The sequence below is a fragment of the Meriones unguiculatus genome, chromosome 5 (genome assembly GCF_030254825.1).
Source record: "Meriones unguiculatus strain TT.TT164.6M chromosome 5, Bangor_MerUng_6.1, whole genome shotgun sequence".
Taxonomy (NCBI): domain Eukaryota; kingdom Metazoa; phylum Chordata; class Mammalia; order Rodentia; family Muridae; genus Meriones; species Meriones unguiculatus.
In genome coordinates this window covers 133,199,328-133,270,600 of record NC_083353.1, presented here as the reverse complement: position 1 = coordinate 133,270,600, position 71,273 = coordinate 133,199,328, and the positions used below count along the sequence as shown (strand labels likewise).

Genomic DNA, 71,273 nt, shown 5'->3' with positions numbered 1-71,273 from the left:
TGTCCGAGACTGATGGTGAGAAGCATGCTTGGTGGCCAAGGCAGGGTCTCAGTCAGAGCTAGAGCTCCTCCCCATGGCTGCTCCATGCACGGGGAGTTCTGTGTGTGCTTTCTGAGGTCGGGGCTGCACGCCATGTGCCACATATGCCGGCACTTGTGTGGGCTCCAGGGTCACATGTCACATGCCATGCTCGGCGGTGCTCGTGGGTTCCTGGGATCTGAGCTCACACCTGTGGGGACCCTGTTCCCACCTCCCCGGGCCTGACACTGGCACCCTCCTCCTGTGTGCCCTGTCCTTTCAGGCTTATTTTCTCATAGCCCAGGCTGGTCTCACACTGGAGCGTAATTCAGGATGACTGCAGCCCTCGTCCTGCTCCTACCTCCCCGTGCGGGATTATTACGGATTCACACCCTTCCCCGTGAGCCCGGCCGTTCTGCCTTCCCGTGGGAAATCCGGAGCAGGGCAATGTGCCCGTGCTCCTGTGCTCCTGCTGTTTGGGCCTCAGGGAACTGCCCTCTGCAGTGAAACACTACAGCTCAGATGGCGAGTGTGCAAAAGCCTCAAAGCCTCCTCACCCGAATGCGCAGCAACTGTTTCCGCTCCACAAAGGACACTCCAGCGAACACATAGGTTATTGTAGAAGATAAATATCTCAGTGGCTTTTAAGGTTCCTGCTCACCAGCTGTTGTTTGGACTCAAGGAAAGAGAGGGGAAAATTGATTAGTTTGTGCTTGTTCTGGGTTCCTGGGGGGAGCAGGATGCACAGCAACAACCACCGCAGCAACCACCACAACCACAACAACAACCACAACTACCACCACCACCACAAACAACAACCACAACAGCACAGAACAGCCTCGTCTTCAAGCCAGCCTCGGTCTGTAACTCCATGGAAAGCCATGGTCCTGTAATCCCAGCCCTCGTGACAGAGGGGCAGGAGGGGCAGGAGTTCCAGGCCAGCCTAGACCACATGAGGCCCTGTATCACCACCACAAAACCAAGAAAGAGACTGAAGAAGCAAGCCCACGGTCCCGAGGACAGCGTTATCACTCTGAATGTGAGCTGACAGGTGAGACTGACGCAGAGGCTCATGTCGGCTTCGAGGAATCAGGCGGGTCATCCTTCTCAAAAACAAAACAAAACAACAACAACAAAAACAAAACATTTAGGTTTCCTTAAAAAAAATCTGTCAATATGATTGGGTCTGCACTAGATATATAAAGATTATAAATATCAGTAGAATACCACAAAGGAAGCCATGAAAAAAGCCATCAGTCACAATTATTCAATTAATTAGTAAGAACAACTGGTTTCCAACCTTCAGCCAGTCTGTGACTTGAGTGGGCATGATCCCTGTTTGTTCCTAAATTTCGGAGAGATCACTCCAGGTTCAGAACAATTAGTCAAAAACTTTGATGTTCTGGAAAAGGCCACACGCACTGCACACCTCACGGTCCCGTGCAGATGGGGAGCGACACGCTGGCAGCACACTGTCCTTTCCTGACAGCCGCTGCCCTGTCCGTCGCCCCGTGTTTGATCACAGAGCTATCAAATTAAGTGGTCTTTAACCCCGAGGCTCCCCCTTCCCTAGTGAGGTCTGAGCTGACTTTTGACAGCCCTGCTTGTGTTTTAGGTTGAAATTAGACAAGATTCTGAGAAGCCTCATAAATGCTTTCTTAGGAAGGAAAATCAGACCAACATTGCTAGGACGGCTGCAGCTAAGTCTTCTGGGCTCGGCCTTGAGAGCTGCCCTTTGACCTGAGGAAAGCGTAAAGACGAACAGACAAATTGGGGCAAAGACTCGGTTTCCTCCGGGCTGCCTTTCAAAGCTCAGGGCAAGGAGGCACAGAGTTGCTTCTGCTCCCAGCTCTCTACGGGAGGGTTAGGAAGTGGGTCTGGGGATGACACATGCAGGTAAGAGTTTCTTTCTGACAGGTGATTCCAAGGTTATGCAGATTTGACATTTTAATGAGCAGAACGGCAGTGGGAAAGCAATAGGATGGATATTTTCATTATTATTGTTGTTTTTTTTTTTTTTTTTTTTTGGCAGAGAATATCCCAGAGGTGTGTATTTGCTAAATCTTTTAATTTGGAAATCATAAAACTCAGGAAAAAAGTAAAAGACTTAAAAAGGGCAACGAGTAAGGCTGGAGTGGTGTGGGTCATCTGATCCTTTGTGGTTCGTGTCTTTCACACTTTTGAGCTGTGCTACAGTTCCACAATGTACAAAAACCTGCTGGTTGTGCATGTAATTCTGGTCTGCAGAGGTGCAAATGCGTTTTGTCTAGTAGCGATATGGAGAGCTATTACCATTCTTGAGTAACAGAGATTTGTGTATTCATTTCAGCATTCACAATCACTGTTAAATGAAGGTGCCTCTGTTCGGATTCTCCCTCAAATAGTTTGTTGGCTGGGGAAATGAAAATGTGGATAGATTCTCACCAATCACTCTTGGAATATTTTGAGCTGGGAATATAACTCAGTGGTAAGGCCCTTGCCTACCATAACTAGGCCCTAGGGTCAAACTCCAGCACGGCTGAGTGTGTGTGTGTGTGTGTGTGTGTGTGTGAGGCCATGTGGGTGCTGGGAAGCAAACTTGAGTCCCCTGAAAAGAAGGAAGCACAGCTGGTCCCTCCAGCCCTCAAGTTGCCTGTCAAACACAGTGTTTCAAGTCATCCGTTACTTATATACCACCTCGGTCTAAACCAGGCTTAGTTACTGGCGGGAGGGACTTGACCCGCAGGCAGGGAATTCTTGTTTCTGGTGTTTTCTGTCTGCGCCGGTGCCTTCCAGGAATAAAGTATGTGTAGACATACGTTACAGAATAGAGGGAAGTTTACGTCTTTTGGCAGGAAAGCAGAAAAAGTGGCTTCAACAACTCGAAAGACCAAATTTAATGTAGTTAGTCTAGGTTTTTGGTTTTAATATTTTTCTGCTATGTTCTTTGATGAACTCTAAAGTGTTGGGTCACTTTTCAAAGAACAGTTTAATTTAATCTCTCTCTCTCTCTCTCTCTCTCTCTCTCTCTCTCTCGGTGCACTTGCACACTTGTCTGTGAGCACAGTGGTCAGTATCCAGCATCTCCTCCCACTGATTTTTTTCTCTCACTGAGCCTGGAGCTCAGTGGTGTGGCATGGTGGGGTGTCAGCAGGCACAGGGATGGCCCCACCTCCGGCAGCTTTTTGTGTGGTGCTGGGACTCTGGAGCTGGATCCTCAGGTTTGCATGGTGAGCACTTTGCTGGCCAAGCCTTCTCCCCAGCCCCGAACAGTTTAGCTTTTATCTTCTGATCTTATAAGTGGGTATTTTATAGCTGCTGTGTAAAATATTCTCTCTGCTTTGTGTGGGAAATCACACTCAAACACCTATGTCTGCTGAGCTTTTGTAAAAATATTCAACACCCCTGAGCTTGAAAGGGTCCAGCCTGGCCAAGGCTCTGCCATAGCCCTGTTTATTTTTAGTTTGGTTGTCAGCGTTGGCAATTCAGATGTTAGGTGAGAACCAGGGAGTGCGGAAGAAGATCGTTGGTTTATTTATGTGTTGGTTTATCGTGTGGTGGTGCCAAGCTCACACCCAGGGACTGCGTGTGCTCTCTGCCATGGGTAGACAGTGACAGCTTGTCACTGAGGCGAAGGCTGTTGTGATCCTAGGTTTAGACTTCAGTCTCCACAGAGAAAACAGCTCATCAAAAAAAGCTTCATTTGCTCCTTCCAATGCTATGGCTTGATCCTCCCCTTCGAGCACATGAATTAAAAAATGTACACACACACACACACACACACACACACACACGTGCACACATTCATGCACTAGAGCACACACACACATTCTAGAAAGTTCTCTTACAATGGCGTTCTTGTCACGTTTTGCTAGAGCAGGGGTGAATGGGAAGGCTCCTACTTCCAAGCCCGAGGACTGATGCTTGCTGGGACCCTGCTGTTGGTGTCTGCTGTGTCAAGTGGGCCCAGTCCGGGAGCTCCTCTCTGTGGAAGCTGGTGTCTGAGCTGGCAGGGCCTCCAGGGCCTGGGCTGCTGCAGTGTGAGCGCAGGTCCTGGAAAAGTGCTATTTTCTCAGACATTCACCTGCAGAAGAGCCAGAAACATGAATTTACGGATGGTTTGTAATCTGATGGCACTTTGGGAGACTGTAGGAAAGTGTATCTTGTCCCTTGTTTCCCCCCTTTCTCTCCCTCCCTCCTTCCTTCTCCCCCTCCCTTCTCTTTCTCTCTTCTCTCCCTCCCTCTTTCCTTCTTTCCCTCCCTTCTCTCTTTCTTCTCTTCCTCCCTCTCTCCCTCCCTCTTTCTCTCCCTCCCTCTCTCTCTCCCTCTCTCTTTTCTCTCTTTCCCTCCCTCCCCCTCTCTCTCATCTCTCTCTCCCTCTCTTCCTTCCTGTCTCCCTCCCTCTCTCCCTCTCTCTTCCTCCCTCCCTCTCTCCCTCTCTGTTTTCCCAGCTACCAAAGGGGCACAACTCCCCACCATGTGTTCTCTCCATCTTCGGCCTTGCCTCTGGCCCAAAGCAAGGAAAGATGGCTGACTGTACCGAAGGCTCAGAAACCCTGAGCAAGGTAACGTTTCCTCTTTTCCGGTGCTTTTCTCGGGTGTTTTATTTCTGTGATGAATGCTGACTAACAGGTCAAGTGGTAAGTGTTTCTGTGTGTTTGGAGTCCAGAGTTGGAGGCAGAGAGTGTGCCCAGAACCTCTGTGGAGGCCCATGGCTGATGGCGAGACGGGTTTTCAATGCTGCTCCCTGAGGAAGTCTCTGGTGGTTTAGAGAACAGCGTTCCAGTGGCTCACCACGAGAACCCCGAGAGCCCCGAGGGATGATGTCTAGTGTTTTATTAGGTTTGCCACCCACACACTCAAGTTAGGCCGAACATGTGATCAGTTTATCTGTAACAGCCGCTTTATAAGTCTATTTATTATTGGAATTCTAGTTACATTGTCTCCCGGGGAAAACTAGTTGTCAGCTAAGAACCTAACCCTGATTAGGCAGGATTCCAAGGTGTGTACAATAGAGGGCCCTTCGCTGCGGCGCTGTCTTTAGCGAGGAAGGGTTGCATTGAATGTTATGAGTCGGGTGATTACCAGAGACAGTACTGTATTTTCAAAAGTTAATAGTTGCCGTACTGCGCACAAAATCCTGGAAGCTGATTACAAAAGCAGTTGGTGATAAATACCCATGTGTTTTAAGGGCAACATTTGCATCAGGAATCACATCTCTGTTTTGCATTTTAGTAAGTGAGTAAATCTGCAATTGCAAATTCCCAAGACAATTGCAGGGAGACCAACATGAGCTCGGTCATTAATCACATTGTGAAACTAGACACAGCCAAAAAAGAATTAAAATGAAACTCGGTGAACCAAAGTAACACCTACTGTAAGACACGAAGTCTGCCCAGCCAGTTGTGAGAACCTGTAGTGTTGTCCTCCTGACTTCCAGTCTGATCTAGACTAGACAGCAACAGGGAAAGACAGAACTCTCTTCTTAGGAGAACTGGACTCAGAATGGAGAAAATAATTTTATGTGTTGAAACTATTTTAAAAATTAAGAGAAAACTATCAGTTACTTGGGTAGGCACAGTATTCTGCTATAAAAAAGATTAAGAATTGGGTCTTTGACTTAATGAATATGTGAAATATAATAGCAAAAACAAACCAACCAAACAAACAAACCAAAAACTAGGTGTGACGTGATTTATCAGAATAACAGAGCACTGGGTTGTCTCCAGAGAGCCCAACCTGACAGAAACATTCTTCCTGTTGCTAGGAAGGAGCTGCAGTGACATTTGGGACTTGGAAACACGTAGGGGCTTAGATGCAGAGGGCTCGGGGAAAGCAGGGCTGTGTTGCTGTCTCTCTAACTCCTTTGAAATCCCAGACAATTGAGGCTCTGGAGGGATAACCCCGGAAGACCTTTCTGGTTTCACTCTCTATTTCTTTCTTTTTTTTTTTTTTTCTTATTCTTTTCCTTCCACAGTGCTCTCACGTGCTTCAGTGCTGGTAAATATTTGCTCAACGTCTGGTACATGGTAAGGCCTCAACTCAAGCTGTATGTTCCTACTGTATTTTTCTCGTTCACACTTGGAGTCATCAGTCTGGCTGTGGTGTGCACTCCTGTAAGCCCAGCGTGTGAGAAGCAGAGCTGCAAGCATCACAACTTGGAGACTAGCTTAGGCAGCATACCAAGACCTTGTTTAATAAAATGCGAACAGTTCCACCCATTAGCCTGCAAATTTCATGATGTCGTTGTTTTCCACACCCGAGTAATACTCTGTTGTGTAAATGGAGCACATTTTCTTTACCTATTCTTCCGTTGAGGGGCATCCATGTTGGTTTCAGTTTCTGGCTGTTATGAATAAAGCTGCTCTAAACATTTGAGCGAGTGTCCTTTGGGAATAGGCCCAGGAGTTGTATAGCTGGATCTTGAGGCAGAACGATCCCCAGTTTTCTGAGAGCACCATACTGTGGCCTGGTCTTCTTGTGAGTCTCCTAATAGTGAGAGCAGGGGCTGTCTCTGACTCTTCTGCCTACTTTTGGGACCCTTTTCCTCATACGGGGGGGGGGGGGGTTGCCTCATCCAGCCTTACTACGAGGGAAGTACCTGGTCTTACTGCAATTTGATAAGCCATGTTTGGTTGAAATCCTTGGGAGGCCTCCCTTTTCTGGAAGAGAGGAGGAGGAGTGGATAAGAGAGGAAAGCAGGCAGGAGCTAGGGATCCGAGCCGAGGAGGGAGGGACAACTACAGACTGGGTATAAAAAGTAAGCACAGCCCTGGAGGCTCCTCGGAACTGTCTCACTTCCTTAAAGGAGGTGCTGAGAAGTGATGAGTTAAGGACGTGCTGATAGGAAGATGGCTCTGGGTTATCTGACTGAGTGTAATCACCTGTTCTGTGTGTATGTGTGTATGTGTGTGCGTATTTGTGTGTTTACGGATGTGTGTGTGGCTGCACACATATACACAGGTAGAGGTCAGGGATAACCTTGATGTCATTCCTCAGGCTCTGCTCACCTTTAATTATCTTTATATTATTTATTTATTTACTCTCTCTCTGTGCATTCAAGTGTGTCTGTGGGCACATGCACCGTGATTTGCACATGGAAGTCAGAAGAAGAGTTTGGGGAGCCGGTCCTTTCCCTCCTAGATGGATGCTGTGTTGTTTGGGTGGAGCTTGGGTCATCAGACGCAGTGGCAGGTGCCTTAACCTGCTGAGCCTTCTTGCTGTCCCGTTTGTGCTCATGGCCTGGGGCTCACAAAATAAGCTGTGCTGGCACCAGTGAGCCCGGGCGCCTGTCTGTCTCACTTCGTTAGCTCCGGGGTTGTAAGCGCATGGACTGTATTAGGTAGTCTTTCTTTCTTTCTTTCTTTCTTTCTTTCTTTGGGGGGGAGGGGAAACTGTTACAATGCCTTTTAAAATTATTTCTTTTATTTTTGATATTATAATATAAGCACATAATTTTCCCTTCCCTTTCTTTCCTCTAAATTCTCCCATATACCTCTCTTTGCTTTCTTTAAAATCCATGGCCTCTTTTATCAGTTGTTGTTATATGCATGTACGTATACAATATATTCCAAAATATAACTTGTATAAACATAGTCTGTCTAATGGATACATGTTTTCAGGCAGTCTTCATGGGCTCATGGGGATTGAACTCAGGTCCTCATGCTTACAAGACAAGCACTTTACTGACTGAGCCATCTCCACCGCCCCATCTGTGTTTAAGATAGGGGAGGGGGCCTCTCGTGGAGGGAAAAGGAGACACTTCAAAGAGGTGGAGGCTGGGCAGGATGGCCACGCATCACAGGAGCCCAAGAGGTGAGAGCTGCTGCAGCCTGGAAGGATCAGTTTGGTGCGTGCCTGAGCCCAGTCTTTGGCTTGTGGCGGACTCTCGAGAGAGAAGAAGCAGGTCTGCTGCACAGCCCCGGAAGTTTGCCACAGAAGCTCCAGGAGCTGAGTTCTCGAAAGCCAAGTTGCCTTCCTCGAGTTAATTTAATGTAGTTTATATTTTCTGTATGTAGGGTCTCTGGAGGAGAGATAAATTGTTTCTACCTTATTTTGTTTAGGATCTGTGAGGATTAGCTGATTGTCAACACACATAGAATCTCTTGGAAGACTGTCTCAGTGAGGACTGCTTACCCGGGGCTGCCTGTGGGCGTGTCTGTGAGGACTGTGTACATGCTGCTGCCTGTGGGCGTGTCTGTGAGGACTGTACATGATGCTGCCTGTGGGCGTGTTTGTGAGGACTGTGTACATGCTGCTGCCTGTGGGCGTGTCTGTGAGGACTGTACATGATGCTGCCTGTGGGCATGTCTGTGAGGACTGTGTACATGCTGCTGCCTGTGGGCGTGTCTGTGAGGACTGTACATGAAGCTGCCTGTGAGCATGTCTGTGAGGACTGTCCACACGGGGCTGCTTGTGGGTGTGTCTGTGAGGACTCTGTACATGAAGCTGCCTGTGGGCGTGTCTATGAGGACTGTGTACATGAAGCTGCCTGTGGGCGTGTCTGTGAGGACTGTCCACACGGGGCTGCTGGTGCCATCTCTATGGTTCCCATGGTGCTGTCTGTGACGTGTCTATGAGGGACGGTCTTGATAAGTTAACTAGTTAACTAGCTTGGGAAGACCTTGCCCACTGTGGGTGGCCCCATTCCTAGGGGCTCCTGGACTGTGTAAGAGCAGAGAAGCCAGGCATCAGTTCTCTCTGCTCTTGGCTGTGGATATTTGACAGGTGTGTCGTGCTCCTGACATGTGCCTTCCCTGCAGTGATGGGCTAGAGCCTGGGACGGTGAGAGAAAACAAGCCCTTTCTCCCCTAAGTCGCTTCTTGTCATGGTGTGTCATCACAGCAGCAGAAGAGAAACTTGAAGAGAGTTTTCCTGTCACCTGATGGTGTCTTTTCATGAGCAGCTGCTCTTCGTATAGTGAAGTCCGGTGTGTCAGACTTCTCATTTCTTACTGGCCCTATTTAAAATACCTTTGCTTACTATTCTTAGATCTAAGACCCATGCAGAATTGACTTCTGTGTGTGGAGTGGGGTCTGAGGTCTGTGTTTCACTGATCCTTTATTGTGGCCTTTTCCTTCCTGTGCTACACTTATGTTATGGACCCAGTGACTGTAAGAGTCACTCCAGTATGCCTAGGAAATAAATGCTAAGATGAAATCAGGAGTACAAGATTCACTGTGGAAAGAAAGGTGTTTGGAAGAAAGTACAGAGAAAGCAGGGCAGACATCCCTGTCACCAGTGGAAGGAGGAGGCCCTGTGGCCATGTAAGGGGCTCAGACTTGCTGAAGCCGGGCATGTGGATGGCTTAGCGAAGAGTGCCAGGGCACAGAACCTGGCAGGGACCGTCTGGAGCTGGAGTACAACCAGACCGAACTCCAACCGTGATATCACCAGCATGCACGTTGCTCAGATTCCTCATGGCCGTCTAGGGAGACCAGAAATATAAGGTCACACTATGGCTTCCATAGTTCTGCTTTGCATTACTTTATGCAGAGGCAAATGGCACGGTTTCCAAAGGCTTCCTGAGGGGATGCTGTTTTTGCAGCTCTTCTCAGTGCTGTGACCTATACTTGAGGTCTTATGTTCTGCTATTATTCCTTCTTACTGGCCACCTCTACAGGTATGGGTGGCTTGCCTGGAAGTCACTGAGTCTTGGAGCTCCTCCTCCCTGCAGAAAGGAGTGCTTCAGTTAGAGAATAGCTATGTAACAGCCGTGCAAATGGTATTTATCCCACAGAACACATCAGTTTTTTGCCACCACATTCTTCTCAGGCCAGGGCTTTCTGCACCTGTCTGCTCGTGGTTACACCGGGCAAGGATAGGCAACGGGAAGTCCTGTGAGCCACTGAGGTTACACCTGCTCCACCTGTCTCCTTGCAAAAGAGCAACTGTCTCATCCCCTAATCTGTCCCAATGAGCTTGGCCAACAGGCTGACTCCATTTTTCAACGGATAGTTCCTGAACTATGGCCAGTGAATCCTCATGGTGAGATCCAGGTCAGCCTGAGCAACAGAGTGTCTACAAGTGAACAAAGAATCCTTAAAACAGGCAAAATGACAGGAGGTAGAAATGCAGAACCTTCCTGGCTTCACGCCCAAAATGAGCTGTGTCCCTCTCACCTTGGAAGGCTGGCCCAGCATCTGCCTAGGGCTGCTGACAGCCAACCATTCCTCAAAACAGCAGGCACTGTACTGCCTTTGCTGTGAGTGCTCATGGGTGCTTCAGGATAAAGGGCTGTTTACGCAGATACACAGAGCAGCAGATGCTGAGGTGATGGCTGACATTGATTGCATAGTTTGTCTTTATAAACACAGGTCTCCTTTGCTCTGCTCACGATGTCTTTGGGGACCCATTGACTTCAATGAGCCCACGTTCTGTTTTTAGCTAATGTGTGCTAATGACTGCCTGCATTGCTGTTGTGTAGCTATTTTCTCCTAACTCAAGCATTCCCTGCTAGAGGGAGGAGGAGGCGCCCAAGAATCAGGAAGGTCATGAAACTTACAAGACTTAAGGATAGTGCAGAGTCCACAGGTCACAAGGCCCCGGCCAATGTTACAAGAGCAGTGAACAGTAGCTAGTGAAGTGTCATCCATGATGGGGTGAGCTTTTTAAGGATGTAGCTGTTTTTGATCACACACACTCTTGTAAGTAACCCCAATAAGCTCTCAGGCTCCTCAAGCTGGACTTGTGTGGAATGTTTCTTTGGTTAGTTGTTGGTACCTTATCTGGGCTCAAGGGGAGAAGCCACATAACAGTGGCCTAGAAACCCTTGAGCAGGTATCTGCCTGCAATGACACTAGTTTGAAGACCTGCTGCCAGCTCAAAGATGTCTGTGTCCAGACTCTATGCACACATCATAGCAATGAGTCTGATCAGAACATGGAATAATGGATCAGACAGAAAGCAAAGGCTTTTTGTTGTTGTTTCTTTCAAAATTCAATGTTCTACTTTAGTTGAAATTGTATTAAATGACCAGGAGACCCCCCCCATCAAGGTACTAGATGGTTTATGCAGCAAGTATCTTTTCTCTCACCTACCACGTTCTAATTTTGAATGTTCCACACTCTGCCTTTATATTGCTAGTGTTCGGAATGGAATTTTTGGTGGGTAACAAGAAAGTTAGCATGGAATTCTTCAAGCCAGCAAGGCAGTGACATGTCCTATACATTACACTTAGAGCCACTGAAAGCGAAGCACAGGTAAGCTGTGGGCAGAGTTATCAGTTTAGAAGCAAGTGTGGATGTTCTGGTGTGTTACCGCCCTGGGTCATGTGCCAAGGTAGGGGTAGGAAGCACATGCTCCTCTCGGAATGCCTGCAGACACTAATGCTGTGCCAGCTGAGTACAGACATGCTCTGTGAGGAGCTGTGGGCTTGGCATTTGTAAAGGGCATGTTTTCAAATCTAAATCTCCATTTTCCTCCAACTTCTTGGACATGCACCTTGATTGTGAGGTCATCCTGGCTCCTTTTCCCATGGTCAACTCTCTCAGTTCATAAAAGACATGCCTTTTCCTAAAAGTATTGTTTCAAGTGTGAGAACTGAGGGGTGCCGCAGCACCAGCTCTGAAATCTGGGACCAGGACACTTCTTTGCACCAGACAGCAGAGTACTTCCTTCTCTCTCTCCCTCCCTCCCTCCCTCCCTCCCTCCCTCCCTCCCTCCCTCCCTCCTTCCTTCCTTCCTTCCTTCCTTCCTTCTTTCCCAAAGAGAAGAGAAAGCAGTCTTATTTAGCTATGACCCTAGAAAGTCTAGGGACTTTTATTAGTTAAGCTAATGCACCTATTTCCCATAAATCTAGTGAGTTAATTTACAGCTCCAACACTTTGGTGAAAACACAGTCAAAGCAGGGAGACAGTTTCTGTCCATCTCACAGCCATGTAAAACTCAGTCTATTTGAACGAAGGGCAAGTTTGCACAGAGACCAAAGGCCATGCATCCCTCAGTAGACATTAAGAGGCCGCCCGCTTCTGAATTGTCCACAGGTAAGCAGCAAAAGGCTGAGAGAAATAAACCATTACCTGGTTAGACCTTGCAAGCCCCGGTGGGCTGCTCAGGTAGGAGAAGGAGACTAGCTCCAGGGATGGGGTAGCAGGCGTGGCGGATTCCAGCTGGGCATGTTCAACAAGATGGACAGACTTGAGTTGTTGGCCTGTGTGTATGGTGCATGCTTGAACAGAGCTCATTGTTCAGTTTCGAGGGGTAGATGAGATGGAGAGAGTTTATAGACTTGATTCAGCTCTTTTATTCTCACTTGTACACAGAACAACAGATAAAGGCAAACTTAAGCTGGAGCTGTGCTTCACGAATTCTCTCTGTAGCAACAAGGAAAAAATCCCTTGAGATGCAGGAATCAGTACCTCATACTCCTTCCTCTGAAAACCTTTCAAATGCTCCAAACTGTCCGCTCTGGTCTGAGTATGGAAATGCGTGTGTTGGACTGAATGTGTGAAGTTGGCTAGGAGGTGAGGTCATGGGGCGTTCAGTGTGTGGGGAGAGGTGGTTGGCAGGGTCGATAAGGAGACTTTAATAAGGGGACTGCCAGGGCTGAGACGGCTTGCAGGTTAAGAGCACTTGTTTTTGCAGAGGACCTGGGTTTATTTCCCTGCACACACACAGCAGCTCACGGCTGTCTGTTAAGTCCAGCTCCAGGGAATCTGATGCCCACTTTGGAGCTCCTTGGAACCCAGGCACACAGGATGCAAATGCACATATGCAGGCAAAACACTCAAGTGTGTATTGATGGCCTTGAAGGGCCACAATGAGAAGATGTCATCCATGGAAAGGAGAACCCCCCCCATACTGAATCTCATGGGACTTTGACTTCTAAGCCTCCAGAACTGTAAAAAACAAATCTCTGTCATGTGTAATTTGCCTAGTCTATGGCACTTTGTCATAGCAGTGCAAATGGGTTCAAGCTACAACCATCATATTAAGAGCTGTATATTGTATATTTAGCAAAATTGTAATGCATACTTTATGTATCCATTATAATTACAATGACAACTTAATATACAATAATTTTTAATACTTTATGGTTTTTCCTATAGAAAAATAAGCTTGTATTCATACTTTGATATAGAGAAATGAGTTAATAAACAAAAGAATTTCAAGCATGGAAATTGTTATTCTAAGATAAAGTATGTGGGGGACGTTGTAGGGTCACTTTTGCCGTGACAAAGCACCATGACCAAAGCACCTTGGGGAGGAAAGGGTTTATTTGGCTTACACTTTCGTATAACTGTTCATCATTAAAGGGAGTCAGGGCAGAAACCTGGAGGCGGAGCTGATGCAGAGGCCATAGAGGGCCTGGCTTGCTCCTGGTGGCTTGCTCAGCTGCTCTCTTACAGAACCAGGACACCAGCCCAGGAGTGGCACCACCCACAATGGGCGGCCCTCCCCATCATCACTGATTAAGGAGACGCCCTCCAGGCTGGCCTGCAGCGAGGTCTCATGGAGGCAGTTTAAGTCGAGATCCCTGTCTCAGCTTGTGGGGTTGATGTAACCCAGCACATGCGGGTTCCAGGAGAAGAGAGGATATAAGATGAAGTAGTTTATATAAACAGGAGAGCAAGGACTTGTTTAGAGACCACTGGTGCGCATGCCAGCAGCAGTCTTGAGTAACCTCTACTTGAAGAATTAAAAAGCTGCGAGGGTTTATATAAAGAGGAAGTACAAGTGTGAAAGGAACTCTTATTTGCCTGAGGTAATTGTCATCTCCAAGGCTTACTGCCTCTGTCTGCTAACCTAGGCCTAGTCCTGGAAGCTTCTAGCCTCTGTACACTCTAACCTAGGCCTAGAACGTTTTTAGCCTCTGAGACTTACTGCTGAACTCACCCTTTTTAGTTCTTTCTGAACTCTGGCTGGCTGGACCAGCTGTTCTGGCTCAAACTCCTCTCCCAGCTGACTCATTCAATCTGGCTTCTCTCAGTTTCTCACTGAAATTGCTTGGCCTCATACTAACTTTGGCAATCTGTTCTAATCTTCTGGATCTTTCTCATTCTCTGGCTTGTTCTGTCTTCCCCTGTATCTAGCTTGTTCTCTCTTCAACCTGTCTCTGTAAAACTCTCCTGGTAAAACTGCCTCTGAACTCCATGAACTCAACTCCTCTATACTGTGTCTCAGCTCACTGATTCAACCCAACTGTCTGAACAGAATTAACTAGAACTCAGAGATCTGCAAGCCTGTTTCCTGAGTGAAGAGATTCAAGGCATGCACCACCACACCTGGACCTAAGCTTTTCTTGACCTGAAACTTGCTCTATACCAGGCTGGCCTTGAACTCAGAGATCCGCTTGCCTCTGTCCCCTGGATTGAAGGTGTGTCTGTATTCCAGCTGGACCCCACAGACCTAGAAGGTCTTTGGGTATGCTCTCTTGCCAGAGCAGCCATGTTCTGGATTCCTCTTCATACAAGATGGCCTAGAACGCTCAAGAATACTGGTGACTGGCTTTCTCCTGTTGGGTCTCAAAGAAGGAGGAGTTGGTTGCTAAGTGTGTGTGGCTGTCTGGTTGGAATGGTGACCTCGGTCATGTAAACCTTTCCTGCACACAGTGTCAATGGTCCCAGTTTTAGCAGTTGCGTGCCTGATCCTCCATAGGCAGAAAGTGGGTAATAGAGTTCTAAAGCTGCTCAACAGACACAATTTGCCCAACTCTCACGCAGCCCATGCTGCTTCACGCTGGGGCAGCCCCTGCTTCTGGTTCTCAGATATGTCAGTGGACATTTCTAAAGGGAAAATAATCACAAGAGATGGGCTGCTAAGGAGGAGTGCATTACTCCATTGCTTGAGGAGTGGAGAGTGTGCAGCTGTGGGCAGGGGAGGGCCCCAGGGAGATTGGGGGGTGTGCAGCTGTGGCAGGGGTGGGCCCCAGGGAGGTTGGGGTGTATTTCTGAAGGCAGGTAAGGGCTCCATGTTGGGAGACATTGTTGGGAGAGGGACTTGTGAACTTAAGGCAAGTGGAGTGCCAGGTTGCCAAGCCACATGTGTTTGCCTGTCTCACCAGAAAGAGTGATGTCAGGGCCAGCACTGTCCAAAGGGGTGGTTTTAAGTTTGAGAAAGTGTCCGGCAGAAATTTGTGTATGCAATATCTTCTTTTTTTTTCTCCCCATAGAAAATCTGTGCAATTCATACATGCCAAAGAAAAGAAATTCCTCCGATATAGATTTTAGTAGCACTTAGGATTGCTGTAATAAACTTCACATACAAAAAATTATAGACGTGTATTGAGTGTAAAAAATTCCACTGCTTGTGGAACTATATTCCCCCGAAGGTGGCAGAGGGGTGAACGTGCCGTGTCTCCCATCAGCTGCCACAGGCAGGCAAGTCCTCCCTGGTTTCAGATATGACCCTTGTGTCTCTGTGAATATCTGTACCTACATTTTGAAAAGACACTGTCACTGAGCCACAGTCCACTCCACCAGCATGGTGCTGCATTTTAACTCAAGCCTTTCATGAACCCAATCTCAAACAAGGCCATAGTTTGAGGTACTTAGGGCTAGAACTTTAATGTGCATTTTGGAGGATAAGCAGTTCACCCTAGAACTTTGATCTCAAGGTTTCCAAACAGTTAGTGAAACCAACCATGTGGAAAACGTAAAGTGCCTGACATCTAAGCAAAAGTAGGGGATTCATAGTGTGGAAAATGGCAGTCACAGCACAGACCTGCCATTCCGTGCCGTCCACCCCTGGATGGAAAATCTGTGCTAACATTTATTGAAGGCAACTTCTGGGAGAAAGAGCTCGTGTGATGATTCTCTTCCTAGGCCAAAGCTTGTGGAGAACGAAGGGAGAGGAAGCTCATTGACATGATCACAAACTGATGGAATTCAGACTGGGCTATGCAAAGGAGGCTATTTTCACTAAAAGGGCCTTTTGAGAGGGTTCCATGTGTGGTGGTTTGAATAAAAATGGCCCCCACAGGTCCACAGGGAGGGGCACTATCAGGAGGTGCGGCCTTGTTGGAGGAAGTGAGTCACTAGGGTTTAAGGTCTCAGAAGCTCAAACCTGGCGAGTGGTTCACAGTTACTTCCTGCTGCCTGAGGTAGAGCTCTCAGCTCCTCTGCAGCATGTCTTCCCGCACGCCATCATAATCACTTGTATGAGGATGACGGACGAAAGCTCTGAACTGTGAGCCATGGCCAGTTAAATGTTTTCCTTTATAAGAGTTAGAGAAACCCTGACTAGACACCAGGAAACATGATCAAAGGACGAAGCAGTGTGAAGTGGAGCCTGGTTCAGCTGAGCGTGGTGGAGACTTCTGTAGGAGGGAGGGAGAGGGGGAAGAGGTGACACATTGGGTCTGAGAAACGAGATGGCACAGGAGGTGAAAAGCAGGGGACTAGCTTTAGTAGACTGCGGATCGGGTTCTGAGGAGGCGGCCGTGAAGTAGCACATCAAAGGAGCATGTTACAGGTGACAAAGCAACGGAAGAATGAAGTCACACTGTTATTTTTGGATTTTGAGACAGGATCCTGTACTGTAGCCAGATTAGTCTAGAACTAACAATAATCTTCCTGCATTAGTCTCCCGAGGGCTGGGATAATTCAGTCAACTGTAATGTATTTATCTACAGATTTATTAGATAATCAAAGTAAGCTCTGAGTAGTTTAAACCTTAAGCTAATCAGGTGGCATTGACAAGCCCACAAGGACATTCGTTGCTCTGGGTTCTGTCTCCTTGGCTTGAAAGATACCAATAAACCTTACGATTTTTATAATTGGTTCCTTTAATACCACAATTAGTGAGGTGTTTTTTTTTTTTCCAATATTTACAGACAATAAAAACAAGTAGATAATTGTAAAATAACCACACATTCTTCCCTTCGCAAAGATGATGTTTTTATTTTCCAGGACTTTAAGTTTCTGCCAGCCTGAGCCCTGTTCTGTCCAGTAAAATGCAGAAGAGGTAAAGATGGGACGGGAGGCACCGCTCCATGTGCTGACTTTGTGTGTGCTGTGTTCACTTCTCAGCTTCATGGTGGTGGGAGGTGGGGGTTGGGGGAGGGAGGCCAGGCAAGGCTAGGGCGTAGTCTTCCTGCACCTCTTCTTCTTTTTGACCCCTGACACCTCCACATGAACAAGCTCAGATCTCCTGCTAGGGGTTGAGAAGATGAGAGGCCATGTGGAGCAAAGACGGATGGCTCTCCATGAGTTTTCAGATTGTGGGAGAGGCTAGCCCAGGTGAGCAGAGCTGAGCAGCAGCCCAGAGATGCATGGGGGGGGGGGCCAGGCCGGGACAGAGGAGCTTTCCGGCAGAGCTTGGCAGAGCTGCTGACCCGTGTGAGGTGGCAGCAGGAAGACCCTTTACCTTTTTTAATTTTTAGAGCCACCCTCCGCTGTGCTTCTCTTCCTGGCCAGAGGCAGCTGCCATTCAGTTTCTCCCCAACAAATCTCTTGTGTGAGGTTTGTTGCATGGTGTGACTGTGACGAAGCTTTTCCCGGGGTGATGTGGCACCCATCCAGTGACCCCTGATGGGGAAACCACTGCAGACCAAAACAGGACACCACTGAAGCCCAGCGTGGAAACCCATGAATTTCACTGGAGTTCTTGCAGGAATATGGGTGAAGGGTGACTTAAGGGAGCAGAAATGACCCAAACATAGCTTCGTCACCAAGGCCCCCCCCAGCCTGGATGACTGCTCACGGAGATGGTACGGAGATGGCCACCCGAGCACGCTGCACCGCCTCAGGCCGCTTGGCTGCAGGGGAGGGGGGGAGGGGGGAGTCCTTTCCAGGCAGCTGGTCTGGTCTGAACCTCTTCCAGGCAGCCGGCTGGTCTCCGGCCTTTCTGCGTCTTTGCTTGATGAGGATCTTTGGCAGCTTGGCGTGTGTGCCTCATCCACCCACCAAGCGTGTTCATTCCTGTTGTATCTCCAGAGACTTTGGAAGTGGCCAGAGGGCGGGGCTGGAGATTCCGAGGAGCCGCCTTGAATGGTCACCGTGTTGCACTTGCCACCCGGCTTCCGTATGTACCAATCTGAACAGGCCGCTGGGGTACCAGCTCCAGGCCCTGTGCTTGTGAAAACGCTTAGATCTTCCTCCAGTTACAGTTTCAAAGGCACTGGCTGCTGCTCAGGGTGGGCGTGCCCTCCGTCCACCCAGAGTGCAGGTGAGGTACTGTGCTTCACTGTGCCCAAACACCAACACGTGATTTAAGAGGAAAAGCCTGACTTTGGCTGTGGCTTCAGGGAGCTGTAGTCTCGGGTTTCTTGGTCCTAAAAGCTGGGGTAGGACACCGTGGTGGCCAGGAGCGCATGTCTTCAGACTCACCCCTTCCACAGCTAACCTCACCCCCAGATCAAACAGCCCCCCAAAACAGCACCGTGAGCCCAGGGAAGCCTACAGCGTGAGCAAGAGCCAGCCCTTCCCAGGCTTGGGGAGTCCCTCCTCCACACTTGCCTTCTTCCTCTGCTGGTGGGTTCTGCTCATATCTGGAAATTCTGCAAGGGCCCTTGATACACACACAGACACACAGACACACAGACACAAACACAAACACACACAGTCACACAGACACAGACACACAGACACACACACCGACACAGACACAGACACATACACACACACACACGCACACGCGCACACACACACACACACACACACACACACACACACACACAGATGACCTCTTCATCAGTTCTCTATTGTGGCCCCCAAGATGCAGCTCCACACGTGCGTCTGCTGCGAGCACTGGGATCTCAGCCGTGCAGCCGAGGAGAGGCTGCGGTTGCCTGGTGGGGAGACCCTCCGCACTTCTCCCAGCAAGGACAGAGAGGGCCACTTCCGGATGAGGACTGGGCCGCTTCTGTCGTGTTCACAGTGTCCCGGGGGCCTGATGTAAGGGCCCAATTATGGGGGCGTCTACCCGGTGTGTCTCCCTGCCTAGGGCGCTCAGGACAGTTTCTTGGACAGCTGGTTTTGCCAAGCTCTGTGGGTCGGATCTAGAGTGTTTTCCTGTCCAGTGCTTTTGAGATTCCCCCTGAAATGAAGGCCCCTTGCACCCCGCTGGTCAGCGATTGGCTGCTGGCTGCTCTGGGAAGGGACAGCCTCCACGCTATGGTCCTTGACGCAGTCTGTCAAGCGGCTGTCGGCAGTCCGGAATGCCTCGGAGTGGGCGACCACAGTGAAGGCTGCGAACACCCCTGTGGACTTCTTCCTGAACTGCAGCTCCTATGTGTGGTAGGCAAGTCAGGAATTGTGTGTCTGTGTCACCAAGAGCCATGTAAGCTAGAGTTGGCTCACTGAAGAAACTGCCTCCATCAGGTGGCCTGCAGGCAAGGCTTGACTGACGGGAGGGTTAGGGTTAGGGTGGCCCCACTCCTGGGCGGGTACAGGAAGGCAGGCTGAGCAGGTCACAGAGAGCCACAGAGAGCCAGCTAGGAAGCAGCGCCCTCCAGGGCCCTGCCTCAGTTCCTGCCCTGAGTTCCTTCAGTGATGGACAATGAGCTTAGAGCAACAGAAGCAAAGCTAAGACAGATAGAGGGTGGGAAGGGAAGGACAAAGCCGCTCTACCGACTGAAACAGAGATCTGGGGCCGTGTGGAGTAAGGCGAGCTGTCCACGCCACGAGCTCCCCACCGAGCACGCTGCCCCAGACCGGTTTCCATGACAACTGGATGAAGACCTTAAAAGATCCAGTTTGCCCCGCACAGGGGCAATTAATGAGACGGGGAGACGATTGCGTTTGCCGTGAGTCATGATCCAACAGAGGTGACTGGTAGCTTAGTCTCAGTGGCAGAGCACACAACCTCAGCTCTGGCAGATCATGCTGCCCCCTCGGGGGCCAGCACACACCATGCCCAGGCTCTCTTACAGGCCTCTGTGCCATTCCCGTGTGGAGCCCCATCTGCACAGCTACCTGAATTTCAGTTAAAGCCTCCAAGCACGACCCAAAGGGCACTCCTTGCCTTGGGACCTTTGCAGTGCCTCAGGGTGTTGCAGAATGCTGCCCCTTCTGGGGACTCGGTCACTGCAGTTCCACAGGTGTCCCGCTTGAACCCCAAATGCAAATTGTTGCATTATTTTGATACATACAACTAAAAGCACAAACCTAGTAGCCCATTTAACTAAAACAGGTAAACTGTAGGTGTTTTAGCGTGTGGCACATTGACAAGGATGCCGTGACTATGCACATGGGAAGTTAAAGCCGAGAGTGTCTTCGGCATCACCTCCATAAATAGTAACCATTCGACACGCAGAATCCAAGTCGGTCATTATCGGGGGAAATTACTTCTGATCTTTTTCTTTGTATGGCTGATTTATTCTCCTACCCTGTCAAGGGAGACTTACCTTAAGAGTGTCCCCCCTTTTAACTTCACCCCTTCTTTATCTCACTTGACGGAGGATGGCGGCCAGCTGGGTGGGGTGTGTTGTTAGATTTTAATCATCCTTCTGCCGGTAAAGCTGGTAATTGAGCTGCTTTAGCAGCGCTCTGCCAGTCCCCATGAGTCCTCCGCCAGGAGCCTCCTGAGTGGCCAGGGCTTCAGTGTTGCCGTGCCCCAAGCTAAGCGTGGGTTTCACGGTCACATTACCCAGGACCTGCCTGCCATTAGCTCCAGCTCCCGGGGCCATGTGTGCATTTTCCTTCTTTTCTCCTTTTAGCCAATGGAATCAATCAATTAATCAATCAATCGAGAAATAAATAAATGTAGTGCTTTAGAAACTAGCAGGTCAGCCTTATCAGAGACCTGGCCGTTATCTTTTCTGCCTTGTTTTGTCCAGTAAAGACCCCTTCCTAGTGGTCATCAGAAGCTGCCCGGGCTTGGGGAACAGGACAGGGGGGCAGTGGAAACTCAATGCTGCTCTGCTTTGCTGTGCATCTGAAAATGCTAAAAAAATAGGCTTATGATTTTGTTTTCTTTGTCAAGAATCAGGGGTGCATAGGTGTGTGGTTTATTTCTGGGTCTTCGATTAGATCCCATTGATCTACCCATTGTTTCTACGCCAGTACCATGCTGTCACTGAATTCCTGGAAGTCTTTAATTTCTTTCTTTATTTCTTCTTAACCCTGATGTCATTCAGTGCAGACTTGTTCAGTTTCCATGAGTCTGTAAGGTTTTTGTTGTTTCTGTTGCTGAAACCCAGCTTTAATCATATGGCTTTGGTCTTATAGGATGCAGGGGGTTATTTCAGGTTTGTTTGTTTGTTTTCCTTAGCGGGTGCATCGGTCTCATAATCTCAGTTTTCTTGTATCTATTGAGACTTGCTTTGTGACTGAGTATGTGGTCAGTTTTGGAGAAAGTTCTGTGTGGTGCTGAGAAGGTAAATTCTTTTGTGTTTGGGTGAGATGTATGTCAGTTGTCTGTTAGTCCCATACGGTTTATAATGTCTGTTAGCTCCTGTATTTCTCTGTCTAATTTTTTTCTGGTTGGTAAGAGTGGAGTACTGAAGTCTCTCACTATCAATGTGTGATGGTCGATGTGTGATTTAAACTTTAGTAATGTTTCTCTTAGAATTATGGGTACCCTTGTTTTCAGGGCAAAGATGTCAAGAATTGAAACATCATCTTGGTGAATTTTTCCTTTGATGAAGATGAATCTGTCTCTTTTGATGAATTTTGGTTTGAAGTCTATTTTGTTAGCTGCTCCAGCTTGCTTCTTAGGTCCACTGGCTTGGAAAATCTTTTCCAACCCTTTACTCTGAGGTAATGTCTTTGATCTTGTGGCATGTTTCATGTATGCAGCACAGAGATGAATCCTGTTTTGCATCCACTCTGTTAGTCTGTGTCTTTTTATTGGGGAACTGAGTTCATTAATATTGAGAGATATCAATGACTGTTGATTCCAGATTTGTTGATTTTATCACAAAATATCTTACCTCCATCTATGGTAGCTGAAAGTTTTGCTAGAGGGTAGGGGAATTGGGGTAGTGTTGGAATGGGGTGCCAAGAGAGTGGAGGAGGTCCAGGGCAGGCCACCTAGCTGGTTTGATGCAGCTGTCTCTAATTTTGAAAGGCGTATTTCTATTGGGTCTTGATTTGGTGCACGTGTGTGTGTGTGTGTGTGTGTGTGTGTGTGTACAGTTTGTGAGGCTAGAGCCTAGAGACAAACTTCAAATATGGCTTCTTAAGTGCTATCCACCTTGCCTGTTTGTTTGTTTTTGTTTATTCATTTATCTGTGTGGGTGTTTTACCTGAATGTACATCTGTGCACCATGTCTGTGACATATGTGAGGAGACTGGAAGAGGGTGTTGGTCGTGTACCTGGAGTTACAGGCCATTTTTAGTTGCGACGTGGGTGCTGGGCATTGGCTCCAGGTCTCAGGGAAGGGCAGTCAGTGCTCTTAGACAATGAGCCCTCTCTCTGGTCCCTTGACTTTGCTCTTTGAGACAGGATTTCTCCCTGGGATGAGGGGCCCGATGTTCAGGCTGGTCTGACTTCTGTGAGTCCTCTGGGGTCCACTGGGATGGAAGGTGTGGTCCGCTGGGTGGCATTGCTGGGAGGTGAGTGTGGAGCAGGGCCTGGGGAGGGGCTGTGCCCTTGGAAGACAAGTCTCTGGATAGGGCTCCAGTCTGGAGTCTCTGTCTTGGAGGGAGATATAATCTTTGGGTTGCTCCTGTTTCAGGGTCCTGCTTTTTGCTGCCTGCCATTGTCTGTGAGCCCTGGGGTGAGGCAGGGAAGGACAGACTTAAGTCTCGGAGACCATGAGCTAAACAAGGTGATTTACTGTGAAAGCAGTTGGTGTGGGTGTCTCAGTGACACACAGCTGGAATGTGCTCAGGGCTTTGCGGTGGGCTGTTGGAGGTTATGTGCAGCTAGTCTGGGCCTAGTGAGTGCCACTTCAGTTCAGTCAGTCCTGAGGGCTGCTGCTTGGTACCTAGCATGCGGCCTGGGTTTCTGCAGGGCCCTGTTAGCACCAGGTCTTCTGAAAGGTGTGTTCCTGAACTTACTCCTCTCTAGCAGGAGTTCGCTGCACTGAGGCTATGGTGAAGGCCTCTGGGTTTAGAGGAGGCTGTGGAGAGGGCCTCTGAATTTCTGGGAAGAAATATTAACAAGGGGCTTATTTAGCTGACCTGCTTGATTGTAGGAGGAGCAGGGATAATAGGATTCACTGAGGAATCTATAAAGGAGCAGCATTGCTCATTTTCTTAAGGGTGACCACCTTCTTTTTGAGATTGTCTTTAGGGAAGTGGGGCTTGTCTCAGAGAATTCTGCTCTATTGCTCTTTGGGTGCCTAAGCAGGTCTTCCAACAGGTCTTCCAAATTCTTTTAGAGTGACCAAATTACCTCTATGTCTGTCAGCTATCCATCCATCTATCCATCCATCTATCTATCTATCTATCTATCTATCTATCTATCTATCTATCTGTCTATCATCTATCTATCTCTCTATCAGCTCTCATCTGTATGTATATGAAATAATGTAGATATTCCTGGAGTTGAGTCCCCAGAGTGTGAAGTAAAGCACAGATTCTTTTGATGTGTTCAGCTGAACGCTTGTTTGAAACTGGGCTGCCGCTTAGACTGACCTCAGTGTTGAAACACCTCATTTCAATAAAATGCTTCTTGGCTTCATTTGGAAATTATCGCTAAAAGCTCTTCCAAATAAATCACACTTGAAGGAGACAACATTCCTTTAACTCATGAGGAGCATCTGGTGGAGGCTGTAGCTACTATGTTCTTGGCTCATTTTGCTTCATGCAAAATTGCTTGGCAATTTTTCATCACCCATGTGAGTTTCCATCAATGGAAGATAAACTCTTCCCTTCTCAGTTAAAACTAATCAAATTTAGGCATCTGCTTTCACTATGTCTCCAGGACCATGTATTGAAAGCTATCCTATAGGGTGTAGGTGCTTTGGTTTTGCTTTAGGGTGCATGTGTGTTTTCTGTTGAAGGTTATAATTATAAAGCGTATCAATCTGTTTATTTTTATGTTGGGAAAACAGAGGAGACACATAGATAGTTCTTCTCTATGAGAACATAATTTTAATCCAGGAAGAAAATCTTTGCAGTCTGAAAGAGTTTAGAAACCAATTTTGTTTCAGCAGAAAGAACATGGGCTTGTAGACATGAGCATAAACTAAAAATATAAACATTACTTTATAATCCACCAACAAGCATTATGATTCATGAACATCAACCCAATGATCAGCAAGGGAACCTTTGTAGCTGCCTCAGGCTGACTTCTTATGGTCAAGAACTATGGTAACCATTTTGCATATAATTTTTTTCTTATAAAATAAAAATGCCGCCTAGGTAGTAAGCAGTATTCGGAGTACCTAAGAACTCACGGATGCCAAGTGGGCTGAGTTCTTGCCCTGCAGTCAGCTTACCAGGCAAATCGTCCTGAAGCTCTGTGACTCAGCTCATTCAAACAGGCAAAGGCCAATACACTGCTGGCTGCATCTTAGGGCCACTGGGAGGAAAATGAAGTAATAGAGGAAAACATGGAGATCACTTCAAACAGACATGGCCTTAAGGGTTCAAATCTGGCTTTTCATCTTTGTCCTTCGACTTTGAGGAAGTATTGCTGAGAGGCTTTTTCTTTCTATAGAACTTCTTGTTTCTTTAAGTAGAAAAGCGATAAAGTCTTAGCTTGACATATTTATGATATAAATTATTTGCTTTCTCTCTATGAGCCTTTGCGAGGAGACAAAACTAATACAAAGCAATAGAAAAGAAACGAATTATTTTCATTCTTGCCAGGGTACCATGAAGCCCACCATTGTTTAGGATGGGTGCTTGACCAGCACCAGCTCCTTACTGATGTGTGTTTATCTGAATAAATAAGGATTGATTGAGAAGATTTGCTATGCTTCTTCTTTTTCTGTGACCAACACCTTTAAAAACACTCCTCCCTCCCCTTCATTCCCCCTCCTTGAGTCTCTGCTCATGTAATTGGGTTTCTATTACTATAACACATACCTGGAATATGCAGCTTCTAATGCAGAAAGGTTTATTGTGATTCAGAGTCCTGGAGATGAAGTCACAGGCTTCACACTGTGACAGTCTCACCATGGCCAGCTCCATTGCTCAGGGCCTTGGTGACACATTCTGGAGATGTTTTGTGGAAGAAACTAGTTTCCTCATGGCAGAGAATGAACAAGAGTGGGAGGAAGGGAGCAGAACCCCTCTGTTCCCTCAAGGGCACACCCAGTGCTGTAAGAAGCCTTCTGCTGGGTCCCGCGTCTTACCGAATTTCAGAAACACTAAGCAGAGACCAAGCCTTCAGTGTGTGGGCCTTGGGGACAGTCCAGGTCCACATTACAGCACTGAGAAATGAACCATCATTAACTAAATAAACAAATCACCTTATTTTTTGAAAAGCAAAAAAATAGACATATTTTACTATTTTTTAAAATCATTTGCTATTATCATTGTGTATTTTAAATGTTTGTGAGTGGGTGGGCATGGTGCACATGCCAGAGCATGTGTGTGGGGGTCAGAGGCCAACTTTGTGGCGGCAGTTTTCTACTTTACGTGGGTTGTAGGGTTAAACTCGGGCTGCCAGCCTGTGTGACAGATGTCTTTATCCACTCAGCGGTTCACAGCCTTCACACTTACTCACTTCTGGATAAACTTTATTTTCGCGAGGAGGCTTTTGTGAAGGCTTTGCATGACACACGCCGAAGCCTTTGCTGTCTGTGTGGGAGCTGGGAAATGCGCGTGGATTTTGAACCCCATGCATCAGTTTCCACGCTGAGATTTAAAGATTTAACCTCCGGGATTGGTCAAATATCGAAGGAGAACGTGAACCTAGACTTCCAGGGGAAGGACACAGTTAGTTTATAATAATTGGAAAAGAAAGGAGACCAAGCAGCCATCTGTGTGTTACGGCCGGGAGGCCCAGCTAAGGCTAATGAATTATCAATATGTTTAGCTGTTGATAGATAGATCATCGTGCAACCTTAATTTTTATCAGAGATTTTCTTCTTATCCTTTAGCCGTAAGTGATTTTTACAAAGAAGTGTGAAAGGGCCGTGATCCGGGCTGTTCATGTGAGGACCACATACGTTCTGGTTAACATGATTTTCATTTTTTATGCAGAATTTTGTCTTCAGTTAGTTTGCCTCACTCTAACAATCTTTTTTTTTTACTTTATTTTTTATTTTTTTGCTAACTCACCCAATTTGTAACATTAGAAAACAAATACAGAAACACTGAGGCCAAGGGGCCCTGTTATTCTTGAGGCAGAAGATACAGGCGTTACCATGGTGAAACGGAGAGCATGGACTGCCCTCAGGACCACTCTTACCATGTCCTTCCCACTGTGCTCCTGAGGTGCAGACAGCCCGTGTCCGTGTGTAGGCATTTCCCTGATCTTGCCCAAGGGGAACGCTCACCGGAGCTGACCCTAACATGTTTCGTTGTTTGCTTTTCTTTCTGGAGACAGGGTTTATTATGCAGCTCTAGCTGTCCTAGACTCACTCTGTAGACCAGGTTGCCTTGAGGGAGGTGGGGAAGCTCCACCGGAAGGTACAGTGCAGGATGAGGGTGTGTGATTTCCAGGCGAGCGAGTGTGACAGTCTGAGCCACAGGGGGGTGGACAGGAGCCCGCAGACAGTGTCAAGAGAACTCTTGTCTTTGGCAACACTTGTGGTTGCCTTTGACTGAGATTCCCATGTAAAAAAAGTTGTGTCAGAAAGAATGTGATATTTAAATGCAAAGACACAAGATATTCAAGTCTTTTCATATTGATATTATTATTTTTCAGAGCAAGAGTTCTTAGATTTTTAAAAATCGTATTTGAGCCCTGCATGTTTGTACAATCTTGTATTGATAGTCTCAAGTGAGTTTCTTTATGTCTGTTTGTATCTTGAAAGAAGTTTGATATTTAAGAAATGGCGTCAGAGCCTTTGTGGTTGGTAGGATTGATCTCCCGGCCCACGGGATGAGAAACTGTGCTCTCGGACCTCGTCATTGATTTAAGGTTTGAACACTAATTTTCTTCTGACAAACATGAAGATGAATGTCAACTCTCTTATGCTCGTTTCTGGACACCTTCAGCTGGCTGCCTTTCTGGACGCCTTAGGCTGGCTGCTTTTGGCTGAAGGGAGGACTGAAGGGAGGACTGAAGGGAGGTCCGGGACATTTGCTCCTAAACACGGGTAATTAGAAATGAAGTGAGTGCTGGGATGTGCCCTATGCTCCTGCTCTTCCACCTGCCTTACACACAGATCTCCTGGTTGCCACAGTCCAGACACCCTTATGTTGATAATTTTAAGAGTGAAATAGCAACTTCTTTATGTTGCTAAAGATGCGTCTGGCTTCCTTTGAATGCGGCAAGCACACGAGGGCGTGCATTTCCTTGGTAGCTCTTCTGTGAAGATCAGAACAAGGAGCATTTATTGACACATACCCACCTGCACGCTCTCCACCATTCTTGTCTGCCTGGCTGATCTATGATGCTCAGCTGATTGCATAGTATGAGATCTATCTTCTGCCCATCGCATCTAGGCAGCTGGCGAACTCTGGGCTGGAGCAGGTGGTTCCGTGACAGCCTGTTCTTCCTGCCAAGAAAATGAGCAGATGCAAGACACGTGTGGTTTTCTGGCTCTCTCCTGAGGAGGCTCAGAGGCTCAGTGTCTGTGTCTTGAGTGACGGGGCAAGCCCAGCGTGGCATTGGGTGGTGTGTGCTGTCCATCAAGACAAGTGTCTGCGGCATCATGTCTGTTAGAACGAAGGCTTGTCTGGGGAGAAGCGGGATAATTTTCAGATAAGGAAATTGCACGATTGAAGGGTTATCCTGGTGTATAAGTGAAATTTGCTGTCATTTGCCTTTCATCATGGTGGAATGGTATTGCTTGCTGATGAGGCAGAAGCATCAGCTTTATCAGTAAGAAGATGTACCACTCCAAAGATGAGAACACTGGGGCACAGGCCTTCCGAGGCAGCTCCCTTTAAGTTTTAAATGGACTGAAATGGAGAAATAGGTTTTGCTCTTGTTGCACAGTAATCTTGGAGTTCTGAGTGTCTGGTACTGGAGATAAAGCCTCAGATAAACTTCATGTCTAGTGAATGTGTGACATTATGTTTCAGCTTCCTAAGAGTTTTGGGTTAATTCTTCACCTCTCAATCACTGTTGAGAAGAATGCTAAGGAGTGTCTGCAGCAAGCAGACAAGTACCTTCTGTCACATCTCCCAGAAGGCTGGTGGCTGGCCACACTTGCTGTAGGAAGGGCAGAGCAGGGAGAGGCTGGGGAATGGGCTTAGCCTTGCAGACTGAGGAAACCGGCAGGCTTAGGTATTTGAACTTGGACCTGGACTTGACTGTGTCATCAGCCCTACATTTGGGAGACTGGCCCTTGACAGCCGAGATGCTCAGTAGTCCCCCACCTGACAGGGTCCAGTGTCACCTCAGAGGCACACCTCTGAGCCTGAGGGCTTTCCAGAAAAGTCTGAGCACTCCAGTGTGGGCGGCATTGTCCTGGTGGTTAGCGTGCTGGATGGGATAATGCTGGCAATCCTTGTGGCAGGAGAGGACAGCTGCCTCCTGTTCCCAGGGCCTTGCTTTCCTCACAGTGCTGAGTGGTCTCCGACAAATCACAGACAAAAGAGGTGCCTCCTTCCTCAAGCTTCTAGATCAAGTGTTTCTTTAGAGCAGCAGCAAAATTACCTAAAACAATGCTCTGTGGAGAGCATTGTTTTGGTCTGTTTTTCTCCTCATCCCATGGGTCCTGAGTGGATTTGGCCTCTATTTAACATGGCAGTGATAATTTGCTATGTTCTTACCACGTTATTGTTGTGCTGGAGAAGTGAGAATCTCAGTGCAGAGCCGTGGGCTTTAGTGATTTCCAGAAGCTCCAGGAGCAAAATGGGGACTTTGTCTCACGCCACCTTCCCTTCATGCACACACACACACACAGACACACACACAGACACACACACTGTAAAGTACTAGCTCACTGATGGAATTAAACCTGGGTCCTGATAGCTTATAGATTTTTTTATTTATTTTTTTTTTTTTTGGTTAGATCATTCTGTTCCTCTGGAAAGAAATTATGTGCACCATTTGTGAAGGCTGGATCGTTGTCAAGGTTGTAATCACTTCACAGGCTTTTAGCCAGGATTTTAAAAGCGGATGCATGTCTGCGCAAGCGTTCAGTGTGGATAAAGTGACGCTTTACTGCAGAGGTTAACGGTGGTGAACTGGTGTGCCATAAGCTTTCTTAAGAAGCAAGGCAGCTAATCCAAGTGACAGGAAAGGGTAAATGTGGCCTGGTGTGCTTCCTGTTTGAAATGAAATCCTATTTTTATGTTTATGTTTCTACAGTTCTTTACCCTAGAATTCTCTGTTCCGAAAAATCATTCTTCCATTGGCCAGATTACCTATCAAAAGGAGGGGAAAGCAATATAAAGAGCATGAGCATTCCTCTTGCTCTGGAAGAGTGACTTCAGACTCTTTCAGGAAAACAGTGGATTCCTGTCTGTGCACTGTAGCGCTGCAGCTGGCTCTCCACAGGAGCAGGCAGGGCTGGGCAGCTGGTGGTTTCCTTGGAAGCCACACCATGGCATGCTGGTTCCGATGCACCGTGGGGCAGGACTACAAAAAGGCACGCCTGTCAGGAAGCCATTGCAGGCTTCTTCCTCTTCCTAGTCCTCTTTCTTATCTTGAAACAGGGCCTCAAAACGTAGCCCAAGCTGGCCCTGAACTTGCAGGGATCCTCCTGCCTCAGCTTCTGGGTGCAGGGATTCCAGGTGTACACTCCCGTGTGCGAGGTTTTTCTTGCCACTCTTTCCCAGTCTTTCACATGTCACCTGTAAGCCTGTCCTTTTATCCCCATCTTGCTTTCTTCTATTACTCTGAGAGGAACGTGTTTGTGCCACAGGACAGGACATCTTCATTGTCGGCTTGATCCAGTTTGATCCCACCTGGGAGACACACCTCTGGGTCTGTCTATGATGTTTTCAGAGATTCGAGGACAGACCTCCGTGAATGCAGGGTGCCGCGTGAAAAGGGAAAAGGAGAAAGAGCGTTGGCATCACTCCTCTCTGCTTCCTGCAGATGCCAGGTGGGCTTTCCTACCATGACAGACTCACCACCGCAGAACAAACAAACCCTCTCCTTAATGTCACTTCTTTTTTAGATTCATTTATTTATTATGTATACAATGTTCTGCCTGCATGTTGTACACCTGCAGGCCAGAAGAGGGCACCAGATCTCAGATGGTTGTGAGCCACCATGTGGTTGCTGGGAATTGAACTCTGGACCTCTGGAAGAACAGACAGTGCTCTTAAGCTCTGAGCCATCTCTCCAGCCCACAAACCCTCTGACATTGCCCTTGTCAGGCACTTAGTCACAGCCGTGTGAGAAGTAAGCAATGTGCCCAACATCTGTTTAAATTTGCTGTCTGAGAGTCTTTGCGTGGCTGAGTGAAACATCGTCACTTCACTGTAGATAATAAAGTTTTAGGTGATCTTAAATTAATGAAAATGTATGAACTTTAATGCTAGTTGCTGCATCTCACTGGGTTAGTTATTCAGAGAATTCCAGTTTTCTTTCTTTCTCTTTCTTTCTTTCTTTCTTTCTTTCTTTCTTTCTTTCTTTTTTTTTTTTTTTTTCTGGTTTTTCGAGACAGGGTTTTTCTGTGTGCATCGTTGGCTGTCCTGGACTCACTCTGTAGACCAGGCTGGCCTCTAACTCACAGAGATCCGCTTGCCTCTGCCTCCAGAGTGCTGGGATCACAGGCAGGCGTCACCACTGCCCAGCTTGTGTTCTCATTTTAAACATCAGGTTTATTGTCAGCCCGTGTTGATCTGGTGAAGAAGTTTTTAGATGTTTATATGTTTTCACCAAACCACCAGAGCCTTTTCCTAACAGCCTCAAAACGAGTCTCAGTGTTTGTCACAAGCATTTCCTTTGGGATGGCCCTGAGATTCAGGCTCCTCAGAAGACCCCTCAGTCCTCCTCATCTCACAATTTCCATCTTTTCCAGGGACACTTAATTTCAGTCCATACATGTAGCTTTGTGTGTCAACCGTACTGATTGTTTTGTGTGTAAGTCCCAAGTCCCTTTGGGATAGTTTTTTCTTTCTCTCTAGTCTTCTGAGCTGGGGCAGTTTCTCCGTCTTAGCATCAGAGGGCGTGAATAGTGCTCTTCAGACCATGCTGCCATGGGGACAGCTCACTTTGAGAGGCATCATCCAAGCTATCCCTGAGTTAGCTCCCCTTCACCAACATCACGTTTTATGCCAGGATGCTTTGTGAAACTTGAACATTTCTGTCAGTTGAAACACAAATATTTATTTAACACCCACTAATTAGAGACAATACTGAATTTCAACGAAAAAAAATCCTAGTGTCTTGAGGAATAACAACAGCGTGCTCGCTGGGGACGGAAGCAGTAGGACACACGCACACTCCCCTCCCTCCTGTCCAGCCACACTTACTGCATGTGTGGTTGCATATTGTCTTGATACCCAGAGCCCATGCTTGGTAGTTCATCTACTGTCCACCATGGTTCTGGAGACCTTGTTGTGCAGGACAGAGAAAAGCTTGAGTTGTCTAACCCAGATATGTTTCCAGACATGGACATGGCTATACTGTGCCTTATTGTGTCTGTCTGCCTGTCTGTCTATCCGTCTATCCATCTATCTATCTATCTATCTATCTATCTATCTATCTATCTATCTATCCATCTATCTATCAACAAGATTTACTGTGTAGCCATGAGTTTATTATAATCCTCCTGCTTCAGGAAAGTAAAAAAATAAAAATAACATCTCTAAGTTATGGCAAGGATAGAGAGACTGAATTTGTGAATACCTGAGATAGTAATGAAGAAAAGCATCGCTCTGAGGATGAAAGCAAAAAGACTCATGTTTCAGCCGTGTGACCATGGTCTGTCAAGAGCTTACCGGCCCCCAGGCTAGTACTGGCTGATCCGCACGTCCCCAGGCTGTGCCTTGTGCTAGCGGGACACTGCAGCAAGTAAAATTCTGCAAATCAGCAATCTGGAGAAACTTCCCAGAAGAGCCTGCAGGGTGATCCCACCTGCAGGGTGATGAAGAAGGGCTCATGGAGGAGGGGTTTTCCGGAGTGTGGGACCCTGGCTTGTGGCAGGATGCTGGGGAGCACAAGTGTCCTCCAAAGCTCCTGGTTTTCAATCACTCAAATATGTGCAGCCAACTATGTGTAACTTGTAGTAAGCGGGTGTTGTTAGGTGACCGAAGCATGCTGACAGCTGATGGAAGTGTTTCCAGCAGAGAGCCGCGAGAGCCTGGCTTCCTGTCCCCCAGAGGAGCCACGTTGCTACGGAAACTACACTGGTGTGTGGTGACTTTGAAAACCTACATACAATGTGTACCAAGAGTCAGTTTGGGTAGACAACTATTTTTATTATTTGCGATGATCTGTATGTGCGTGTATGTCCGTGTGGAGTATGTCCAGACAAGTACCGGCGCCTGTGGAAGCCAGAGGCACCGGGCTCCCTGGTGTTGGACTTACAGATGGCTGTAAGCTCTTGACATGGGTTGGTGCTGGGAACCACCTTCTGGTCCTCTGCAAGAACAGTGCACGCTCTTAACCACTGAGCCATCTCTCCAGCCCCGAGAGCCCGCTTCTTGTCGAAGCCTGGAAGGGGTTTTATAATTGTGCATCCTTAATAGATGACGGCTCACAGTCTGGCGGGGAAGCAGCTGCCCGGGAACTCTTGGCTGGGTGCTGCTGGTACACTTGAGGCAGAGCTGTCTCCTTTCTATGGGAAACCTCAGACTTATCCCTCAGGCTTCTCAACAGACAGAATGAGGCTGAGCTAGATCATCCAGAACAGTTTCTGCTGACCGCCAGGTTCTTAGTCCTGTGCTAACGCGGTCAGAACTTAATTTAGTGAGTCTGTGTGTGTGAGTTTGCTTTCTCCAAAGCACTTGGTTCATGTCACAGCATTACTTAGGGCTAAAGTGTATATTTGTGTCTGGGCTGCATGCTAAGGGACTGGGTTCACACTCCCACCAGCGGCAAACTCTGGTTTGGGCATTCCTAGCTCATGGCAGCACTGGCAGACTTGTGTCTTTCAGCCAGGGCATGAGGACCAGTGTCCAGCATGAGGCTGTGGCCTGTGTTTCCCTGAGGACCAGTGAAGCTGAGTGAGAACCTTTGAAATACTCAGTGGACGAGGACTTTGCTTATTATAGCCTCGTGTGGTGGTGCCTGTGGTCATCTCAGCATGGGGAGGCTGAGGCAGGAGTATCACAAATCTGAGGCCGTCCCCGACTGTATCTCAGCATTCTGCTTTCTCAGCCCTAACTAGCCCCAAATAAGCTAATGCTGTGACGTGAACCCAGCACATTTGAGAAACCAAGCACACACACATACAGGCACGCACACACGCACACACGCACCAGATGATGTTCTGACAGGGTTAACACAGGAGAGCCCGGAGCTCTCAGGTAATCCCTGTAATCAATGTGGCTGAAAGGGCTGGAGACCATGAGATGCCTCCAGGCAGAAGGAGCTGATTGCTAGAAATAGCTTTTATAAGTTTCTGTGGCAGACAGCACAGTAAAAAAATAGAAATGCAAAACACTCCTGAAATCAAAGCAAAATAAATTTAAATCATAAAAATACCGGCAATGGCAGTCCATCACGATGTCATGAGGAGGGTGGCACAGTGGAAAAGGTTATTCAGTTCCTTCTGGATACAGCTGGTGAGCGTTTGGGTCCTGGGAGGCAGCAGAACCTTACTTTTAGGAGGTGGATCCTGGTGGCAGGAAGTGAGGTCATTGAGCTTGCACTTCCTTCTGCCCCGTGTTTCCTGGCTGTGAGGAGGCAGAGACATTTCCCTGCTCCTCACACCCCACGATGCTCGACCTCCACCAAGAGAAGACGGCGGTGGGTTTGTGGACTGGCACCTCTGACCCGCAAGCAGGACGGCTTTTCTGCCTTGGTTTGAGATTTCTTGCTTAGTTTGTAAAGCTCTCAAAATAATTTGTTCTTCTCACTCAGGGGTGCAGGCCACCCGTCTGCTGGCTGACACAGCCCCACGGAAGGTTCTGGAAACTGTGAGCGAAACTGTTATCCCTGATGAGAGAGAGCAAGTCATCTCTTCACCCCACCGAGACCTGAGATCACTGCCAACCCTGGCAGGGATCCACCTTATGCCGGGCATCGGGAAAGCACTGTACACACAGCTGTTAATTCCTGGGGGAGCGGACGAGGTAGGTTAGGGTTTCGGAGGTTCTGAGGACAAATTTGAGAGTTTAGAGGATTTTCTGAGGGTCACTGGGAAGCGGAGAGCCTGGTCAGACCCAGTGCACCCCTCAGGACTGGTGCGTGGGCAGAGCTGCCTGGGCTGCGGGTGCCGGGCATCTTCCAGCCTGGTGCTCACGGAGCAGTCCTGTGTCCGTGTAGGTGGTTAGGGTTTAGCAGCCTCAGAGGGCGCTGAGGATAGCCTGCTCCCTGATGAGGTCTGCCTTCTGTAGATACACGCATTCTTATCTGCTCAGAGATGAGGACATCCTGTTACCTCCTCCAGCCGGGCCTGTCGCCTAGCCAGGAGTCCACCGCCCACGGAAGCTGATTTACTTAAAGCTGAGCTAAGGAGACAGGAACAGTTAGCTCCATAATGAGATAATGTGCTCATTCTTCCCAGAACCCCTCCCTTGGGGAGGCTGCTTGCTGAGTTTCCATAAGACTGCAGCCTGACTGATTTCCAGAGTTACCCAGAACAGCGTAACGTTTGCTTTTCCTTCTTTTAATCAGCTTTTCTTTCTCATACTGGACAAAACCTGAAGTGATTTCCTCAACTGTCTGAGCTTCTCACTCTTTTTCTCTGAAGCTCCCTCCCTTCTGCTGTATAGCTGCTTGTCTGCCCTGTGCCTGCTTACTGATCCTCACCACAGAATCTGCCTTCCTTCCTTCTTCCTCCCTCCTTCGTTCTTTTAAAAACATTTTATTTGTTTTTATTTTATATGTAGTGGTGTTTTGCCCGCATGTATGTCTGTGTTAAGGTGTCAGATCTTGGAGTTACAGTTGTGAGCTGCCATGTAGAACTGACATGAGAACTGAACCCAGGTCCTCTGGAAGAGCAGCCAGTGCTCGTAACCACTGAGCCGCCTTTCCAGTCTCTGCTTCCTTGAAGGCATAACTTTGCCTCTTCTCTATCTCTTTCCTGGCCACTGCCGAGACCTACAGCTGGTCTGCCCTGGTGTTGTCTCCCTGAACTCTAGCCGAATTGTTCCCAGTAACTCTGTTGTGGACCTTTTGGTTTATGAGATGTTAACGTTTTTGCTCTAATTCCAAATGGAGGAATTTCAGCGTGTCCGTACCTGCTCGGTGTCTCGTGTGGAGTGTGGTCTTTGCCAGCTGGAATTAGTTGAGTTCTGAGGACTTTGAGGGGTGTAAATACGACAGCCCAGAGGAAAAAAGCATAGTGGCTTGGAGGAGACAGAGGAGGACTGCTTGCTGGTTTGCTGGTTTGCTGGTTTGCTGGTTTGCTGGCTTTCTGCTTTCTGGTTTGCTGGTCACCTTGGCTTCAGGAATTCCTGATGATGGATAATGGTATCACTCCCCAAAGAATCCTACAACCCTATCCAGCAAGAAGAAGTAAAGAGGGCCACGTCCCCTTTCCCTGTAACCTTCTTTACCCCTACCTGAAGTTGGGGGTGGGAAGGGAGGTATAAGCTTCAAGGAACCCACCCACATTTGAAAAGCAAGTGCCCACAGCTATGTTTTAAAATTCTTTTGTAAATGAGACTAGTTCTTCTCCCCAAATAAAAAGAGAAATTTGCTTTCCCCTGTAACATATGCACCCAATTTGGGGGTCCCCGAAAGTTTTCAGAAATATCCTGAGAAGCTCTCAGAGTCTCCTTTTCAGCCATCTGTGGAGGAAATTAGGGCTACACAAGAGGGGTCCAGGCTTAGACGAGCAGACTCCACAGTCAGAGTGCCTAGACTGCCTTCGCTCCTCTGACGTTGGTCCTGAGCCGTGGGCAGTGTTTCGGATCCATTCTAACCTGCACACATGTACCCTTGAACCCTCATCTTGCACAGTCCCTGCTGCAACTTTCCTGCTTATCCAGCAAGTTCTACGGAGGGGGCTACCTTGCTCTGCCTACTCATTCCTCCATACCGGGCTCAGGTCCCACCTGGAACCTGGGAATGACAGGGCCACTCTGCTACCAGCTGCTTCCTTCTGGGTTTCAGGGATTTCTGGCATCTGGCACTGTTCCTCTGTTCCCATGATTGTTAGCCCTGTCACAACTGAGCAGGTCACTGGGCCGGACACTCATGGTGCCATGTGGGGCCGTTTGCTTTATACTTGGAATCTCAACCCCAATACTGTTATGAAGACCCTTTAAGCATCTTAACAAACTCTCTCTTAAAGGCTTCCACGATTAGACTAACAAACCCATGCCATGTGGCTGGTCAGTTCTGAAGACTAATTCTCAAGTTCTGTTGATAGCTGTGAGGATCTGTAAACGGAGTGATAAATCCTCTTATGACTAAGCCTCCCAGAGCGCCACTCATACTTCCCTGAACCACTGAGCATCTGTCCCTGTCACATGTGGGTCTGCACCCATCCTGAGAGCCACAGGTGGCCTGCAGTGGCCAGCCTGGGTGGGCACTGCTGGGCCTGTTGCTGCTGAGTCTCTTTTCTTTGATGGTGCCGGTATAGTAAGTTATGCAGCACGTCCCTTCAGCTGCCAACTCCCGCAGCATGGTGGGACAGGATGTCTTGCTGTATTTTGACACGTAATTGCATTTGACAGTGCTCAGCATTGCGGTGGTCACCCGTGAGTGCTTCCCGGAAGACTGCAGGAAGGTTGCTAGATGTCCTCCAGCACGCTTATGAACGACATCAGTGCTTAACACGACTCAGGGCTGGTTGTGAGCCATGAAGCTGTTCCCGAGTAGAAACAGGGCTCCTGTGTTGGCCTTTGGACACCCTGGCTTCCCGACTGCCCCCGGCCTGAATTCAGGATGGTTTTTTATCACGGACGTTGACGCTCCGTGATGGTGATGCCAGTCCTGGTAGAAGTTAAGGCTAGCGTGTTGGGTGCTTGACCTGGAACTTTCAGGTTTGCTAAGGATTTGAGTACAGGTACCAACATTTTATAAAGCTGGCGACAGGTGTGAGAAAGCAGAGTGATCCAAAACACCCTTGTGGGAAACAGTTGGTCTGACACTGTCCATATGTCTGTCTTGGCTAAGTAACCTAAAGGCCTGGAAGGAGGAAGCATGTCTTCAGATGTCAGCTGGTGGATCTTTGTAACTCACAGTCACTGCTATATTCAAATGTCCTATATGACCCTGACGAAACTTTTCTCTTAATTGCGTCTGAATTAACCCAAGCACCCACTGACCATGCAGAGAGAAGAAAAGTTTGGGGTTATTTCACAAGCTGGGCTGTTTTTCTCTCTCCTTTCAGCCCGAGTTCCTGCTCCACCCATCCCTCCTGGTGGCCTGGGATACAGGCATTGCCGGTTCTGGTGGGCCCAAGTGGTGTTTCCTGACTGCTGTTGTAGAGTTAGGCCAACCGAGACAGTGTCTGGGCTTCCATTTCTCTCCGGCCACATTTGACAGCTTGGTCAGGCTGTGTGGTTCTGAGCTCCAGCTACGGTGTCGGGGTTCTTGCACGTGGTGAGGGGTGGAGTGTGGCTTGTGTCTTTCTGTGGACATCCTGGTATTGGCATCCAGATCTCTTTCTTGGAAACATCACTTGCATGTTCAAATACATGAATTCAGTTTGAATTTGAGTATTTATTTTAAAGCTTGGGTCCTGTTACCTCTAAAATATGTCTAAGTGTGCTATAGAAGACTTAGAAAGAATATACTGCTGTTCATTTTTTTTGTTATAAAATAAACCAAAATTAATATCTTTATGGATTTATCTTATTTCTAATCAGGTGTATGCACATACCCATGGAAGCCAGGGTGTTGGGTCCTCTAGAGCTGGGGTTACAGATGACACTGAGTTGTTTGACGTGGGTGCTGAGGGCCAGACTAAGGTCCTCTGCAGGGGCTCTCTAACCCCATGCCCACTGTCCAGCCCAGTGACTATCTTTTAAACAAATTACAAAACTTGGACTTAGTGGTGGAGTGCTTGCCTGATACACGCAAGGCCTTGAGTTTGAGTCCTGGCATCGAAACAAAACATTACACACCTGAGTACAAATAATTAAGAGTACAAATAAGGTCTGGAGCAAAGCCGTGCTTTTATAGCATTCATCCCCACGTGGAGCCTTTATAAAATAACTTTCACATGTAGAGATCCTGGCATTTTATAAAATAACTTTTACATGTAGAGATCCTGGCATTTTATAAAATAACTTTCACATGTAGAGATCTTGGTACTTTAAGGGAGAACTTGCAGAGCCCCACCTGGTAGTTTCAGCATCGTTTCCAATAAACAGGCCTTCAGTGTGCGCCTGTGTTCAGTCCCCGTGTATACTATAGGTGCCTTAAGCATTGGGTGTGAGGAAAACCCTGGCTAAGTTCACAGGGTTTGGAATAGATTCAGCAAATACCTCTGCAGTACATTCCACCCAGGCCTCCTATTTCTTCCTCAGAAGGTTCATTATTTAAATTTTATATTTAGTGTTCATTTTGTATCTATGATTTAACATGTATGTTTGTGTCTCTAAGAATGCATTGAATGATTTGAAATGTAAGTCAATCAAAGAGCCATTCCGGCTGAGACTTCTGAGTTGCCCTTTCACTCACCTTTCTATTTGTTTCGTCTGCAGTCTTTGGTTTGCCCAGAGTCTCCTGTCAATGGCTGTTTTCACTCTAAGACCACACATTAAATACACGCTGTGCTATGACCATGGGGTGGCATCTGGATTTCTACGGGTCTGTTACAGGTGGTCCTTCGGTGAACTTCTGTGCCTAATGAGGGAAGTCAGTCCAAGGACTGACATTCCTGGGTCACAGGCCAAGGGCGCCATTAACAATACTAAACAAAGTTGATTTCTTTGAATCATGTGTATTTTCTTATGCATCAACTCAGTTTTATACCCAGTTATTGATCACGTAAGTTTGCCAATGCTTGACTCTGTGTCAGACTTCAAAATTCTGGCCACTGGGGCATGGTGGCGCATCACCATGGGTTTGGTTGTTTTTCTATGAACTCTGAAGAGATGAACCATGTTCTCATGGTACGCTGTTGGCCACTCAGGTTGTCTTCAGAGAAGTTCATGTGTTAATTGTTCTCATGGTATGCTGTTGGCCACTTGGGTTGTCTTCAGAGAGCTTCATGTTTTAATTCTTTTGTTCATTTTTTCTGTTTTTTGGTTGTTCACATCTGTGATCTATCTCCTGGCCTGTTCCTGTGTACATAAGGAACCCTGGGGTTGTTCACATGTATGGAACTGTCCCTGGCCTGTTCCTGTATACATAGACAGCCCTGGGGTTGTTCGCATCTGTGTCTGTATCTCCTGGCCTGTTCCTGTGTATATACAGAGCCCTGGGATGTTCACACGTATGGAACTGTCCCTGGCCTGTTCCTGTATACATAGACAGCCCTGGGGTTGTTCGCATCTGTGTCTGTATCCCCTGGCCTGTTCCTGTGATATACAGAGCCCTGGGACGTCCCTATCTCCATATATCTTCTCTAATATACTTGTATACTGTTCCTTTCTTTGGGGGGGGGGGCAGAAGAATATTTAAAATTTATTTTCAGACAGTATGAGCAGGTAAAACTATACAATAGTTCACACTCTCATCCACAGAGTGTGAGAAACTGTAGCGGGTGTGTTTTCTGTAACCACATCCACTTCACAGCACAGACAGAACAGGCGAGCCAGAGCCTGACCACAGGCCTCACTTACAATCCCAGGAGGAGAAGCGTGGCCTGGCCAAAATGAAACACCAGTCTTAGGTCCTAAAATCATGTGCAACAGCTAAGAGGGAAACTGGTTGATAGTCTTCATCCACATTTGGCAACCCAAACTCTACCCAGGAGCCAGAGAAATAAGTCTCTGCTTCCTCATGAAACCAGACAGCACCGTTACAACAGCTTCTCAAAATTAGCAATAATAATAACAGCAATAAACAACACAGAGCCAGCCATGAAGACATCTTGACCATCGGCTCTTCTTAGCAGCACGCCAACTCTTAGCGGTCACAAAACAGCAAAAGAGAGGCTCCCTTCCTTCCTTCCTTCCTTCCTTCCTTCCTTCCTTCCTTCCTTCCTTCCTTCCTTCCTTCCTTCCTTCCTTCCTTTTCTCTCTCTCTTTTTCTTTGCTATAAAACTAAAAATAAATGAGGCAGATAAATAAGCCCTCACTTTCAAGACTTTCCTGTCCTAAATTTCTAGCCTTCATTATGGCTCTATGGCTCTCTCTCTCTCTCTCTCTGTGTGTGTGTGTGTGTGTGTGTGTGTGTGTGTGTGTGTGTGTGAGCTGAGTAGGAAGGTCAGGTGGGGTCTTTCTCTGCCTCTTTGAGCTAGTAGGCTTCACTCCAGCATCTGGCTCCTGAGTCTTTATTGGTAAAATTGAACAACTGGGATATTTTTTAAACAACATCCTTGTACATGTATAAATAAATAAATGTAAAAGAAAACCTAGTTTCTCATAAAAAATTTAGAACTAACAAAATCTTTGGGTATTTGTGTATGTATGTGTCTGTGCACATGTGGAACACAAGCATATGTGTATGTTCGTGTGTGTGTGTGTGTGTGTGTGTGTGTGTGTGTGTGTAGACCAGAGGACAAACTTGGGTGTCTCTCCTCTAGAATGCCACCGTCTTATTTTTGAGCCAGGGTCTCCCATTTACCCTGAGCTTCTCATCGGGTTAGGCTGGCCTGACAGTGAGCTCTAGGGATGTCTCTTCCCCAGGCATTAAGGTTGCGGTGTATACCACAAAACCTTTCTGTTTATGTGGGTTCTGGGAGCCCGAGTGAAATCCATGTGCCAGGAAGGAGCTATTTCCCCAGCCCTAAAGCCCTACCCTTGTAAAGTTAATTCTGCTGTCAAGACTAATCAAGCGCAAATGCCAATCAAACAGCAGAGCCTCTCCTTCTACAGCGACACAGCGTTTCTTTGGTTTTGAGCCATGGGTTCTTGTGAACGCCGCTGTTCATCCTTCGCAGTAGCAGCTGGCATGCACCCACCACTCAGTGCCAAGGCAATTAGCACTTCACACGTGCATCTCATTCGGTTCTTGCAATGACGGTGTGAGGCTGCTACCTCAGGCGGCCACAACAAACTACCGTGAGTGTGTGGCTTGAGCCGCAGGCTAGAGCTCTCAGTTCTGGAGGCTGGGGTCTATGTGAAGGGTATCAGTGTGGCAGGTTTGTGAGGCCTCTCCCTGATGGCCAGCTTCGTGTGCTCTACACACACACATACACTCAAACGCCATGAGGGGAGGGAGAGAGCGACACAGGGAGACCCTGACCGTCTGGTATCTTTTCTAATAAAAGTGCTAATCCCTCTGCCTCAGCCTCCTCATAGCTAGGGCTGTAGGCACACGCCACAGCACCTGTATATAATGAAAAACTTCCATTGACCATCATATTTCTTTGCAATGCAAATTTGTAGGTTGGACATTGTACATGTTCAAATTTTACACTCTGATCACCAGGCTGTAATGGTAACATAATTTTGGGTTTTGGTTATGAAGTCCAACTAAATAATGATGAATGCAGTGGAAAGACATGGGAATATGGCTAAAAACACAGACTCTGGTCAGTTTGTCTGGATTGAAAACACAGGTCTGTGGGTTTGAGCCGTGTTCTCAGCCTCTCTGTGTCCCCTCTGCCCCAGCAATGGCCCCAGCAATGGCACAGATTCTGAAATCGGGAAGGAAGGATTTCACAGATGTCCAAAGGAAAGGCAAAATGGAAAAGAGATCAGCTCCACTAGCAGGCTGAGCCAGGGCTGTTTGTCCATCCTCTGCCCTTCTTAGGCCTGAGGGGGTGACAGGCCTTACCTTCCTCTGCCTGCCTCCCCAGCTTTTCCTTTAAATTGAAACCCAGGTGCTAGGAGCCTGGTCTGTAAGGTGCTCGCTTGGTGGACCTGAGGACCTGAGTTCAGCCCCACAACCATATTTTTAAAGCCAGAGATAGTGGTGCATGATTCTAATCCCAGCCCTCGGGAGCAGAGGCAGGAGGGTCCCCAAGCCGCCAGCTAGCTTAGGCAGCTGGTACACACCAGGTTTAGTAGAAACCCTGTCTCAAAAATACAGTGGGCAGCATCTGAGGGATGTCTTCCGGCCTCCACGTGGACGTGCGCCTGCACACATGAACACATATACAGCCACACACAAAAATAACAACCTAGTGTGTATCTGTTGAGCTATAAGATGGGTTTCTATGGTATGTAGTATAATATGCATAAAACACAAAGAAAGGCAAAAATGGCTACTTGGATGCCTCACTCTATGGAAATGTATACAAAGCAAGTTATTCACACGAGCATAAGACACCCCTGGCAGAAGGCAAGTTTTGTTGAACAAGTACAGAGTGGCTCATTTGCTCAGCAAAGGACCGTCAGCCTGATGGTCATTCTATTCAGAAGAGGTTGCTGTGGCAACATGGCGACCCCCTCCCCTGGTCCAGGGGTAAGGCTCCCAGACTGCTTCTCCAAACCCAGGCTGCACCACCTTGCTGCAGCTACAGGAACCTTTAGCCTGCACGGACACAGCGGTCCTTATGAGCTGCTTGGCACTTGGGAGCGTTCCCGCTGCTTGCCAATTACGGTGAAGCTGCTCTTGGAACAGTAGTTGCCAAGTCTCCTAAGACCAGAGGATGCTCAACCCAGTGTTTGTCACCAGCCTGGCCTGCAAATGTCCTCGACATAACCTACCTGACCCCTAAAAGATTACTGTCGGAGCAGGAGACAGAAGAGCATGGTAGTTTACAAAGGCAAGTGTTCTCCTGGGAACTGCATTTGCAGGTCGCTGCAGGAGCTGACTGAACAAGCCCAGGAAGCAGATTTCACGTCATTGTATGCCAGGCACACAATTCTGTCTGTATTTGTCTCTTCACTGTACACACATTTTCTCCTTGTTTCTTTCTTACAGTTTTTCTTTTTATTTGTATTTGTGTGTGTGTGTGTTCTGTCTCTGTGGGTGTGTCTGTGTTTGTGAGTGAGTCTGCGTGTGGGTCTGTCTGTGTGTGTGTGTGTGCACACGTGCCAAGCTCACTTACTTCAGCAAGCTTAGCAGGAAGATCTTCTCCTTGTTAAGTCTCCTTGCTGTTCTACTGTTTTTTCATTAAGTGCAAATATTATTCTTTTTACACAGATTATCTTGTTTACTGTCCACACAACCCTTTGGCATCGCTTTGACTGTTCTTTCTCCCCCTTGACAGAACTGAGCAGGGCTGGAAGGCACAGACCTCATTGCTCAGGCTGGAGCAGACTCAAGCTCAGGCTCCAGGCAGCTGTGCTTCATGCTCACGTGTCCTCAGGAGCTCTGTGATGGCTTCTCAGAACCTTGGCCCAGTCTTTGGGTGGGAGACTCCACACTCTTCACACACGTGCACTTTCTTTTTATAGATTTAATAAAATTTGATCCTTTTTGTTATGCGAAAAACAATCAGCAGTGCTGGTTCTCACGCCTGCAGCTGTACCTGCTCAGTGCCCTTTCCTGCCACTTCTGCTCTGTTTCAGGACTCACTTGGAAGAATGAACTCTTGGCAGAAACACCACTTTATTTTATTCCTCCGTTAACAGAATGAGACAGCTCACTTGATTCATAAGAAAGTTAAAATAACACTGTGCTTTGACCTTGCCCTTAAGATACTGACTTTATTTGCAAACATTCTAAACATCTTAGATACGTCTTTTCTTTCCTTTTCCAGTTTCTCCTTTTATGTCTGTCTCCAAAACAGGTAGAGAAAAATATACCTAGTTTTGTGCTGGATTCTTGTGGATCTGTTTTCAAAGAGTGTCTTTTCTTTGAAAATCACTAGGTAAACGGAAGTTTTCAGAGTACCTGCTGTTTGGAGCCGTGGCTCTGCCTGAGGAGCTCGGCCTCCGGAGGAGACTGGTTATGAGGAAAGCCCTTCATGCTCTCTCAGGCTGTCTTTGAGAACATCTCTGAGGCTGGACTGGAAATCGTGGAGGCTGGTCCCCACAGAGGCGAGCACCCTGCATTTCCCATGGCTGCCCTCAGAGTGCTGGCTGAGTGAACTCATCCCCGCCGCCCTCAGTACCTGCCCCTAAGGCTCCTGGCTGTCTTCTCGAAGTAGTCAGCATGGACTCCAGTGCTACAGGGATGGGTGTGGGAGCGTGCCATCCCAACCCCAGGAAACTTCCGGCTCCGCAGAGGAAAAGGGAGGGTCACACCCTGCTTGTCTGTGGAACACTGTGGGTGACTGAGAGGAGGATGTGCAGCAGGAAAGAAGGCCTTTTAGGGAGAGGGAGTGCTGAGGAGAGGACATTTCAAGGTCATCTGAAGAGCAAGACCAGCAAGAAAGGAGAGGGGACCGCAGGATGCAGGGGTCACTCCAGGGAGGGCAGAGGGATTTGACTTAGCCTGGCCTTGGGTGCTTTGTTGATGCCAGTGGTTGAAGGGCCTGGGCTAGAAGGGAGGCGGTGAGGCCTGGTGGAAATGTTTCAACAAATGTAAGGTGGATAAGTCCTAGAACCAGCCTGCTGGGCTGTGAACAGCACAGCAGAGCTCTATGGGGCTGAGGAGGGAGGGAAGGACTGCCAAGCAATTTCATCACAGCAGCTAAGCAAACCTGTTGTAGAAGGAGGCGGGGAACCTTAGAGTTGTGCCAGTGTTCCCATAGAAGTCATGGGAAACTGAAGGTGGTCAGGCCAGAGCAGAGCGAGGGAGAGTTTACAGAGCAGCTCACAGAGGGGCCTTTAAGCTTGTGGTGAGAAGACATGGCTGACACCCCAAAGTACCCCAAGATAGCCCAAGCCCACCTGATGCACACATGGCTGACACCCCAAAGTACCCCAAGATAGCCCAGGCCCACCTGATGCACAAAGGGCCGACACCCCAAGGCGCCCCAAGGCACCCAAGCTCACTTGACACAGGACTTGCCTGCTCTGGTTCTCGGAGCATCTGTTCTGCAGAAGTCCTGCAGGCCTCACTGTAATGTCACCCTCTTGAGAACAGGAGCAGAGTAAGCTGCATCCTCCTCCAGTTCAGTCTCAGGCTTTCCACAAATACCAAAGTCCACTGTCTTCTCTTGATGCTGCTCCCATCAAGGGTAGGCACAATCTACCCTTACTTAAGCTGACAGATAAAGGCAAGAACAAGACCATTCCCAACAACAAAGTCTGGAAGGACAGAGAGGGGGTGGGAGGAGGAAGGAGGGAGAGAGGAGCAGGGGTGGGAGGGGCTTTGCCTGAGAGAAAGACACTGATATTTGCTGAAAATTCCCCCCAGGGTCTCCAGGAGTCAATGCAATTCTGGGAATGAGGAAACTGGCTCTTAATTGCTGATAGGGACAGCGATTGCGCAATCTGCTTTAAAGCCTTCTGCAGCACTCACTCCCCGCTCCGCTCCACAGCCACTTGGAATGCCTCTGGAGGTGATTACGGCAGAGGCAGACTGAGCGTTAGCACTAACCGTGCTACCTCATTAGCACGAGGCAACGGGTGGACGCTCTACTGGCTTTGGATGGAGATGAAATTAATGTGGAGTTGTTGGGTGGAGCCGGAATGCGGACGCCAGCGAGGACGCTGGGTCCTTTCTGCCCTCCGGTAGCTGAGCCCCCCTACTCTGTTCTCTTGCCTTCTCACAGCGCTAGGGCAGGTTTCAGCCCCTCTCTGCAGCTCTCCCCCACCGTTGTGTATTTCAAGTTACAGTTCTGTCTTCCACTGTTATGCCACACACACTCAGCCTTAGTGGAGCGGCTTGGCTTGTAGAAACGAGAGGGAGAGGCTGTGTAGGGGATCCAGTTTCCCTCAGCTGTAGAGGAATGTTAAGGCAGAGCATGGCTGCTGTGGCTAGAGATCACATCCACAGACCTGGTCTGTGTGACCCCCCTGGAATACAGCTTTCCCCTGTATTTCTTTAAGGGATTTTACTCAGTTCTTCACCTGTTTGTATTTTTTTTTCCTGCAGTTCTTTTAAGGTGTTTATTTTCTTCTTCTAAGGCGTCTATCATTTTCATGGCTCAGATTTAAGATCGTTTTCTCGTCCTTCCCGTGTGATGGTATCCTCAGGACTTGCCATGGTGGGATATCTGGGTTTTGGTGGTGTCACACGCCCTGGTTTTGTTGCTGGTGTTCTTGGTCACCTCTAGCCATTTGGTTGACTCTAGTGTTATCAGGCTTGGTGGGCTCTGATGGTAGTAGGTCTTTGGGGCTGTAGGTGGAGCTTGTGGTTGCAAATGGCCACAGTCCTCCGGTTCTCCTGGTGCTCCCTGATTTGTGCTGGTCTCCGGGGCCTCAGATCAGCGTGGATCCCAGGAAATGGTGCAGGCCTGGGAGGAGATGGAATAAGGGGAGAAACAAGGGGGAGGATCAGATAGAGAAGAGGGGTGGGAGGTGAGAGGACTGGGAACAAGAAGGGAAACTGAGGTGGGAGAGCATCTCTTTGTCAAGCTGGAGGCCTGCAACAGGGTAGGCTCCTAGAAGGACAAGGGTATGACTCTAGCTGAGACTCCTAACAGGGATGGTGGGGGAAGAGGGACATGAAGACTGAAGTGATCACCTCCTAGCCAAGCAGGACTAGTGGAAGGAGGGAAACAACGACCCAACGACAAAATCTTTGATGCAAAAATTACCCTGCCTACAAGAAGTGCAGGGATAAAGAGAACAAAGATTGGGGGAAATTCCAATCAAAAATTAGTCCAACCTGAGACCCACCCCACAGTAGAGAGCCAGCCCTGACATTATTTATGATGCTCTGCTATGCTCGAAAACAGCAGACTAACATGACTGTCCTCTGAGAGGCTCCACCCAGCAGCGGATCCAGACAGATGCTGGAACTTGCAGCCAAGCATGGGGTAGAGCTTCAGCGGTCCTGTGGAACTGTAGGGAAAAGATGGAGGGTCCTGAAGGGGACAGAAACCACACAAGAAGACCAACAGAGACAACTAACCCAGTCCCATGGGGATTTACAGAGACTGAGACACCAACTAAGGAGCATGTGTGGTCTGGACCTAGGCACCCTGCACACAAGTAGACAATGGGTGGCTTGGTCGTAATGTGGGTCGACTGGCGAGTGGAGTCTAACATGGACTCTATTGCCTGCTTTTGGGTCACTTCTCCTGGCAGGGCTGCCTTGCCTGGCCTCCGGGGATGAGGATGTGCTCAGTCCTGATGCCACTTGATGTGCTGGGAAATGTTGATACAGAGAGGGGGCTCTCCTTTTTTGGGTAGAAAGAGAAGAGGGGAAAGGGGGAAGAAAAGGAAGGGGGCACCCTTGGGATGTAAAGTAAATAAATAATTAAAAAACAAAATGACAAAAACCACCTTTAATCCAGGAGACAGAGGCAAGCAGATCTGAGTTCAAGGCCAGCCTGCTATGGAGCAAGTCCAGGTGTGGTGGGGCACACCTTTAATCCCAAACAACAAAGGTAAAGTTAGTTTGTAGAAGGAAGCACCCATGTTTGACAGTGATGTCTAATTGAGTGGCAGAAACAGTGATGAATCAGAGAAAGATTTGACAGAATAAGATGTGCCCAGCTCTCATGAGAAGAGAGAGGGAAGGGAAGCTATTCAAGGGGCAATAGAGAGAGGGGAAGAAGCTTTACCAGGAGAGTTTTACAGAGAAGCTGAATGAGAAAACAAGCTAGACACTGGTGAAGACAGAGGAGCCAGAGAATGAGAAGGAGCCAGGAGATTAGAGAAGATGGCTGGAATTAGTTTGAGGCCAATCAAAGCAATTTAGAGGCCAAGAGAGAAGCCAGATTGAATAAGTGAGTCGGGAGAGGAGTTTGAGGCAGAACTGCTGAATTGAACCAGCCAGCCCAGAGCTTAGAAACCAAGGACCGTGCATAGAGATAAACTAGACCCCCTGCTCAGATGTAGCCCATGGCAGCTCCGTCTCCACGTGGGTTCCCTGGAAAGGGGAGCATGGCCTGCCTCTGACATGGACTCAGTAGCCAGCTCTTTGATCACCTGCCCCTGGTAAGGTTGCCTTACCAGGCCACAGAGAAAGAGGAGCTAGACAGTCCTGATGAGACCTGATAGGCCAGGGTCAGATAGTAGGGAAGGAGGACCTCCCCTATCAGTGGACTAGGGGAGAGGAATGGGAGGATCAAAGGAAGGGTGGGTGGGACTGGGAGGAGATGGGGGAGGGAGGCTACATCCAGGATACAAAGTGAATAAATTGTAATTAACAATAAATAAATAAAAACTATAAAAAGAAAGAACAAGATAGGGTGAGCTTACTCAGCAGTAAGTCTCAGAGGCTGAAAACGTTCTAGGTCTAGATTAGATCATATGGAGGCTAGAAGCTTCCAGGACTAGGCCTAGGCTAGCAGACTGTAAGCCTCCGAGACAACAGTTGAAGCAGGATAATAACAGCTACTTTTACAATCAATAGTCAGCCTTTGGAGAAATCACTGTGAATGGTATTGATGATTGGTGCATGTGCACATTCATCAGACTTTCCCGGATCCCACTCACAAATGCACACACATCCTTGTAAATATCATGTCATCAGGAGAATATCAGCACGGGGCAGAAGGCTTGCTCACTCATGCATGTGCAAACTGTGTGTGCTGTTGGAAAGCTTGAGGTCATGGATTGGAAAGTGCCATGAGAGAATGGTGAACGTGGGTGACCCCACTTCTTCAGACTCGGGGAGACAGAGCGCATGCTGGGGCCAGACTGCAAACATTGCCAAGGAAGGTTTGGTATTTATGATTAAATCTCTGGGTGAGCGCTGTTAACCGTGAAACCAATCTGAGCCATTTATGGCCCTGAAAAATCCGACTCGGAGCATGTAGGTGATAGTGGTCTCAAAATGTGGCAGGGCAAATAAGGACTAAAAAGACCACAGAAGACCGTCAGGGGTTCAGGAGACCAGCAACAGAGCCATTGGACAGACAGGCCACTGATTTGAGAGCAGGGCTGTTTCTGGTTGAATACAACACCAGTTTACACTCTCTTTTCCTGTCATTTCCCCTAAAGATGAATTAAGACAGCCAAGGACATGTTGGCTTTTGAAAATAAATGAATCTTGAGAATAAGAACTTGATTAAAAATTTTATTTTTTTTAAGATTGTTATTTGTCTAATTTGTCCAAGTAAACATGAGGCCTCCAACAAAATTTGAAGACATTCACTGGAAATATTTTATGGTTTAATGGAGCCTTTTCCTCCTATGCAAGATTTTGTTTATTAATAAGATTCATGAAAATTCAATAAAAATCGCTTTCATCATTACTATGTGCTCCCTCAAGAACTGAAATACCCATTTTATATTAAAAGATGAGCAGAAAGCAACTCACTGAATTCAAATGAAAGCAATAAAGTCTTGTAGGGATGGGCAGAGGGGAGAATTCATGTGAGCAAAGGTTCCTTAGTGAACAGAGGAGAGAAGAAATCTGTGGGCTTTGCTCTGCAGCTGTGAACTCGTTAGAATGCTTAAAACAATTCCTGAGTGCAAGACAGTTCCTCCATCTCCTACGGCTGCTTGGAACAAGTAGACTCCCTGTGGAGCACCGTGGGGAGGAGGCCTGCTCACAGAGGCCACCTGTCTGCAGAAGGCAGGCTTGATGGGGATCTATAACCCTGCCTATCAAAAAGTCAAACCCCATCAGTCATCCGCGTCTTCCCTGATAAAGCTGCAAGGAATGCTTCAGGGCTAGAGAGGGCAGGCTATTTCATGCTTGAGTTTTTAACCCCTTGATTTTGAAGTTTTTTTGGCTTTGCAGCAACTCAGGCTCTGAGGACCCGTAGATGCTCATTTGCATAGGCTGGGAAGGCTGATGCACCCACTTGCCACAGGTCCCAACATGGACGGAGGATGTCACCCAGAGTCCTGCCAGGCACACAGCCAGCTTGCAGGAGGAGCCATCACAGTGTGCAAGTATATGGTGGACAGATGGGAGAGCCGGAGGAGGAGCGGCCTGAGCATTGTGAAGACAGAGGGCAGCTGGAGGCGAGGGGCCTGATGTGAGTGGCCAGCTACCTCGGCCCGGATGAGATACCTCTGAAGGTCACGTCTGTCCATGGTTACTCAGCAGCAGGGGTCAGGGTCAGTGTCCACGGCTCATATCACCACTAGAGAACACAGGGATGTCCCTGGTGGGGGCAGCCACTGGAGACCATGGGATGTACAGGGGCTGTGCAGAACTGGCCCTGCCCCTCACTGCCTGTGGCACTCTGGACCCTGGTCCTTGCCTAGACAGCACAGTGGGGCTGGCCCTGCCTCCTGCCAATGGTGGCATTGGGTGACCTAGCTGGAGCGGTGCTGGAGAGCTTGCAGATAAGGGAGAGCTGGCGGGCTGACCAGCTCAGCTACCACCCATGCCCAGGTCCAGGGCTCTGAGCTGGCCTACCCCAGCTCTCTGTCATCTGTGAACAGTTGGGATTCGTGAGAAGGACAGTCCTGCAGATCCAAAGCTGCAGGATCTCCATGATACAGGACAACAACAGGTAACCGGGAGGAGTCCCAGTGAGCATCCAATACGGATGGTGTCACCGAAGCCAGAGATCTCGAACCAGACCAAAGACTCACTGCAAGGAACATTTGCAAGTGAAGACGTGTGGACAGAGGTGTGTACTGTGGGTCCCACGGTGACACCACAGCTTCCGTGACGAGGCGTTCTCTTTGCTTTTTTGGTCTACTTTGAAGGGAGGTTGGGTGCAAGGGCAAAGGGGTGGATATGAGGGGGCAGGGAGATGAGTGGGACTGGGGTGAATGATGTGAAGCTCACAATAAAAAGTTTCAAGGTGAGCACACTGATTGATGGAGCGTAGTTATGGACCATGGCGGACCTATACCCGGCAGCAGAGAGAGCCCCAGGCAGACGTGATTTCACGATTGGTAGACCTAGATGATTTGATGAAGACAGGGTGCATCTGACCAGAGATCACTTGAAAAAAGTAATTCTTAATCCCTTCCTTCATATGATATTCAGAAATTAATCTCCAGTGGATACAGATGTGCGTGCACTTCACACAGATGTGTTCACACTACAGGCATACACACAAACACACGTGCGTGCCCCACGATTGTACAGGCACAAGATTTATTCATTACTTCTACAGCAGGACACCCCAAATCACCCACAGGTGAGCATATACATAAACTACACAGCCTTGCAATGAAGGCAGATCCAGCAGCTGACACCGACGACAGCAGCATGAATGAAGCCTAAAAACGGTGCTGAGCAAAAGAAGCAGAAGGACATGCATGCTATGAAATTCTAGATCACCGAGACAGTCTACCCTGACTAAAGCGGCTTACGCCAGGAGTCTGAGGATAACTCCACAGGGACACGGAGGAGCTTCGGAGGGGTGAAAATGTGTTGGCTGCTAAAATGTATTTGAATACTTACACTGTATACATTTTACTGTGACTCATGCTTATAAAAACAATTCCAAAGGTAAAAACCATTATGTATGCGCATGCTACGGCTTTATTTTGTCTTTTTAAATAGATAGAACTAATGCTTATAGGTGTCTCCTTGCCCTGTATGGTTGCAGCATGGTGGAAAAATCATGTAGTCAGCGTCGTGAGCAGCAGCTGGATTCAGCTCCTGCTGAGTGGCCCCCCAGGGCTGCAAGCCCACCCTCAGGTAACTGCTGCGGCCACGGCGTTCCCGGGCTGAGTAAGACGTCAGAGGCCTGCTAGGCTGCACACACCCGCTTATTCTGAACAGCCTTGGAAGCTATTAAAGCCATCGCTTCTTTGTCTTCTTGTAACTAATAAAATGAAAGTGTAAAAATGTTACAGTGGCTGACTTCAGTCTGATGAAAGAGTTTGGCAGTGATGGAGGGTGAATGAGAAAACGCTAGTTCTGCTTTCAGAATGAATGAGCTGAAACCGGTTAATGTTTATTTTCCACGGGAGAAATGCTGGCTTTTGATTAAGGTTTTTATATACAGTGGATGAGTGATGGGTCCCAGGACATGTTCCGAGCACAGGGAAACACTTTCTCCCTTTGAGTCTCTCAGTTCTCGGCAGCTCATTGTTTTGTGTGTTCTGAATCATTGGAGGATAAGGTTGGTAGCTGCATATTTGTAAACTCCCAGAATGTGGAAGGGAAATGTCTCAGAGGAGTTTAATTTAGGCCTGAGTTCAAAGTATATATATGAGAGACAGGTAAGTATGCATGTGGTCCGGACAAGCCTTGAACAGTGATCCTCCTGCCTCAGCCTTTTTAGTACTGGGATGACAATCTATGCCACCCTGCCCTGCTTGGTGTATCTTTAAACAATTAATTAAAAGTAAGACCTTGTTATTAGATCTTTAGAATATGGTTCTTTTCTTCCATTAACCCTACTGTTGAAGTAAATGCTGCATTTGTTACTTTTTTTGTGACAAGATGCTTGACAGAAGCTTTGCAAGCTTGGCTCTGGCTCACACTTTGGAGGCATCTTTGTGCCAGTTAGGTAGTGAGGCCACTGGGCACATGCCACCCAGGTCAGAAAGCGGAGGGAGGGATGCTCAGCTTGTTTTCTTTGCCCGGGGCAAGGTGCCCGGCCCACAAGAAGCACAGGTAGTGGATATCTTCTGAGCGTGCTTGGCTTGGGTCAAGCACCACGTCTGAAAGGTTAACATGGCGGACGTGAACACTCCTAGACTTGTTCAGTTTCTTTACCCCCAACTTTTGTCAAAACACAAGAAAAATGTGAAGGTGCATTACAGAGGCTTGTTCCTGAGGATCCCCACCTCTACTGTGTGCTGACCGCCTGAGCCTCTGGAGGCCATGCCACAGGAAGGAAGGGCCACCCCGGCTCTTCTGCTTATTCTTCCGGGGAAATTCCTGGCTCAAGGGGACAGGGCAGTCAGGAATAGAATATCATTGCATTTTTCTGCCTTGGGACCCCAGGGTCATTGGTGAAATCAGCTTGGCTTAAGGCTTCAGCATGGCCTCTGCTTTCCGTTTGCCTATTACAAGCATGCAACTGGGAGAAAGAGGAAGAGCGGAAAGCTCGGGAGCAGACTGCCAGTTTCCCTCTCAGCCCCACCCACCGCTGCACGTTGACTTCGTGTGCCTGCGTTTCCCGTAAGGTGAGGCTTGCCGTTGATGACAGCAGTGGGCTGTGAGGGTAGCAGGGTGTCCTCAGGTGTTCAGGGCACGAGGCCTCAGCCTGCCTTCACTACACGTCAGTGCTCTTTTGCGGTGTCTGCAGTGCGTGTCTTTCAGGCGCTCCTGTGTTTTCCTTGCAGTCAGTTCTGCAGCTTATGTCTTTAGAGTCTGCCTCAGGGTTGGGTGCAGAGCTGCCCAGTGTTTACCTTTCGGACTGAGCACTGATGTTGGATTGCTCACGAGAGCAGTGAACTTACAGCCGGACTTTTGTTTCTTTCCAGGCAGGCGGTAGTTCCTGCACTATCATATTCTCAGTGGATTCGTAATTTCTGAGACAGGTGTTTGAAGCCCAGCAGCCCTCCTGGCAGGGGAAGCCCGAGATTTTGGAGTGAGGGCTCCGGTCCATAGTGGCCTGTTGAACTCAAACTCCCGCACAGCTGTAGGACTCTGGGCAAGTTACTGAGTTTCCATGTCGGGTTTTCCCTCTGCAGTGTGGCAGCATGAATAGCATGTGTGTCTTGACGTTATACCGAGATTTATGTATCAATATAAGTGGATTTATTAAGGAACATCCCTGCTCAGAGTCGGCCTTTATTAAGTTCTTTATTATTACTGTCACCGTGTCACTGGGATATTTCTCTGAACTCCCTTCATTCCCCAAGTCCTATGGTCTCTGTTGAAATAATCCATACAATGCACACACAGTTTAGATTACAGGTCACGTTTATTACAGCGTGAGTGGAAAGTTTTCGAGGGAAGAGAATAGACGTTGGACACAGGGGTTTCTGAAGATTAAAATACTTTCAAGAGCCAGAGAATAACAGTGACCAAAGGGTCCATTGTCCTGTTCCAAAGATTTGACAGGTTTTATATTATTTCTAAAGTCTCTCTAATAGGCAGCCCTTTCTGAGGGGCATTTTCCTGGCCAAGTGATTGACAGGTCCACTGGGACTGAGTCTTAGGAAAAGCTTTCATCTGGACAGCAATCTTACATTCATGACCTTCTGGTTGGTGCTCAGGATGTCTCTAATCACAGATGGAGGGAAGACTGCAGTTCCATTCTGTGGACCAGTCATTAGAGTCCTAACCTGTCAGAGCACGGCCTTGCATGCTGCTGGCTGAGGAAGGGCCGTTCATTCCCAGTGACCCTTAAGCCTGTTAATATCTTACCAGCTACCTGCTCTATTGTATAGTGGCCTTTATTTTTCAAGACAGTCTCAACGTCAAATATTCTGCTTCATGGAATTATTGGGCTATCATTTATTTGATTCTTATTCCAATTAGGAACTCACAAAACATGATCACAATAACATTGGCTGATTTTAATCTTACCGCGAAGTTTACTTACGTTCCATACCTGCAAGCACAGGCCTCAAGCAGCCCTGTCATTTGCACAGGTTTCTTAGAGTTTGGAAGATGGAAACAGAAGAAGAAAGTATAAGGAACCCTGCCAAAGAAACACCAAACTCAATGCAGAGATTCACATCCTGGCTCCTCTTTCTTTGCCAATGGTCCCTTCTCTTCCCTCCCCGATGCGTCTCTGGAGGACGAGTCTGGGCTCGCTGGCCCACCACCTTCATGAGACTGTTAGAGAAGAAAATACAACATCTCCCCAACCACAAAGTGATACCTGACTGTCCGAGCAGGTATGTCTGCCGATGAGTCCCATTTTGGCAAACTGAAGGTTTAGATGGCACTTTCATTGTAACGATTCAGTAGCCAGCCACTGAATTAAAATGTAGAGTGGACACCTGGCTTCTGCCTCATATTGATCCAATGTCTGGCATTCAGCTCTGCCCATCCTTACCCATCACCCAGGAGACCTCACTTCTTGCCTCTCGGACTCCTCAATAATTCTAAAACTCCCTGTCTGTGTTGGGCTGCTTTTCCGAAGCACTTCATCCTTTGCTCGCTCTGGCTCCTGTGGCTGATGCTGCTGTCCAGTTGGCAGAGCTGTCTCTGCACTTTACTCTGTACTGTGGGGCTGCTCCTGCCACGGCCATAGCGTGGTACCTTACAGATGCCAGGCACCAAGAATATGCCTCTGCTTGGAATCTATCCCCGTCTACCTGCCTGAATGCTTGACTTCCTGCCATCTTCAAAGAAAGGCCAGCTTCCTGACCCCTTGCCTTAGGGCTACTATTGCTGTAGAAACATCGTGACCAAAGCAACTTGGGGAGAAAATGGTTTATTTTGCTTATAGTTCCATATAATGGTTCATCTTCAAAAGCAGAGAGGGAAGAAACTCACACAGGGCGGGAGCCTGGAGGCAGGAGCCGAGGCAGAGGCCACGGAGGGCGCTGCTCACTGGCTTGCTCTCATGGCTTTTCTCATCCTGCTTTTATAGAATCCAGAGCCACGAGCCCAGGGATGGCTCCACCTCCACAGGCTGGCTCCCGTCAATCACTAATTAAAAATGCCCACAGCTGATCTGATGTGGGCATTTTCTCAGGTGAGGCTCCCTCCTCGGATGACTCTAGCTTGTGTGAAATTGACATAAAACTATCTAGGACACCCCAGTTTTTCATGTCTCCCCATGTGATGCCATCTTGGGGCTCTGGTCTAATGCTTCAGTTGTGGGCCTTGGTCCCTCTCTTTCTTCTGAGTTGTTGTCACATTCTCTTGTGACTCCTTTGTTGTCCTGTATGCATTAGCCCCGTGTCTGCCTGTTTGACCCACCTACCTGTCCTTTGTTCTGCAGCTGGCCTAACTCCTGGCTTCACCTTGCTCCTGCCTCTCAGCATGGAGCAGAAGCTTGAGGCATTTACTGTGTGACGGGTGATGCACAGTTTGAGAGCTAATATTAGTAGCTAAGGTTGAAAGAAAAGGGCAGGAGATATGACTCAGCCTTAGCTCTGGCTGCTTTTCCCGAGGACCTGGGTTCAATCTGTAGCACCCACATGCTGGCTTACAATCGCCTGTAACTCCAGTTCCAGGCCTCTAACAGCCTCTTCTGGCCTCCGTGGGCATCAGGCATGTGCTTGGTGTGCAGACATACGTGCAGGCAAAAAGACAAACACACACATGAAATAAAAGCCCCCATTCTGTGGCGGGTGCTGATGGGCCCTTAGCTGCCCTGGCTCTCTCCCTCAGGCCCTCACACCCTGTGTTCTCTTACCACTCTGTCCGGCATTCTGTCTCTGCACACACATCTGTGGGCTCTTCATTGCCTGCTTTTCTCCATGCAATACCCACAGTCACTCCTATAGGTCCACGTCATTGTTTACATTTGTGCAAGACTGGACATGTATTTGTTTGCTTATCACTACTTTCGGTTTTTGAAGACAGGGTGTCATGTAGCCTAGGATGATCTTGAACTGCTTTTTACTTCATGTGTGTCAGGGTTACAGGTCTGTTCCACCTCCCCAAGTTTATGTGGGGGGAACCCAGGCGTGCAGCATGCCAGGCAGATACTACCCGCTGAGCCACACCCCAGCAGAGAGGCTGGATTTTGGTGTCTCGGATGCCCCGCTCAAGGGGACTGGAAGTACGGAGCTCAGGGCCTGGCCTGGCCTTAGCTTCCGCCTGGAGTCTCACAGGCGCCTCTGGGACAGTCAGCCCTGTGGCACTGAGAACGCAGCTCATCTCTTTCAAACATCTTGAGCCTCCTGAAGACCAAAGTTGTGTTTTTAGTTATTTGCCCCAGAAGGTGAGTTGTATGTGTCTGACACAGCAAGAAAGGCAGCTAAGCATTTGCTGAAGTGAACTTGTGATAGCTTTGTTTCTCTCGAAATGTAACATTCTCTTGTCACTCATGCTATCTCTCATCCTGTCCTTCTTCCTACCCAGTAATAAATCAGGATGGAAAGTGACAGTGTCCACAGTGAGAGAGAGCAGGAGGGACTGGGTAGGAGCTAGTCCCCTGCATTTTAAAACCACTAGGCAAGCACTTACTCACTCAACTGCAGCCCGCCCTATTTCCCCCACCTTAATTCTTGGCTTTTTGAACAAAAACATTCCACCAGAGTCTTGAGTTCTTTGCTGAATAAATAAATACTTGATCATTTTTGCCTGAATGTTGATTCTGGAAACCAATACTTCAGTGAAAAAAATTGTTACTTACAGAATGCCCATACATTGCAAGGAGCTTCGCATAAAATGTTTCCTAAAGCGTTAATACCAATAGTTTTACTTATTTCTTTAGTCGGTAAAAGAGAATAAAAAAAAAGATTTTGAATTCAGAGTTATTTGAAGAAAAAAAATCCTGGAATCCAATTTTCTTTTGAAAAGCAGGAAAAACAAAAACAAACTGGCAGAAGGGCAGAGCCTCTGCCCACATTAGGACAGACCTCAGCTCACTAGAGCAGAGCTCGGGTGTCTGGGTTCCCTGATGGCACTCTGCAGGAGAGCCCTGAGGGCTGTCTCTGCTCTTCAGAATTTAGGAGCAAGCCTGGCAGGAGATGAGTTTGTGTTTCCTTTCTGTGTGAAGCATATTCTGCCCCGTCTAGTCTAGTTCTATATCAGGTTCAGTGGACTGCCTTTCCTCTCGCAGGTGAGGCGTGGGAAGGTTTTCATTTGTTTGCCGAGTTGTGAGAGCTCTGTCAGAAAGCACAAAGGCACGTGTGTGTCTCTTCATGATATTAGAGCTTACTGAATAACAATAAACTCACGGGGCTTAGGGCCTCGACCAGCAGACAGTCCTGTGTTCCTTGCTAGCCCCAGCTGAGACAAACACACCTTCTTCTCTCTGTCTTTAAAAAGTATCGTTCTATGAGTACAGGTGTTTTGCATGCATGGATGTCTGTGTAGGCGTGTATTTGTTCATAGGGGTTGTACCGGTTGACATACCATGTCTTCAGTTATAAGCTGGAGAAATGCCCACTTTCTGTCTGGATTTGGATGGGGAAACAGACTCTGGTGGCCCGGAAGCCCCTGAGGGGAAGCACGGAGATCCCCAGGGCCTCTCTGAGGAGAATAAACTTTCCAAATGTGATTTTAAAATCCTTATCATTTGTAATTATTTGGATTTCAAGAAATTTATTCATTTCTCTTTCTAATTAATTTGTCAATCAGTCCATCCATCGATCAATTCATCAGCTGTGAGATAGAGTCTCACACTGCAGCCCGGGCAGCTTCACACACAGAAACGTCCTGCCTCAGTCTCTCAGTGGTTGGACTTGCGGGTGTGAGACCTGGCTCTATTAGGTACTGTAATTCACAGCTTTCTGTGTCTTTCCTTGGAAGGTTTCCCATATGGTTACCTTTTAAATTCTGTTTTACTGTGGTATTTCTGTAGCTGCTTTTACATTTTTTATTTCCAACTTAAAAGATTAGCTACCATATTATAACACCAATAATACATTAAATATAATTGTTATCATTCCTTTTACTATTGAGTTTGATTTAATAAATGATCTGGACACCCTCTCAGGGATGGCATAAAGCCCAAATTCTCACTGGGTTCTCCAATTTGGTTGACATGCTTTGAACAATGTAACTTATATTTTATGCTTTTTTTATTTAAAGCATAGCAAGTAATTTTAAATTTTCTTTTTTTCTTTCTTCTAAGTAATTATTTTATTTGTTATCTATAACTTTTTCTCTTTCTAATTTTGCAATACACCAATCCTTAAGAATTGTCTTTCTTTAATTTTAACCATCATTTACCCTCTGTGGAATATTCTCAGCTGTGAGACTTTACGGATATAGTTTTTATGTTTTCCTTCACTTTAAAAACAGAGTTTCAGTCTCTGAAGAGAGAAGTCGCTCAGATTCTGTTCTCTCTCTCACCCTCATGTCCATACTGCAGAGAGCAACACACACTTTCCCGTAATCACATCTGTCTTTGGCCACCTCATACTCTTCCTTTATTCCAAACTCCTGAGATGTAGGAGTGCTGGGCTATGTCTAGTGACCAGTGTTTCCTAGTGGCTTTTCACACTCCTTTCAGATAACTGGATTAGCATTTGATGTCCCGACAATCTGTGAAATTATCTTTAATTTATTCCCTAGATCAGGAATGTGTTTTGCTTTGCTGTGTGACCTCTGGTGCCTGCCAGTCTGTGATTCCTTGCCTCACCACTCCGTCCCAGCCCCATGCCTTAGCCGTCTTCCTTGGTTTTGCTATCACAGTCTCATCTTTCTAGATGGCAGTTTTGTCTCTCTGATGCTTGAGTTCTTTTGAACAGTTATAGATTCTGTGCCCTGTTTTGTTTTGTGTTTTCATTGACACTGTAATTGCACATGTGTGTGAGTTCTGTGTGACATTTTAATGCATGTAAACACTATGCACCGATCAGATCAGGGTAATTGACATATCTGTCACCGAAGCCATCAGTCACTTTTTGAATGTTGGGAATACTAAAAATCATCTCTGCTAGCTATTTTTAGATCCGTAATTAATGGTTGTCAGCTGCAGCTACTGCACACTTGAGAAGCTATTATTCCTTCCCAGTGTCTCTCTGAAGCCGTAAGTGTCTCTCTAGCATCCAGTCTATGGACACTTCCAGGAGAAAGCACGTGCTGCTGTCGCTTGGGGCCTGACTGCTTCATCACCCGTGTTGTTACAAGTGGAAACACTTTGTTCTCTCACAGATAAATAGAGTTGTCTCTGTGCCTATTCTTTATATGTATATACATAAACATACATTTTTCTTACTTTTTTTTCATTTCATTTCACACTTATGGGTGTTTTGCCTGCTTGTATATGCCTGCCTGGTGTCCTCACACGTCAGAAGACAATGTCATGTTCTCTGGAACTGGAGTTCTAGATGGTTGTTAGCTGCCATGTGGGCCCTCTGGAAGAGCAGCCAGCACTCTTAACGGCCAAGCCACCCGCAACCGATATGTCATATATTAAAAACAATACCTCCACCGGCCACCTTGCCTCATGCAGTGTCTAGGCTGTTGACTACTTTTTCCCTGCTTCTGGGTCTGACCCTGCAGTGGATGGGCGGCCATGTGGTAGTTTTGTATTCAGTGTTTTGAAGAAAAGATTATCTGGGACAGTGCTAGCCTGGCATCTGTTTGCCCCAGCGGAGGCGTGCCGAGCCCCTCCCCTAGGTGTGGCTTGTGAGAGGGCGCTACACCGACAGCAGGTACCCTGCTGCAGCACAGCCGGCTCGTGTTCCCAGCCTCGGACGGCTTACTTTTGACCAGCTGTCCTGTTAAGCCACAGGGGAGCCATTACTAACTCTGGATAGTAATTTGGAGTGTGCCAGTGACCATAATCACTTATTTTCTCACACTTTCTGCTTTATCTCGAGCAGTCAGTATTTCTGTGGTTGATCAATAGCTTTTCCAACTTGCAGTGAACAGAGGGGGCTAATCAATGGAACGACATGACACAGGATCGCAAATGTGGCTGTTTTCAAGTAGTGTGGAACTGTAATTAAAAGGCAAAGGATAGAGGAGCCGTCATATTTTGATTAGAGTGAAAAAGTGAAGAGCGGCTTATGAATTGGTACGTGCCTTCGCCGGACAACTTTCACCTGCAGACACCCCGAGACTCAACGGGTGTCTTAGTGTCTGCTTGACACAAAGATGGAGTCACCTGGGAAGAGGGGTCTCAGCTGAAAACGAGCCTCAGTTGATTGGCCGTGTCTGTGAGGTCTTCTAAGTAGTTAACTGATGTAGGAGGCAACAGAAAGGGAACTAGAACAGTTGGCTTGGGACGTGTCTGGCCTAAAACGCCTGGTGCCGTGCTGCCTGCCTTGTCTCCTTCGTTGAGCTGGCCGTGCTGCCTGCCTTGTCTCCTTCGTTGAGCCGGCCGTGCTAACAATAGGTCGGTGACTGCTCTTGGCGGCTGTGATCCTGACCTCTCCCACGTCTCTGCAGTCTCTCAGCAGCTCTCTTGCTCTTCCTCTGTAATCATAGGCTCTGCCCATCCTAAACGCCCTCACCTTTTCCTTCGAAGTGTGTGTCTACACTGCTCCTAGGGCTTCTTGCCGGAGTGCTCTCATCCGTGTCTTAGATACCGTACTCCATCTCATTGCGCTGGCTGCTTCTATTTCTCTGCTAACCACTCTTCCCCCATGATGTCCGGCCTGAGGTCTGAGCCATGCCTTCTTCTGAGTCCCTAGCAGAAACAGATCTATAACTGTATTGAATGAATGAGTTCATGTGTGTAAATCCGCTTCCTCCCACCACATTTCAGAATTCTCCTTCTGCACCCTTCCTTTACCCAGCAAGGACTGATCGAATATAATTGGCTTTTTACCTCTTGAAGAAAATGGCATGATTCCACATATTATGTTTCTATTAAAATTTCCAATTGCTAAAAACCTGATAAAAGCTAAGGGAACAATCCTTTTCTTGAAAAAATGGAACATAATGGAAAAAAAATAATTTTTATAATGACAAAAATGCCAGGCTCTAGTGAACACCATGCAAAGCCCTTAATTTAAAAATGTGTTCCTTGCTGGCCGTGGTTCTGACACAAGTGTTCTTCAGTGTGCTGTAAGGGGTCTCAGACTCTGCAAACACCTGCCAGCTCAGCTCAGGTGTGCAAGCTCAAGCCCTGTCTAGAGGAGAGCTTCCCGAAGTCAGCGTCCCCTCAGCACGCTCTTGTGCGTCTGTGTGACAGGACAGTAATGACATCAGGGAGGCCGGCGGGCTGGAGCACAGAGCCTCATCGGTGCTGTGCTGCAGTGGCCTCTCAGCTGTCCCCCACCCTACAGAATCGACCATGTTTTCTCGGTGTCTAATGGTCCTTGCCTGAAACTTGTGAAGAGGTTAGGGTGGTCATTGGCAGACAGACATGGTGCCTGGTGTTAAGTATGGAAGCCCGTGCCTGGTGCAGAGTGTAACCTGTGTGGCTGTTCCCGAAAGCTGGGAGGAGGCAAACAACGCTCCGCCATATGGCAAGGACAGTCACTCAGCTATGCTTATAGAAGCTTTATTTGTAACATCCAGAAGCTAGAACCAACCCAGATGCCCCTCAACTGAAGAATGGATAAAGACACTGTGATACGCTTACACAGCGGAGCACCACTCAGCTACTAAAAACAAAGACATCATGCGATTTGCAGGCAAATGGATGGAGCTAGAAAAGACTATCCTGAGTGAGGTAACCTAGACCCAGAAAGACACTCATGGTATATACTCATTTATAAGTGGATATTAGACCTATAGTACAGGATAACCATACTACAACCCACAGACCCAAAAAAGCCAAGGAGAGCCCAAGGGAAGATGTTGAATCTCACTCAGAACAGGAAATAAAATAGACATCTAATGTAGCTGGAGGGAAGGAGTTGGGTGGGAGAGGGCATGGGGAAGGCATGGGGAGGGGAAGGTGTTCGGAGAGTGAGGTGAGGGTGAGGACAGGAAGAGAGAACGGAAATTGGGGGCAGGCATCTCTGGGACAGGAGAGGCACCCAGGGGTCTATGAGGTGACCCTCACTGAGACTCCTAGCAGCGGGGGTTGAGGAACCTGAAGTCATCAGCTCCTGTACACAGGTGGGACTCCCAGTGGGGGGTTCACCAGCCACCCCAAGACCTTCAACCCAAAATTTGTCTCACCTCCAAGAAGTGCAGGGATAAAGATGGAGCAGAGGTTGAGGGAATGGCAACCAATGACTGGCTCAACTTGAGACCCATCCCACGGGAGAGAGCCAACCCCCGACACTACTGATGTACTCTGCCATGCTTGCAGACAGCAGCCTAGCATAACTGTCTACTGAGAGGCTTCACCCAACAGCTGATGGAAACAATGCAGAGACCCACAACCAGACAAGCTTGGGGAGTTTTGGGAGGAAGGATAGAGGGAGTTGGAGGGGCCAAAGGCCACCACAACAAGACCTGCAGAATAAACTAACCTGGGCCCCCAGGGGCTCACAGAGACTGAACCACCAACCAAAGACCGTGTGTGGCCTGGACCTAGACCCCTACACATATGTAGCAGATGTGCAGCGTGGACATCATGTGGGTCCCCTAACAATGGGAGTAGGTGCTGTCTCTGGCTCTGTTGCTGCCTTTGGATCCCTTTTCTCTAGCTGGACTGCCTTGTCTGGCCTCAGTGGAAGAGGATGTGCTAAGTCCTGCTGGGGCTTGGGGTGCCATGGTGGGTTGGTATCCTTGGGGGCCTTCCCTTCTCTGAGGAGAAGGGGGTGGAATGGGAGGAGGGGATATGAGGGTGGGGCTGGGAGGAGAGGTTGGAGGGGGCTGGGGTCAGGCTGTAAAGCCATTAAAGAAAAATAAATAAATGAAAACAGATCTTTAAATAAAGTTAAAAACAAAAAACAACAACAACCAAACAAACAAAGAAAAACCCTGGGAGAATGAGGTTAGAAAAAGGAACAGAATTGCTTTGAGGTCTATGTACAGCACAGGCTTACCTCTAGGTAAAAGTGATCTTTAGAAGTGCTCACCGTGTTTCCTCATTGCTTAGATGTCCAGAAATTCACTGTGTTACCTTGTGAATCTCTATCTGATTCTAAGATACTGACTACTGACACTGTGCCAGAAAACCTGAGTCGTGATAGCCTTTCAAATTTACCACGTATTTATCCAGGGCAAGAAAAATCCTCCTTTAAGCCATATTAACTTTCAATACAAAACAAGAAGCGGCTGGACTCCTTTGTGTTTGCACTTCTGTGGCTGGCAGAGGAGGCTGCAGCCTCACCAGCTGACCTCGCCGGGTGCGTGCTGAGGAATTACCCCAGGGTGCACCCTAGGTAGCGCTGGAAGGATGGGAAGGGCAGGCGCAGAAGGGGGTCGTTCTTAAGCAAGAAGCACAGGCGGGAAGCGTTTCCACAGCTTAGCGTGTTTAATGCAGGGCAGTTACACCTTGGACTCACTTCTGTAAAGATCCGGGTCAGGGAGATGACGGTACAGAGACGTGGTCCTGGCCTCTGGGAGGACAGAGTGTCCCTGGGTGGGAGCATCCCTGGCCATGCAAGGGTGATACCTATGCTAAGGCTTTCGTGCCATAGAACTCCAGCCTGGCCTGGGGAGGGGGTGGGACAAGAAAGGCTTGTGCGAGGAAGTGACATCTGCATGAGAGGTGAAGGATGGTGGAACTGGGGTCGTTGATGGGCAGGGCCAGAGGTTGGCCAGACGCTGTTCTTGGGGAGAGAAGACTAGAGAGGAGGCAACCACTGTTACTAATGTGTCACTTCACAGAAGCGAAGGGAGACTGGTGATAGCAGCGACAGTGCTGCAGCCTCAGTGGGAACCAGAGAGTGGAGAGGAGGCAGAGCAGGAGGGTGGAGAGGAGGCCTGTGGCGCCAGAGCTGTCTCTGCCTCTAATGGTGGGCGGTCCCGAAGTCTCCTTCCTAAAATGCCTGGTCCAACTATTATTCCTGCCCTTTGTGACTGTGAACTCTCTATTCGCAAACCAACCTAATCTTCACTAGATCTGGATCTACTGAGTCTCCGTCAGCTCCTGAGTCAGAATTCTTGGCCTTTCCAGGCACGGAACAGCGTGCTCTGGGTGCCTGGTGAGAGGAAGTCCTGAAGTGCCCATGGCCTATTTCTTGCTGGCACCTTCTGTTCTATTCCTTCATCCCAAGGCTTTTCTGTGCCCTCTCAGGGGACAAATGACCTACAAGCAACAATCTTTTGTCCTGTCACCTGGAGTCAAACAGGCCTCAGTCAGCTGAGCTATGGGTTCCGAGCACCTTCCTTAACAAGGATCCATCTTTCTTGTCTTTCCAGCGCTTTCCACGGTCTCGACGAGTGCTGAGCATTGCTGGAACCTTCTGTGACTCCAGGAATCTGACCAGTTATTGTCGGCAGGCAATGCTGTCATCAGCTACAATTTGCTGAAGCCATTAAGGCGAATGTCGCCATGTACATTAAAATGCTACTTCCTGTTGAATTAATTTCTTCTGAAAGTTGAACTGAGAAACTGTGGTGGCTGCTGGTCACTTCCCTATGTGTGACAGTGTGCGTGTGGCACATGGGTGTGTGGGTGACATCGTGATACTAGACTGATGGAGCCCAGAGATCGAGAGCGAGGCTGCAGCCTGTCCTTTGAAGAAGGCTTCCACCCAGCTGAAAGCACGCTCACGTTTGCCAGAGCTGAGACTCCAGAGGCCACACCAGCCAGGATGTGACTCCCACCCCCAAGACGATCGGGAAAACTTGTCTCCCTTTGACTGGAAGCCCAGGGCTTGGGGTGGGGCACGTCGCCTGGGGTCTGGAGGAGTGTGCCTAGTGTGGTGGCATGAGCACAAGCGTCCCTCTGTGAGCCGGACTCACCCCAAGAGCAGCTTGGGTTCCCTCCGTCCTCCCCGTCTCCCCAGTCTCTCCCATCCTCCCCCTGTCTCCCCAGTTTCTCCTGTCCTCCCCCTATCTCTCCAATCTCTCCCATTCTCCCCCTGTCTCCCAAATCTCTCCTGTCCTCCTCCTGTCTCCCCAGTTTCTCCTGTCCTCCCCCTGTCTCCCTAACCTCTCCCATCCTCTCCCTGTCTCCCCAATCTCTTCTGTCTCCCCAATCTCTCCCTGTCTCACCAATTTCTGGTCCCTGAGTGAGAAACAGGCCTTTCTTTGTGGCCTGTCAGCTCAGAGCCCGGATTTTGTTTTGCTTCCTTGACGTCACCTTTCTCCTTTTGCTTTCTTTCTGTTGCCACTGTCTCTCCCTGCCATCAGGGGACAAATATTGTTTGTCCTGTGTGGAAACACCACTTCTATAGTCCTAATTGGGTGGCCCTCCAGGCTGGCACCTCTCTCCCCTTCCATCTTTCCTGGTTCTGCCTTCTTCCTGGACGGCATCATCCCTCCTTTCTTGAGTCTACTGACATTTGGTGTTGATGATGCATAAATCATTCAACTGTCGTGTGTGTGGGGGGGGGGTATGTATGTGTGTGTACATGTATGTATGTATGTGTGTGTATGTATGCATGTGTGTGCATGCGTGTTTTGCCAGCATGTGTCTGTGTGCCATGTGCATGCTTAGTGCCTGCAGGCCACAAGAGGGCACTGGATTCCGTGAAACTAGAAGACAGACCGTTGCGAGCTGCCATGGGATTCTGGGAATAAAAATCAGGGCCTTTGGAAAAACAGCCAGCGCTCCTACTGCAGAGCCATTTTTCTATGCCCCAAACTGGCTTTTTCACGAGGCCCTGGGGTGAAATGTGGGTCCTTGTAATTATGAAGCAAGCACTTCACCTGAGCCATCTCCCCAGTCTGAAATGCTGGTCTGTGCACATTCCTGTATCGAGTCTGGATTCTTGACAAAGCATACATGCTTTTCCCAACAAAGAAGCATGTGAAGAAACATTGACTTACCACATCTTTATAAAATCAAAGCATTTTAAATACCATTACAACTTCTAACGTAAGGCTGTTTACCTCATCAGATCTGCAGCATGTCAGGCAGGGAGAGCCTTTGATTGCACAGGCAGCTGCTGTGTTCTGTTTGTGCTCTGCGCTCGGCATTCTCAGCAGACAGGGGAGGATGCTGGCTCCTGCCACTGACGTTTTCTCAAAGGCGAAACTACAGAGCTCCAATTTCCCATTTGAACTTAATGCATTCTGGAACTTAAAAAAACCTTAATTTCTTGATTAAAAGTTGATTCAAATTTAAAGGGACAGACAATTTAATTGCATGCAAGTTGACGAATGCTGACTGCTCTGGGCCTCATCTTCCCTTTCTCTTCCATGAGCCTTTGTCACAAGTGTCTTCACTTTTCTTTGGCTAACCAGCAGACATGCGTGACTAAATTCCTCAAGCTCAACTTAGGGCTTGCTTTTGCTGGAGAGTCTGTTTTGTGGGCAAGATATTTTAATGACTTTCTTTCCATGAGCAAGATTTATAGTAGATAATTGCTTTTGAGAGAGAGAGAGAACAAATGCTAGCCAGGCAGAAATTCTAAGCTGATCACCTCATTTCTACAGTTTTAGCAGAAATAAGCAAGATGATTAGTTTGAAATGTATTTGTAGTCAATGGTTAAAATGGAATTCCAGAGTTGCTGATTACAGCTCAGATGGATAGAGCTCAAAATGAGCTTCTGGAGGGATTCCAAGTCTCTTCTGCACTGACATTACTGTACAGGCAGAAGGAACCAGCAGTGCGTTTGTGCGCGCGTGCGTGTGTGTGTGTGTGTGTGTGTGTGTGTGCGCGCGTGCGCACGTGTGTGTGCACACATGTATATAAATATACGTGTATGTGGAAAGAGAGAGAGAAGAGTGAAGGAAAGATGAAGAGCGGGAGGGAGAGAAGAGATTTATTGTGGGATTTCCTCACCTAACCCAGGAGGCTGCCCAGGGCTGGAGATCAGGAGCCGGGGCTGTAACTCAGTTCAGCTATAAGGCCTGAGGATGCACAGGGCTGTCAGCTCTGGAGTTCACAGCCCTCAGGGAGCCTCAGCATCTCTGCTGTCCAGAGGCAGCGGATGCCACGCACGCCTGACTCTGAGCAGCCTGGGAGATCACAGTTCATTAGTGGGGGGACGGTGTCCACTCGCACTGTGGGCAGATAATGGTTCACTAGTGGACTGATGGTGTCCACTCACGCTGTGGGAAGATCAGGTTCACTAGTGGGCTGATGGCTTCCACTCACGCTGTGGGAGATCATGGTCACTAGTGGGTGGACTCACACTGTGAGGAGATCATATTCCACCAGCTCACTGACTCAGGTGTAATGTACTAGTTGCTTTTCTCATTTGTGGTGACCAGACCGGACTAGAGCAACTTCAGGGAGAAAGGGCTCATCCTGGGTCATAGTTTGAGGGTTCAGCCCATCACAACCAGGAAGTCACAGCAGCAGGAGTATGGTGCCTTCGCACACTGCAACCTCAGTCAGGAAGTGAAGTTGGCTGTAAAACTTCGGGGACCACATCCCCAGTGACCCCCTCTTCCAGCAAGGCTCCCCCCTTGAAGGGTCCAGGACCTTCCAATGCAGTGCCACCAGCTGGGGATATGTCACATCCAGACTGTGCCATGTCTCCCCAGGAAGCAGAACAGAGGGAAAGCCTGCACCCAGCTGACTTACTATTTCTCCCCTTCTGTTGGGTCTGGCCGCAGCCTGGGTGGCAATGCCGCTCAGAGTCAGGTGGGCCTTTCTTCCCAGTTAACCTGCTCAGGGAAAGTCCTCCTGAAGGCCCAGACGTGAGACTTCCGAGTGATCCCAAACCTACACGTTGACAGTGAAGGCCAAGTGTCAGGACTCACGCCTTGCAGAACGCCCCACGAAAGACCTAGAGATAGTGTTTACCCGGGAATGTGGGCAAATTTACACAACCAAACTGACACAAAACCACCACATTTTTCTCTGTTTAATTCAGGTTTTCAGATGTTCCTCGACCTGATTCCCAGGGTCCTGAGGGGCTGTGGCACCTCGCGGTCCCAGGCACGGTTCACCCAAGTAGAAGCTAGTTCGGGTGCACTGGCTCTGACTCTTCCTAATACATTTGCTTTTTTACTTCCCCTTCTTAATGCATTTCTTCTCTTGAGAGCAGCTTAGCAATCTTTATGTTCCAAACCCTAATACTCTGAATTTATAGTTTTCTCCCACCTACAACCCTCCTGGTTTCTCTTTTTCCCTACGCAGGATTGTTTTGAGGCAAATATCAGGTATTCAGGCTGCTTCGTATATAAATAGCTCCAGATAATATATGTATACATTGTCTGTCCATTAAAAAATACCCGTGTCCTGTAGCTGAGGCAGGAAATAGGAGGCAGGACATCCAGTAAACAGAAAGGATTCTGGGACAGTGACAGGCATGGGAGATTTGACCGGCAAGATGTGAGGAAGATGGATGCAGGGTACCTGAGCAGAGGTAGCCAGCCATATGGCAAAGTGTAGATTGGTTTAATGGGTTATTTTAAGTTATGAGCTAGGCAGAGAAAGAAAAGCCCAGGTATTCTGGACCCTCACAATGCTGGGGAGTCACAGCAAGGCTGACCTTCTCCCAAGAGCTTTTGTTCACCTGAGGAATGAACAAAAATTCCCTTGATTTCCCACTGGAGGGTAGAAGGATTTTCTTTTGGTAAAAATTTTTAAAAGAATTTCAAATGCATTATGAAAAGGGGGAAAATGTAGTGATTGAGATGGTGGTATCCAGCCTTTCGTGGTGTTTGTTTGTTTTACCCCCAAACACCTCTCTGAACACTCACTAACCCTGCAGACAATGCACCTGCTACATCTTGGTCCTTCAGGGGAGGTGGCAGAGGTTTGGCCTTTACCACACAAGCTTGTGGCCTGGCCTCTCTTCCAGGCTCTGTGCACACACTGGAAAGAGATGGGAATCAGGGCTGGGAGTAGGGTTCTCTGCTGGTCAGAGCCTGTCGGGTTATTTCCCAGCCAGTCGTTTTGGTCTCTAAGATCCCTCTTTTCCAAGGTGATGATTGTTCCTAAGACAGTGACTTTGAGGACGCTGCATGTCAGTCAGCACTGCAGACTCCGGGGACAGGCCGATGTTCTGTGCTGGGAAAGTGAGACGGAGGAGTCACTGTCAACCCTGGAGCTGGAAGTGGTTTCAGGGATGTGCTCTCTGGTGCCAGCGTCAGGTTAACCTCATTCTATATCACCATGTCCTGTTTTAAGGACAGGGCATGGGAAGTCTGTTTCGAGAAGGAATGCTTCAGGCAAGAAAGCTCATGTACAGAACCCCGAGGACCAGGCCAAATGTTTCCTTCATTGTTGATCCCGCTGGAGGCAGCAGGAGCCTTTAGTGTCCTGTCTTTCTTCATTTCCGAGGTGTTTGTTGATTATCCACTAGACTGATGCCCATCTAGTGCCAGGTTACAGCCATGAGCAGAACAAAGACTGCAGCCTCAAAGACTAGGATGTCAGTAGAGAATTACTAATGAGCAAACACTCAGAGTCAAGTGATAAGAAAAACGCTGAGTAGGTATTAGATCCGGGCTGTCGTGTAAGAAGACATTTGTTCCAAGTCTGGGAGGTGGGAGGGGAAGACTACCAGGGTATTTCTGGGAAGAACGTTCTAAACACAGGACTGAAGGTTCCGAGACCCAGAAAGGAGCCTGGCTGACACGTTCAAAGAGCAACAGGACGCCAAAGGCTGAAGCAGGGTTGGGCAGAGAACAACTGAACAGAAGCACAGAGACACAGGAGGTGCCACAGAGCACAGCGCAGAACCCCTCGTTTGTTTTTATTTAGGAACTCAATGTGAGGTCCATCCCCCAAGCAGACAGGAGGTCTAGAATGGGTAAGAGACTTGAAAGAAGTACTGAGAATTCGTAAGATGCTGTTCGTGCTTTAGTAGAAGAACTTTGGGTGAGAAATAATTGCAGGTTGAGTATCAGCTGTTTCTCTTCAGTGTGAGGTGCGGGTGTTTAAGTTTACCATCCCGTTTTGGTCAAAGAGCTCACATAACACTTGGCAGGATTAAGGCCCTCAATGGGGCTGAGAGCTCGTGTTTATAGTGGGCTCCTTGGTGCCCCTCCCCCACCGCACTGCTCTCTGCTGTAAGATGGAAGCTGAGCATAAGCCACATCAGCTTTTGAGTAATTTAGAAATTAGCATTCGGTTGAACCTTTTGTTGCCAATAAATTTTAAAATGAGCTAATTTGCTATTGACCATTGTGATTAGAATAATCGCCCCATTGGAATATGTGTATAACAGGGATAAAGGGAATTATAGCTCCAAAGGCTGATCTTCCATTTCCTCCTATGAATAGTTAATGCTCATGTCCCAGGAGGACAGTCTGCACACACGCTAGAACCTGCAGATTTAAGCTGGACTAGGCATGCTCATTTGCAATAAATAGTGACATAAATCAGGCAAAGAGCCAGCCTGATTTTGATTGGGAGAATTAAAGTCATTGGGTCTACTTTTTATCACCAGCTTGTTCCTGTGATTCCTAATGTGTGTTCCCTGTGCACCAAGAAGAAATATCATTGAATTTTATTCATGAATAACTTACTGGGTATTGGATTTTCATTACATTCTCACAGCCTTTCCTGTGGTTGGGGAGCTTTTTTTTTTATCATGCACTGTACGATTCTGAGGTGTGCTTGTAAATAAAGAACCTTAGGTGGGAGTAGGAAGGAAGACTGGACTTTGCAAACAATGGCCCAAACCTTCATACATCCTTTGCTCCTTTGTGGAGTCTCCTTTGGACAAGTGATTTGAACATATTTTTTCCTCTGATGGTAAAAGTGACCTCTCTTCCAGTCACCCACTAATCCATCTGACCCGTGCACTTTTCTATCCATCTACTCACATATCCATCTACCTTTCTATCAGTCCACCCATCCATTTGCCATCCACTTGTCCATCCATCTACTTACCGATCTACTCACCTACCCATCCATCCATCCATCCATCCATCCATCTATCCATCCTCCATCATCCATCCATCTACTTACCCATCTGCTCACCTACCCATCCATCATCCATCCATCCGTCCATCATCCATCCATCCA

General features: G+C 48.0%; 2 long non-coding RNA genes across 5 annotated transcripts; one reads left to right on the top strand and one right to left on the bottom strand.

Moving 5' to 3' along the window:
- Window positions 1-26,239: 26,239 nt before the first annotated feature.
- Window positions 26,240-33,637, bottom strand: LOC132654339 (uncharacterized). Its single transcript, XR_009592043.1, has 3 exons — window positions 33,502-33,637; window positions 31,702-31,929; window positions 26,240-31,156 (listed from the first exon to the last, which is right to left on the bottom strand). It is a non-coding gene; the product is annotated as an uncharacterized LOC132654339 (long non-coding RNA).
- A 20-nt stretch (window positions 33,638-33,657) lies between these two features.
- LOC110548299 (uncharacterized) lies at window positions 33,658-64,726 on the top strand. 4 transcript variants are annotated; one of them, XR_009592042.1, is made up of 3 exons: window positions 33,658-33,765; window positions 33,880-34,091; window positions 64,594-64,726. It is a non-coding gene; the product is annotated as an uncharacterized LOC110548299 (long non-coding RNA). The 4 variants fall into 4 exon arrangements; XR_009592041.1 differs by lacking the exon at window positions 64,594-64,726 and adding an exon at window positions 49,669-51,635; XR_002476390.2 differs by lacking the exon at window positions 64,594-64,726 and adding an exon at window positions 37,304-37,728.
- Window positions 64,727-71,273: the final 6,547 nt, after the last annotated feature.